The sequence below is a fragment of the Lontra canadensis genome, unplaced genomic scaffold, assembly GCF_010015895.1.
Source record: "Lontra canadensis isolate GAN:19392208 unplaced genomic scaffold, GSC_riverotter_1.0 scaffold59, whole genome shotgun sequence".
Taxonomy (NCBI): domain Eukaryota; kingdom Metazoa; phylum Chordata; class Mammalia; order Carnivora; family Mustelidae; genus Lontra; species Lontra canadensis.
The window spans coordinates 5,219,839-5,291,927 of record NW_022631053.1 but is presented as its reverse complement, the minus strand read 5'-3'; the positions used below and the strand labels follow the sequence as shown (position 1 = coordinate 5,291,927).

Sequence of the window (72,089 nt, the reverse complement as noted above, 5' to 3'; positions counted from 1 at the left end):
ATAGCTTGATATGTGTCTTTGTAACACATTTTCTTTCTTTTTTTTTTTAATTTTTTTTTTTAAATTTATTTGACAGAGATCACAGGTAGGCAGAGAGGCAGGCAGAGAGAGAGGAAGGAAAGCAGGCTCCTTGCTGAGCAGAGAGCCCGATGCGGGGCTCGATCCCAGGACCCTGGGATCATGACCTGAGCCGAAAGCAGAGGCTTTTTAACCCACTGAGCCACCCAGGGGCCCCTGTAACACATTTTCATGTGGCTAACAGGCCTACAACAATTTCCTATTCCCTAGAAATGGCTTATATTATGTTTCCCCTTCTAGTCAAGGCTGATCAACCCACAGAAGAAGCCTTGACCCACACTGGGCCAATGAGATCATTACTCCCAGGAATCTGACATTTGCAGCAATTAAAAACAGGGATAGAATTTTTAGAGCTGAGTAATTATGATACACGACTCTGAAATGGTCCCCATTGTTCCTTCTCCTCATGTTCATGTCCTTATGTAATGCTTTCTCCTTGACTGTAGGCTGGATCTAGTATTTTTCCAATAGACTACAGCAAAAATAAAAAGATGTCACTTCTGAGGTAGGTTACAAAATGACTGTGGCTCCAGTTTTGGGGGCTCTCTTTTGCTTTCTTTCTTACTTGCTCTGAGGGAATCTAGTTGCCATGTTGTATACTACCCTTTGAAGAGGCCCATGTGTTAAGGAACTGCAGAGCTCCAGCCAATAGACAGCAAAGAACCGAGGCCCTCAGTTGAACAGCAAGGAGCTGAGGCTCTCAAAATAGGTAATGAATTCTGCCAACAAGCAGAGGAATGAGGAGGGAAGCGAATCTGACCTCAGTTGGGCCTTCAGATTGACTGCAGCCCTGGCCAACAACTGAAACCTTATGAGAGATCTTAAGCCAGAGGGACTCAGCTTAGGTGCACCCAAATTTCTGACCCTCACTGTTTCTCTTCAAATGCTTGTTGCTCTAATCTCTCCTGTGTAGCATTCCAACTGATCAGCTTTTTTAGTTCTCACCTCATTTTCCTCTTTTTCATCATCAAGGGTTTGTCCATGAGTTCTGGCATTTAACTCATTTGGTCTGCTTTCCTGGAAATTCTCACTGGGCTGGGCCTTTTTATGATATGCTATAGCGAGGATTACTATTAATGCCACCCAGAATCCTTGGTTTTGCCTTCCTCTCCAGGTCAGACCTTTGTATATTTTGACCTTCAATAACATGGACACTTGAAAATCTGCTGCTTTCTATGGGATACCTGGGTAGCTCAGTGGGTTAAGCCTCTGCCTTCAGCTGGGGTCATGATCTCAGGGCCCTGGAATAGAGCCCCGCATCAGGCTCTTTGCTCATCAGGGAGCCTGCTTCCCCCTCTTTCTCTGCCTGCCTCTCTGCCTACTTGTGATCTCTCTCTCTATCTCTCTGTCAAATAAATGAATAAATATCCAAAAAAAAAAAAAAAGAAAGAAAGAAAGAAAAAAACTGCTGCTTCCCAAAATATGGGAACATGCAAGTCAGACATTCTGCCTAGCAAGCCTCTGCCCAGGTACTTGAAACATTCTCTTTGAACTATTTCTGAGTTTCTGGCCTGATCCCTTTAAGCTCTTTTTCCCAGGGTTAGCTTCTCTTTGCTATATTATCTTCTACCCTTCTGATCCATTTCATATCTTACTGGATTAAAACTAATGGCCTACAGTATTGTCATATTCCTTCAAACCCTCTGCCTTACCCCACCCCATTCACCAGATGGAAGCAATGCTCTATGTCTCAGTCATTTTTTATTTAGACTCTGTGGGGATAGGCTCTAACTCAGTTTTATATCACATTGACTTCCCATGATGGCTGTGATAGTTTTAATGGTAGTTGAATACATCCAGCTGGTTCATATATGCAACACTTTTTACCATATTTTATGGTATAGAATTTTGGGTCTGCTTTTGTTCATTTCCCTTTGTATAATTTTTGGTTGTGTATTTTCAGCATGTTCATGCATATATTTTTTGTGAAGCATTTTGGTCTAGCCCTAAAATACTACCTAAACTTACTTCAGAGTGGAGAAGAGATGGTCCAGTATGTTTTCTCATTTTTTACCATAGGTTGTCAGTCTCTTTAGATTGCTAAGCATATGACTTTTCATTTAATGGCCAAATTCAATGCCTTTACTCTACTTACTCAGGTCAAAAGATTATAATCTTGAGCACACTGCTATTAATATCTACCAAAAACACTGAAAAAAAGGATATTTATGAGGTATTTCCCAAATAATCTTCAGTATTTAATTTCTCTGGTGGTTTTAATCATTTTAGAGAATCTGATGAAAACTGTATATATTTTCTCCAGATGTATGTGTAAGCTTTGTTTCAGTTATCTGTTGCTGTTTATCATACCACCCCAAAACTTAGTGACTTAAAACAACTATTTATTATTTCTCATGATTCCATGAGTCATGGACAGCTCCTCTGTTTCCCAGCGTGTCATCTGGCTCATTCCCATAGTTGCATTCAGCTGGGATCTTAGCTGGGGCGAGAATGCCTAGGATAGTGGCATTTGCAGGTCTGGGGTCTATTTGGTGGCTCTTGGGTAGGGTGCCCTGGTTGTTTTTCACCTGACCTCTCTGAATGAAAACAAGCTGCCAGGCTTCTTAAGAGATTGACCTGGATCTGGCACAGCTTCCTTCTGTCATGTTCTATTAATCAAAGCAATCATAAGGCCAATGAAGATTTATAGAGAGAGGAATAGACTTTATTTCTTGATAGGAGAAATACCATGTACCTACAGGAATGAGGGAAATGGTTAGAAATTTGAAAATGCTAATGGTAGATTGTCTTTGGTTTCATACTCAAAAAGCAATGAATCTAATTCACCATATGAGTAGAATTAAAAACCACCCATGTGATCATCTCAGTAGATGCATGCAGAAAAAGAATTTGACAAAATCCAACATCCATTAATTCAAAAAAACTCCAAACTTTCAGCAAACTACAAATAGAAGGAAATGTCCTTGATCCAATAAATAACATCTATGAAAAACTGACAGCCGACTTCATACTCAATAGTGAAATATTCAACACTCCCTAAGATTGGAAACAAGACAAAGATATCTGTTCTCCTCACCTCTAGCCATCAAGAATGAACTCCTGATTTTGATACTCTAAATTCTGTCTCTGAATTGAGCTAGATGATCAAAGGTCTACTTGCCCAGACTGTACTTTTTTTTCTTTCTGATATGTGCTGTGTTGTGATGCCACAGTCTGTATTAAAAAATAACATAAGACTCAGCAGTATGCTAACATACACTGCTGGTGGGAGTGAAAATTCACATTATTAGATAGAATCTGGCAACATATTAGAAGAATAATCACTATAAAATAGTTTTTTGTACTGGAAATGCCATGATGATCTAACATTAGGAAAGATTTTAAAATAATTCATCATAGGAGCCCTTGGGTGACTCAGTTGGTTAAGGATCTGACTCTTGATTTTGGCTCAACTCATGACTTCAGTGTTGTGAGATCGAGTCTGCTGAAGATTCTCTCCCTCTCTCTTTGCACTCCCCCTCCCTCTCTTAAAAAAAATTATAAGTAAAATAAAATAACTCATCATAATATGTTGAAGAAGAAAAATGATGTCAATCTCCAAATATTACTGAAGACATTTAATAAAATTCAACATACTTTCAGGGCACCTGGGTGGCTCATGTTGGTTAAGTGACAAATTCTTGGTTTCCACTCAGGTCATGATCTCAGGGTCCTGGGATCAAGCCCTCTGTCAGGTTCTGCACTCAGTGGAGAGTCTGCTTGTTCTGCTTCCTCCCCCTCTTCTCTGCCCGCTGCTCACATGTGTGCATACATGCATAAGCACTTCTCTCTCAAATAAACAAACAAATAATCTTTAAAAAATTTGACATCCTTTCTGATAAAAATTCTTAACCTATAATAATATAGAAGTTCAATATTTTTAAAGAGATTTTATTTATTTATTTGAGAGAGACAGAGAGAGAGAGCATGCCCGTATCTGAGCGAGAGAGCATAAGAGACAGAGTGTGTACAAGCAGGGGGGAGGGGTAGAACAGGAAGCAACTTCCCTGCTGAGCAGAGAGCGTGAAGCAGGACTTGATCCCGGGACCCTGGGATCATGACCTTAACCAAAGGCAGGCGCTTAACTGACTGAGCCACCCAGGCGCCCCAGAAGTTTCTATATTGATATGTGTTTTTCCATATATTGATAAAAACTTATGCATTTTTATTTATTTATTTATTTATTTATTTATTTATTTATTTATTTAAAAGATTTTATTTATTTGACAGAGACAGAGATCACAAGTAGGCAGAGAGGCAGGCAGAGAGAGAGAGGAAGGGAAGCAGGCTCCCTGCTGAGCAGAGAGCCCAACATGGGGCTCGATCCCAGGACCCTGAGACCATGACCTGAGCCAAAGGCACAGGCTTAACCCACTGAGCCACCCAGGCACCCCAAAACTTATGTATTTTTTTGTTTATAATGTCTTAAGGCCAAAAGCTACATTCTAGTTAAAGATAGAAAAAAGGATGGGATAGGTATCATAGCCACCACTGTTACTTTTTATTTTTTAATATGAAGGAATTAATACATAGGGGAGAACTATAAAGTTTATATAATGGTCTCAAGAAAAATATTTACTTTGTTTTCAATTTTTAATTTTTTACATTTTAATTATCTCAAAATTCTTAGAGCCTCATAGATTAAATAGCAAGATGAAAACATTTTAATTAGGGGTGCCTGGGTGGCTCAGTGGGTTAAGCCTCTGCCTTCGTCTTGGGTCATGATCCCAGGGTCCTGGGATTGAGCCCCACATTGGGCTCTCTGCTCAGTAGGAAGCCTGCTTTCCCTCCTCTCTCTGCCTGCCTCTCTGCCTACTTGTGATCTCTGTCTGTCAAATAAATAAATAAAATCTTTAAAAAAACGTTTTAATATAAACAATCCAATTAAAAGGTGAACAAATCTTAGACATAGCAAACAGATTAGTGGTTGCCAGAGGTGGGGGAGGGGGGTCATAGGTGGTCAAAATGGGTGAAGGTGGTCAAAAGGTATAAATTTTCAGTTGTAAATAACTCATAGGGATGTATAACATGCAGCATAGTAACTATAGTTAATGATACTATATTGAATGTTTAAAAATTGCTGTGAGGGGCACCTGGGTGGCTCAGTGCATTAAGCCTCTGCTTTTGGCTCAGGTCATGATCTCAGGGTCCTGGGATCGAGCCCTGCATCGGGCTCTCTGCTCAGCGGGGAGCCTGCTTCCTCCCACTCCACCCCGCCTGCCTCTCTGCCTACTTGTGATCTCTGTCTCCGTCATTAATAAATAAAATCTTTAAAAAATAAAAAATAAAAAAATAAAAATTGCTAAGAGAGTAGGTCTTAAAAGTTCTCATCACAAAAAAATGTTTAAATATATATAGTGACAGATATTAACTAGACTTACTGTGGTGATCTCTCTGCAATATATATGAATATCAAATCATTATGTTGTACACCTGAAACTAATATAATGATATATTTTAATTATATACCAATTAAAAAATTATTACACTAAAAAAAGTAAACAAAGGACTTCTCCAAAGAAGATATCCAAATGGCCAGTTAGCACATTAGAAGATACTGAACATGAGGCACCTGGGTGGCTCAGTCAGTTGAGCATCTGACTTTTGATTTGGCTTGAGTTGTGATCTTGGGGTCCTGGGATTAAGCCCTGTGTTGGGCTCTGTACTCAGCGCAGAATCTGCTTGTCACTCTCCCTTTTCCCATTTGCACACACACTCTCTCTCTCTTTTTCTCTCAAATAAGTAAAAATAAAAAAATAAAAAATAAAAGATAGTGGGGTGCCTGGGTGGCTCAGTTGGTTAGGTGTCTGGCTTTGGCTCAGGTCATGATCCCAAGGTGCTGGGATTGAGGCCTGCATCAGGCTCCCTGCTCAGCGGGGAGTCTGCTTCTCCCTCTCTCAGCTCATGCTCTCTCTCTCAAATAAATAAATAAAATCTTTAAAAAAATAAACAAAAGATACTGAACATCACCAATCAGGGAAATGCAAATCAAAGCCACAGTGATATACCATCTCATACCCACTTAAATGACTATCATCAAAAGATAAAACAGCAGAAAAGAACGAATGTTGGGAAGGATCTGGAGAAATTGGAACACTTGTACACTGTTGGAATGTAACACATATAGACTCTGGAAAAGAGTATGGCAGTTCCTCAAAAATTTAAATGTAGAATTACCGTATGATCCAGCAATACCACTTCGGCAAATATAAATAAAATAATTAGGAATAGGGTCTGAAAGAGATATTTATATACCCATATTCATAACAGCATTATTCACAATAGCCAGAAGGTAGAAGCAACCCTAATGTCCACAGATAAATGATTGGATAAACAAAATGCGGTATATACAATGTGGAATGTTATTCAGGCTTAAAAAGAAAGGAAATTCTGACACATGCTATAACATGGATCAAACTTGAGGATGTTATGTTAAGTGAAATGAGCTAGTCACAAAAAGACAAATATCTGATTCTATTATTTGAAGTTCCTGGAATAGTCTAATTCATGGAGACAGAGAGTAGGATGGTGATTGCCAGAGGCTGGGGGAGGGAGAAAAGGGAAGTTATTTAACGTATATAGAGTTCTAGTTTTGCAAGATGAATAGAGTTCTAGAGATTGGTTGCACAACTATGTGAATGCACTTAATACTGATTTGTATATTTAAAATATGGTTAAGATGACAAATTTTATGCTATGTGTATTTTACCAAAATTAAAAATAAAATACAATGAATATATATAAAAATAAAACAAAGTTTTAACATTATGTAATTCTAATGTTAAAAAGACCTCTTTAGGGGCTCCTGGGGGGCTCAATAAATTAAAGCCTCGGCCTGCGGCTCAGGTCATGATCCCAGGGTCCTGGGATTGAACCCCACATTGGGCTCTCTGCTCTGTGGGGAGCTTGCTTCCTCCCCTCTCTCTCTCTCTCTCTCTCTGCCTGCCTCTCTGCCTACTTGTGATCTCTGTCTGTCAAATACATAAATAAAACGTTTTAAAATTTTTATTTTAAATTTATCTGTAGCACTGTACTCTATGTTGAAAGCAATTTGGTTTTTGGGTTTTTTTTAAGATTTTATTTGTTCATCTGGGAGAGTGAGAATGAGAGAGAGAGAGAGCGAGCGAACTTGAGCCAGTGGGGAAGGGCAGAAAGAGAGGGAGAAGCAGACTCTTTGCTGAGCAGGGAGCCTCACTTGGGGCTCTATTCCAGGACCCTGGGATCATGACCCGAGGTGAAGGCAGACTGACCACCTAGGTGCCCTGAAAGCAATTTGTAATTGAGAAAATATGATACAAAAAGTTTAAGACCTCATTACTGAACCTTAAAAACTGTTTAAAAATGCTGAGTCATCTTCAATCTGCTTCTGTTTATGTCCTATTTAGTATCCATTTATTCTTTTTTCCCAGTTTATTCTTGTTCTGTATTTAATTTTGGATAAGTTTTATCATTTGTCTTCAATTCATTAATCTTTTCTACTGTGGTGACTAATTTACTGTTAAGCCCATTTGGTATATTTTTAATTTCAGATATATTTTTCATCTCTAGAATTTTTACATCTCTTTTCCCATATCTCTACTTAAAACTCATCCACTTTCTTGAATATGTATAATGTAACTTTTTTTTTTCAAGATTTTATTTATTTATTTGACAGACAGATCACAAGTAGGCAGAGAGAGAGGGGGAAGCAGGCTCCCTGCTGAGCAGAGAGCCCCATGCAGGGCTCGATCCCAGGGCTTTGGGATCATGACCTGAGCGAAGGCAGAGGCTTTAACCCACTGAGCCACCCAGGCACCCCTGTATAATGTAACTTTTGAGGGTTTTGTATACGAATACATTAATGAATCTTTAGTTTATATATTATTTATATATAATTTCAAAACTATAATATTACTAGTTTGTTTACTGAAAACAGCTTATTTTTTTGGATTTCCCTTTTTTAGGATAGATCTCTCTGGCTATACAACCAAATTACTGTGTGTTGGGGTGCCTAGGTGGCTTAGTCATTAGGTGTCTTTAGGTCCAGTCATGATCCTGGGATCCTGGGATCACTCCACATTGGGCTCTCCACTCAGCAGGAAGCCTGCTTCTCCCTCGCCACTCCCCCTCCTTGTGTTTCCTCTCTCTCTGTCTCTCTCTCTGTCAAATAAATAAATAAAATCTTAAAAAAAATTATTGTGTCAAAGTCAGGTGAAATAATTCTGAATTAACTCTGTAGTTAAGCTACAACTTGATACTTGGTTAAATTCATTTGTTTCATTTTGTTTTTAATTTTTAGACATTTTTTTACACCTTGATTTAAATCTTTATTATAGTTATGAAATACAATTACATGTTTCTGTAGTCAATAGACTATATCCATATTTTTTAGTTTTTGGTTTATACTTTGTTTTGTTTTGTTTTTTAAAGATTTTATTTATTTGAGGTGCCTGAGTGGCTCAGTGGGTTAAGGCCTCTGCCTTCAGCTCAGGTCATGATCTCAGGGTCCTGGGATCGAGCCCTGCATCGGGCTCTCTGCTCAGTGGGGAGACTGCTTCCTCCTCTCTCTCTGCCTGCCTCTCTGCCTGCTTGTGATCTCTGTCTGTCAAATAAATAAATAAAATCTTTAAAAAAAAAAGATTTTATTTATTTGACAAAAAGAGACAGCAAGAGAGGGAATGTAAGCAGGGGGAGTGGGAGAGGGAGAAACAGGCTTCTCGCTGAGCAGGGAGCCCGATGTGGAGCTCGATGCGGGGCTCCATGTGGGGCTCCAAGGGGGGCTTGATAGGGGGATCAATGCGGGACTTGATACGGGGCTCGATGTGGGGCTTGATCCCATGATTCTGGGATCATGACCTGAGCAGAAGGCAGACGCTTAACAACTGAGCCAACCAGGCGCCCCTATACTTTGTTTTTTAAACTGTGGTGAAATACATATAACATAAAATTTACCATTTTAACCCTTTCAGTTATTTATTTTCTAGTTTTTAAAAAGACTTTATTTTTTAAAATTTATTTATTTGACAGAGACAGACACAGCAAGAGAGGGAACACACGCAGGGGGAGTGGGGAGAGGGAGAGGCAGGCTTCCCGACGAACAGGGAGCCCAACGTGGGGCTCAATCCCAGGACTCTGGGATGGTGACCTGAGCCAAAGGCAGACGCTTAACAACTGAGCCACCCAGGCACCCCAAAGATTTTTTTTTTAAGATTTTATTTATTTTTATTTGACAGATATCACAAGTAGGCAGAGAGGCAGGCAGAGAGAGGAGGAAGCAGGCTCCCCTCTGAGCAGAGATTCCCAGGGCTCTGGGATCATGACTGGAGCGAAGGCAGAGGCTTTAACCCACTGAGCCACCCAGGCGCCCCAGGTTTTCTTTTTTTTTTTTTAAAGTAATTTCTACACCCAGTGTGGGGCTTGAACTTACAATGCCAAGATCAAGAGTTACATGCTTTACAGGCTGAGTCAGCCAGGCACCCCATTTTAACCCTTTTAGAGTACAATTTAGTGGCATTAAATAGATTCTCATTGTTGTATAAAATCACCACCTTTCATCTCCAGAAAATTTTAAGTGTATCTTTTTTAGTTATCTCTGTACCCAACCTGGGGCTTGAACTCATGACCGGGAGATCATGTGTAGTCACTTGCTCTTCTGACTGAACCAATTAGGCACCCCTCAAGAACTTTTTCATCATTGAAAACTGAAACTCTGTATCTGTTAAACAATAACTTCCTATTACATCCTTCCCCCTAGCCCCTGGTAAGCACTATTATACTTTCTGTCTCTCTGAATTTGACTATTGTAGGTACCTCATGTAAATAAAATCAGATAATATTTGTCCTTTTATGTCTGGCTTATTTTACTTAGCTTACTATTTTCAGAGTTTATCCATGTTTTCATATGTGTCAGAATTTCAGTTCTTCTTAAGGCTAATAATATTATATTGTATGGACATACTACGTGTTGCTTATCCATTCATCTGTCAATGAGTGTTAGGGTTGCTTCTGCCTTTGGGCTATAGTAAATAAAGCTGCGGTGACACAGGTACACAAATACCTGTCTGAGTCACTGCTTTCAGTTCTTGTGGGTATATACCCAGAAGTAGAATTCTGAGATCATAGATCTATGTTCAGTATTTTTGAGGAACTGTATCCTGCTTTCAGTTGTTTTTTAAATCACACCGAAATATATGAGCTCACAGGTTTTAACATATTTTATATGGTTCAGCCCACTGCAGGCACTATTTATTTTCAATGCTCAATTTGTACCATCAATGAGAGCCTCCTCTACTTGACTTCTGTATCCTTTTGATATAACTTTGTCTTTGATTATCTTCCTTGCTTTCTGGAATGAGAAAATATTTGGGGCTGAATTTGCATATTTCCTGCTCCCAGCTTGAACATCTCTAAAACATTGTGATTCCTTTTAGTGGAAAATGGTATTTAAAGACCACCATCTGGGGCACCTGGGTGGCTCAGTGGGTTAAGCCTCTGCCTTTGGCTCAAGTCATGATCCCAGGGTTCTGGGATCAAGCTACACATCAGGTTCTCTGCTCAGCAGGAAGCCTGCTCCTCCCTTTCCCACTTCTCCTACTTGTGTTCCCTCTCCCATTGTCTCTCTCTCTCTCTGTCAAATAAATAAATAAAATCTTAAAAAAAAAAAACAACCCTAAACTTTAAAAAAGTAAAAAATAAAGACCACCGGGGCGCCTGGATGGCTCAGTCGGTTAGGTGTCTGCCTTGGGCTCAGGTCCTGGTGCCAGGGTCCTGGGATTGAGCCTTGCATCAGGCTCCCCACTTACCTGGGAGCTTGTTTTTCCCTCTGCCTGCCGCTCCCCCCCTGCTTGTGCTCTCTCTCTGATAAATAAAATCTTTAAAAAAATAAAAAAAATAAAGACCACCATCTAAGTGGTAGAAGTACTCATTCCTACATTGGTCCTAGGCCTTTTCAGTGGACAAAATTATAGAATTTTTTCATAATAGAAAATGTATAACAAATACATACTGTTATTTACAATTAAAATTAGGATTGTAGGGCTTTTATTTTTTTACTTAATACTTATCTCTTGGGGTCGAATGGCTCAGTCATTGGTCGTCTGCCTTTGGCTCAGGTCATGATCCCAGGGTCCTGGGATCGAGCCCTGCATTGGGCTCCCTGCTCTGCAGGAAGCCTGCTTCTTCCTCTCCCACTCTCCCTGCTTCTGTTCCCTCTCTCGCTGTCTCTCTCTCTCTCTCTGTCAAATAAATAAATAAAATCTTTAAAAAGTGAAAAAAAATGGTACTTAATCTCTTTTATCCTACACTTTACTCATTCAACCAATAATTATTGTACATACATCTACCATATTCCTTATATTTTGCTATGTGCTGAGAGTGCACATTAAAAACTTACATTTGATCTAATTTCCACATTGTTTTTTTATCTGAATAAGTGAAGACTTTTACTCCCCCCCCCCCAAAATCTATTCACATTGGCTTCTAAACTGCTGAGCAGTATTGGATTGGCTTTAAAGCTAGTTGATCTTGGCTTATTTCTTATTTTTCCTTATTTCCATTAACGTAAACTCAGATTCCAGTAACCATAATAGTATTACACCCCTTTGTTGGCAGTGTCAAAGGAAAAACAGATTAAATAGGCTATAAATACGAAAAAAGAACTTCCATCCCAACTGGATATTATCCTAGAACAAGATGGTGTGATAACACAAGACAGTTTGCTGTCCTTGGATCTTCAGCTTTTTGGTCATTTGGGATGGCAGCTGACCTCTATTGCTGAAGAAACCATTGGCCAAGAACTGTTCCTCTCACTATGTTGGTGTTGATGCCTACAACTGCACTATTAGTTTTATTCTTTGAAGTTATTTGCCCGTATCGAAATAATGTATTTGGAGAGTTAAAATTCAGATACACAACACATTAGAGTGAGTAAATATATCAGGCTTTTCTACTATGACATTTAGCTGAAATTAAGTTTATAAAGAAGTAAAGAACTGGGACGCCTGGGTGGCTCAGTGGGTTAAGCTGCTGCCTTCCACTCAGGTCAGGATCCCAGGGCCCTAGGATGGAGTCCCACATTGGGCTCCTTGCTCAGCAGGGAGCCTGCTTCTCTCTCTGCCTCTGCCTACTGCTCTGCCTGCTTGTGTTCTCCCTCTCTCTCTCGCTCTCTGACAAATAAATAAAATCTTAAAAAAAAAAGTAAAGAACTAGGGAGCAATTGCTTGGATAGCAGACTTGTTCAGAGAATCCAGGGCGGAGGAAACATCATGGCACTAGACACATGCCAAGATGAGAATGCATGAAAATAAATTTAAGACATGATAGTGCATTTGGAATATTCACCATTTTATGTTTGTCATATGAGACTTGGCAGGTAACCAGACCTTTGGCTGTGTATTAGTAAATATCAATTCTAAAAGGAGTACTAGCAATTTAAGTAACATAGTGGAGTTACAATTTAAGAGCATGGATGTTATGTAGTGGCAATATTGTTATTTGGTATTTTATGATTAAGTTTTATAATATACTAAAATTTAAAATAAGTCACTTCATAATACAGAACTAAATACATGAATTTCAGACACCCAAATAGAAGACACAAGACTGAATCCATTTAAGACAGGGAATACTTTATTCAAACCCATCAGAGAAATGGGACAGCTTGGGTCTGTAACAAAGCGTTGTGTTTTAAAGCACAGGTCAGTAATTGTATATGAGAGTATACACTGCTACATACAAATTAACTGATCAGAGCACAACTTTTCAATATTCAAAACAGAATAAGCTTCCCTGTAAAAGCAGCACCTTTGTGACATTTTTAACTTTAGTATTCCTCTCCTTCTTCTTCACCCTCACCTTCAACAGAATCTACACCAACCTCCTCATAATCCTTCTCAAGGGCAGCCATGTCCTCACGGGCCTCAGAAAACTCTCCTTCCTCCATGCCCTCCCCCACATACCAGTGAACAAAGGCACGCTTGGCATACATCAGGTCAAACTTGTGGTCCAGGCGAGCCCAGGCCTCAGCGATGGCTGTGGTGTTGCTCAGCATGCACACAGCTCGCTGGACTTTGGCCAGGTCTCCACCGGGCACCACAGTGGGAGGCTGGTAATTAATGCCCACTTTGAAGCCAGTGGGGCACCAGTCCACAAACTGGATGGTACGCTTGGTCTTGATGGTGGCAATGGCGGCATTGACATCTTTGGGAACCACATCGCCACGGTACAACAGGCAGCAAGCCATGTATTTACCATGGCGAGGGTCACATTTCACCATCTGGTTGGCTGGCTCAAAGCACGCATTGGTGATCTCTGCTACAGAAAGCTGTTCATGGTAGGCTTTCTCAGCAGAGATGACAGGGGCATAGGTGGCCAGAGGGAAGTGGATACGGGGATAGGGCACCAGGTTGGTCTGGAATTCTGTCAGATCAACGTTCAGGGCTCCATCAAATCTGAGGGAAGCGGTGATGGAGGACACAATCTGGCCTATCAACCTATTTAGATTAGTGTAGGTTGGGCGTTCGATATCGAGGTTTCTACGACAGATGTCATAGATGGCCTCGTTGTCTACCATGAAGGCACAATCAGAGTGCTCCAGGGTGGTGTGGGTAGTGAGGATGGAGTTGTAGGGCTCAACTACAGCTGTGGAAACCTGAGGGGCTGGGTAGATGGAGAACTCCAGCTTGGACTTTTTGCCATAATCGACAGAGAGACGTTCCATCAGCAGGGAGGTGAACCCGGAACCAGTTCCCCCTCCAAAGCTGTGGAAAACCAAGAAGCCCTGAAGACCTGTGCACTGGTCAGCCTGGTAGAAAAAAGAAATAGAGAAAACGTATGATTACTGCTCTTTGCAATATATCCCAAGTAAATATATTGTCACTCTTCATACAAGTCCAAGAATACAGATCTTATTTTGACAAGAAACGCTTACATGGAGACCTTCCTAGAATTACTAAGCATTTCTTACTTAAATGACACCAAATAGTTCATGCTTTAATTGGATTTTTAAAGAAGAACTGTAAAGGAATAGTTTACCTCACTCCATTACACTTAATTCTGTGTCTGAGATGAAAAGAACCTATTTCAAGTGTCTTCCTTAGGATCATTATTTACTTCTTGAGAATAAACATACCAGCTTCCGAATTCGGTCCAAGACAAGGTCAATGATCTCCTTGCCAATGGTGTAGTGCCCTCGGGCGTAGTTGTTGGCAGCATCTTCCTTGCCTGTGATGAGCTGCTCAGGGTGGAAGAGCTGGCGGTAGGTGCCCGTGCGAACTTCATCTGGAAAAGGCAAACACAGCAGCCCCCCATCACTCACCACCTGCACAAGCCTGCTCAACCTCACCGGGTCCCTGGAGCCTCAAGGCAGACCTCCTGTCCCAGACCCCCGGGGGAGCTCACCGGGTTAAGGAGGCCAACTCACCAATGACTGTGGGTTCCAGGTCTACAAACACGGCCCGGGGCACATGCTTGCCAGCGCCCGTCTCACTGAAGAAGGTGTTGAAGGAGTCGTCTCCTCCCCCGATGGTCTTGTCACTTGGCATCTGGCCATCGGGCTGAATGCCGTGCTCCAGGCAATAGAGCTCCCAGCAGGCATTGCCGATCTGGACACCAGCCTGGCCGACGTGGATGGAGATACACTCACGCTGTGGGAAGGAAAAAAAGAAAATTGTAAAATTAGGTTATGTTAGCATTTTGAATTTTCAGTAAATTTTTGAAAATAATTCTAATTATATACAGGTATTCTTCAAGTGTATTTGAGATTATCCCTAACTCAATAGAAATTATTAAGGAAAAGCACCTGCTACAAATGCTGCAGATGGGTGTGGTCTGAATAATAATGTGGCTCTATTTAACCCATGTCCAAGCCCATTGTTTCCAGTCATGCTTGAATAGAAATTTTTTATATTTAAAATATATTTAAAGCACAGATTTTGTAAAATGAAGTAAGTTAAATTTAATCATTAATTAATTGGAATCAGTATTACTACTGCTTTCCTTTAAATGAGGAATTTCTTCTACATTTGACTTGGAATTTTAACATGGACATCTGCGCTGCAGCTGAGGCTAGATGCCACACCCCTCTGCAGTCTATCTGCAGAATCCATTAGTACTAGGGGATTGGAAGCTAAACAAGGTCTGCCTCCTGCATTGCTGCATTTGCTGTGCCTGGTACTAGCCTGTTCTGTCTGCTACATTATTTAACAGAGTAAGTTCTATTTCCAGAAACTGCCTACATGATCTCATTGTGCTATTCTGCCAGTTTTCCTTCTCTGACCCCGGCTGGGACCATATGCCTACATTAAGATGAATTAATGTAGATGCACTAGAACAAAAGACAGCTGGACAGAGGATAGTTCTTTGTCTGCAGTATTTTCATTACTTAAAAAGAAGTCTTTCCAGAATCTTCTCCACTGCAAAAGACTGAAAAATTATTAGTTATCTTTAAAACAACTGTTCCTAAATCAGAAAAATATCAGAGGATCTACTTAAGAATAAAAGCCCGGGTGAAAGGATAATGAAATATTTATTTGAAACAACAAAATAGTATTTTCATTCTGAGATTATCTACTCACCACAGAATATTCATACTTATCACGTTCAATAAGAGGTTTTCTTCTCTATGGTCTTTATGGCTACAAGTTCCATTGTCTACCCATTGTCTAGTCACTGACATATGGGCGGGGGCGGGGGTGGGGGTGGGGAAGGGCGTTTCCCTGGGTTCTGGGCGTTAGGGTACCCTGGCTCTCCGAAGTGGGCTTTTTCTCTTGCTGAACGTGCGCCTAGCACACTGAGACGGGACAGACGGACAGACAATAAAGACACAACACACTCCAGTCAGTCAGGGCGGGGTGGCCACAGACCAGACTTTAAAGGGCTTGTCAAGAGAACTGTGATTTTGCATCTCAAGAAAAAAATATTTCATCTAAGTTTTAACAGTGAATGAAAAACCTTTTAACGCCTACATTTCCACAATGATGAAAGGCTTTTAGTTAAGTCTTCTGACAGGGGAGGTTTTAGTGAGATCGAACCCCGCCCAGTGGCTCTAAGGCCGGAGAAGCCAGAAACAAACAACTCCGCCCCTGCGCCGCCCTGACGCGGGCTGCCAGGGGCTCCAGCAGAAACTAACCATTTTGTCCCCGCTAATATACGGGTATCCTTCTAAAATGCCAAAGAACCGGGGAGGGATCTTTTTATACTGACCCAAGGTTCCGCTTTCTCCCTGTGCTTTCCCACCCCCCTCCCCGCTTCCCAGCTACACCCACTGAGCTCGGGTCCTTTTGGACGAGTTCTTCTCTCCCTCCCCCTGGGAACAACGCCAGGAAGAAAAGCCTCTCCGAGTCACACGAATACCGTGCGCACAGACGCTGGGGCCGGGCAGACAACGCCACGACCGCCTTTCCCTGCCCCAGACCCTTTCGTCACCGACAGATGGGCTGCTGGCGGCTCGGAAGGTCTCAGATAACAACTACTCGCTCTGTGCCGCCTTTGTTCTTCTCCACGGTCGTGCTGCACCCGGGCGCAGTACTGGCTGGGCTCCTGCACCCCGCACTGCGGCGGCGGCCGGGCTCCAGGATGTGGGGCAGCAGAGCTAAACCTCGCACACAAAGCATAAAGGCTACCCTTAACCAAAGAAATTGTAAAGGAAAAAGGGCTTAAGGTTTTCCAAGTAGATCTTGGGGGACTGACCACACCCAATGGCCACAAAGAGCCAGAGAAAGAAGATTCTTACCATGGTTGCTGCTTTGCGTCTGCCGAGCAGATGGCGGAGAGGAAGAGGAGAGGTTGTTGCTTCTTACAGCGCGACTCTTAGGCGGTCGATGTAAGAGAACCTGCGGCACATGGGCGGATGCGGCTCCCTATATACAACTCGGTCACCATGGGGATGGGCTGGGGCCTTTTCCTGTTGGTCCAGACCCCTCGATCTGCCCGGAGAAGCCACGACAGGAGAGTGGTGATTGGTGCAAGCAACATGGGATGAGGTAATCTCTCCCCCACCCCCTTTTCCCTAGCATCCATAGACTGTTTGCATCCTTCAGACAAAGAGACTGTGCAAAAACAGTCAGCCGAGCATCCATTATGGGGTGGGGTTGGGGGGGGAGGGGGCGGGAGAAGGCAAGAAAAAGAACTTGAATTGGATGATTTTTATATTGCTTAAACCTCATACTACAGTTAAAATCACCAATGTAGGTTTTCTCCAACACTTACATCGCGGATTTGTGTTGAGATGAAATATTTAATGGAAAATTACTCCCAGCCCCTCTCTCAAAGAATATTATATTCTGCCACATTCAAGGAAGTTTCAACATCTCTAATTGCTTTACAGATAAAGTAGGAGAGAAGATGGGAATGATGCTTAAAATGGCTTGGGTAAATGTGATTTTTTTTTAATATAAAAAAGAGGTTTAATAATAGAGCCACCCAAAATGGTTTTTCAAGTTCAAGTAATTTATCATCAGACCTTCTTTTGCACCCCTCCCCCAAATAGCTAAACAAAAAGGGAAGATGGAAGAAAACCATACTAAATATGGAAGTACACAAGTAGTTCTAACATGGTGATAATTAAGATCCAAGAAACATATCATACTTAAATAGACTATTAGAAATATTCCTTTACCAGAAGCCCGTGTAATGTATTTTATGTAGTGTATCGTTCCTTAAAATGAATCGTCTTTCCTGGTATAAAATGGAGAAAATACAAGGAGTTCAGAAGCTAGTGCTGTTACCTGTGCCATGCACTTATATTTTGCATTGTTCTTTTTTTTTTTTTTCTGGAAAGAGAAGAATAACTAAAACATCAAATTAAAAAGGAGAGCTGTATAATGTAAGAAAGAAAACCATTTGTGATTTTGTCTCCATCCACGGACAACTATGTCAGCTTAATAACTGCATTTCTTTTTTGTGTAGTTCTTGTGTGAATTTGGTAAATCTTCTCAGAGATTGGGCTTCTAACTGTGGGAATTGTGGCTAGCCTCACACCGTTGCTATTCAACTAGAGACTCTGGTGGTTGCTCAATTGCCTCTTGGGACAAAAAGGCTTTGCTTTCACCCCTAGGAAATGGATTGCGGTAACATTCTTTTGCTATTTAGAAAGGCTCTATTATCAGCAAGGATGGGCTATGAAAAATAAGACTCTGGACTGATCACCACCTGATGTTGCTAGTGAAATTTCAGAGGTAAAAGAGGTTTGCTATGACCACCAAGGTTGAAAATATATATTCTCACAGATGATTTTTTTATGTTCGGTTTTCAGCAACAGCTTTTCAGGGTCTGCGGCACCATTTACAGTGCTCTGCAGAGCCCATTCATTCCTGCTGGGCTGGCAGACAGGCAGAGCAGGCGTGGGAGGGAGGGACTTGAGACAGCTGCTGCAGGTTGTGGTGTGACAATGGCTGCCATGGATTTTTCTAGCCTGCTCTCCATAGCTCTGCTTTACTTGTTCAAGTTTGCTGCAGTAGTCTCCCTAGAAAAAAATAAAACCCAACACACAACTCATTTTATCTATTTCTCGCTCATTTCATAGGAAAAATAATCTTCAACATCCATCTTATCTCCATCCCTTTAGCAAATAAAATTATATTTCAGTAAAAAGACAGGAGAATTAAGGACAGTTTGAATGTTTCTTTCTGCACCTGAATGTACATTTAATAAAAATAAGAATTAAATGACATTGGGGAGTATAAGGATTTATAAGTCGCTCATTGAAAATACTTCTTGTGAAATATTAATAGTCAAATAAAAGAAACGCTGCTGGACCATGGTAAAGTGTACAAATCTTTCCTTATAGAATGAGAGGCACAGTCTTGAATTTTATTTTCTTTACATTATAAAAGAAATATGTCATTTTTCCAATAGTCTCAGTTCTTTATGCAGTTTACAGAGGATTAAATAAAGGAGAGGCATGTTCATGCAATTGATTCTTTGTAATTCTATCTCAGAACTATTCTGTTCCTTATGCAAATGAGGATTTTTTTTTCTCCCCTTGGGTATAAGTAACAATAAGATCTAGGTCAGAAATAGATTATTTGAGCACTGATAATCTTAAATATATAAATGGGAGAGCAGAGGGAAATAATCTGTTCTTTCTTCCCTCGTTATCTGACTTAATAGCATGCAAACTATTAAAAAGATTTTTTACTAGTTCACCTCTTTTTTTTTTCTGCCAATTTCTTTTACTTACAAAGTGTAAGTATTCTACTAATAAATTTGCTCATATCCACGGTAAGATTAGCATAAAACATCTTTTCTTTTATAATATTTGTAGAATTTAAATTATTTATTTGTGGATCTACAGCTCTTCTGCATTAAAATGTGAATCTCAGTCCCTGGCAAAGTGCCAAGCATCTATTAGACATTATACACACGTTTGTTAAATTAAATGAACAGTTTCTCTCTGTGCATATTTTCATTAACTACTATAATGGCTAACTTAAAGATATTGAATAAGTATTTTGCCTTTTTTATTCAATAAGCATTTACTGGGTTTTTACAGTGAGTCCTTGACCATCCTAGATAGTGTGAGTAATTCAGAGGTAGTAACATGGTCTCTTTTCTCTAGAGTCTTCCAGTTTTTTTTTGTTTTGCTTTGTTTTTTTAGGATTTTGTTTATTTGTTTGAGAGAGAAAACAAGCAGAGGGGAGAGACAGAGAGAGAGAAGCAGGCTTACCTCTGAGCAGGAAGCCCAATGCAGGGCTCCATCCCAGGGCCTGGAGATCAAGACCCACACCAAAGACAGACACCTAACCAACTGAGCCACTCAGGCACCCCTAGAGTCTTCCAATCTAACTGAAGTAATAAAACAAGTACACTTACATAGAAGAACAGCATGTGTTTATAAGTATATGGAGAGGAGCTTTGTAGAATCCATTGCACAATCCCATGTGTTATAATTTATGTAGGAAACAAGAAAGTTGTCTAACACTTTTTTCTTCTTTCTTCTTCACTTCCTATTTATCCCTAAATCCATTCAATCTGGATTCTGCTCTTACCACTCCTTGAAACCAAATGCCCTCCATGGTTGTTGCTAAATCCACTGGACACTTTTTAGTCCTTGTTGACCTGTGATAAGCTTTGTCACAGTTGATATTTTATCTCTTTCTTGGAACACTTTCTTCCCTTTTCCTCAGAAATTCTACATTTTCCGGGTTTCCCTCTTACATTTTTTTGTTTCTTCTCTGTCTCTGCTGGTTCCTCCTCCTTTACCAATCTTTAAATGTTGGAGTTTCTCAAGGTTCAGTCCTAGACTCTTTACTCATTTTATTCTATATGATCTTAGTCACTCCTAAACGATGGTAAGTACATTCATTCCCAAGGTTTCAAATCCTTTTTATATGCCCATCACTTCTTAACAACTCCTCTTAGTTCCAGATTGTGTTGTAAACTTCTAGTCTCTGGCTGGGTTTCCTACAGGTATCCCAAATTGAATTAGGTATCTTCTCATAAATACATACCTCCTCCTTATGAGGTTCTCTTGCTCAGTAAATGCAGAAGCATCCATCTGGATTCTCATACAGAAATGAGAATTACTCTTGATATCTCCCTCTCCTTTTCTAACCACCATAGAATCAGTCACTAAGTCCTGTGAAGTCTACCTCCTAAATCGCTCTCAAATCTTGTGCTTTTCTCTCCATCTCAACCACCTCCATTCTAGTAAGTACATCATCTTTTGCCTGGACAACGTTAGTACCCTCCTAGATTTTCTATATACTTGCTCTATCCCACCCAGTTCAGTCTTCACACTACAGCCGAAGTGATCTTATTATAATACATCTCAGAGATCATGTCACATAATACATATCATGTCACTCCACTGCTTAAAGCAGATCAATGGGTGGCTCTTAGTTTTAAAATGAAGATCCCAAATCCTAAATATGGCTGCTTCAATTCTATAATGGAAGTAAATCTTATACTTAAAAACCTGTGAAAGGACATATTGATTTAAAATTGTGTTAAAATTGAGATAATTTCCTGAAAGTTGATTTTGGTAGGGAGGCAAAGGAGTTGTAAAAGCTAGCTAGTCACTTTATAATTATTATGCTATAAAATTCCATTTTATTCATTTTTGTATTTATGCAATTTTTATAATAAAAAATTTAACAATATAAACCCATGAGATCATAAAGATACCACAAAGGAAAAATAAAAATAGAAAAAAGTAAATTAAATCATCTGATACCATTGCACCACTGGAAGTAACTAGGACACCAACTCCATTACTCTACTCCATAAATGAAGTTCTGAGGGTTGTCTGCGTGGCTCAGTCATTTGAGAGTCTGACTCTTGATTTCTGCTCAGGTCATGATCTCAGCACCATGAGATTGAGCCCTGAGTTGGGCTGCATGCCTGCTTAAGATTCTCTCTTTCCCTCTCCCTCTGTCCCTCTCATCCTGCCCCTCTAAAAAAATTTTTAAAATTAAAGTACTTCAGGAAAGAAAAAGGGAAAAAATGATAGAAATTGTGGCAAAACGCTTGATAATTATTAAATGTTAATGATGTGTATATGGAGTTCATTATACTGTTTTCTCTATTTTTGGGTATGTTTGAAAAAAATTTTTTTAAAGATTTGTTTGTCAGAGAGAGAGAGAGTGCAAAAGGGGGAGTGGGGGAGTGGCAGGCAGAGGGAGAAGGAGGCTCCCTGCTGAGCAGGGAGCTTGATGTGGAACTTGATCCCAGGACCCCAGCTCAGGTGACCTGAGCTGAACGCAGTCGCTTAACTGACTGAGCCACCCAGGCGTCCCTGTTTGAAAATTTCTTAATAAATTAAGAATTTATCAATAAGTACTAAAAAGGGGTGTACCTGTTTGAAAATTTCTTTTTTTAAAGGATTTTTAAAATTTATTTATGTATTTGACAGAGAGAGAGATCACAAGTAGGCAGAGAGGCAGGCAGAGAGAGAGAGGGGAAGCAGGCTCCCAGCTGAGCAGAGAGCCCGATGTGGGACTCGATTCCACCACCCTGAGATCATGAACTGAGTCGAAGGCAGAGGCTTAACCCACTGAGCCACTCAGGTGCTTGTTTGAAAATTTTAGTAAATTAAAACTTTCTTAGTAAAATAAGTACTAAAAAGGGGCACCTGGGTCCTGGGATGAAGCCTCACATCAGGCTCCCTGCTTGGCAGGAAGCCTGCTTCTCCCTCTCCCACTCCCCCTGCTTGTGCTCCCTCTCTCTCTGTCTCTCTCTCTCTGTCAAATAAATAAATAAATCTTTAGAAAATAAGTACTAAAAAGAGGAAATTGTGGATGTTGAAGACAATTTTTATCTGCTTCACAATTTATTCTGCACTACCTTGAAGAGAAAGTTATAGAAATTTGAAGAGAAGGAAAAAGTCCTTGTATTAAGAGCTATGGTTTATCATGGAAGTCTTCACTCAGAATGGTGGCTCATAACCAAATGCTACAGGAGTAGAGTGAGTACTTTTAACAGGGAACATTATGTTAACAAAGATATAGTATGATGTTGATCAGGTGTACCAGGGAGAGCAAAAATGTTGTCTCAATTTGGGCGTGCAAAGGAATGATGGATGAAGTGTTATGTGTGAGAAGTGGAGCTAGTTAATGAAACATTTTGAACTCCAGTCTGAAGAAGGAGTTTGGGCTTGAGTCCATAGGCAGCGTGAAGCTTTTGTATTCTTATAGAAAAGAGTGAACAACATTTTAATAAGATTAATATCAATATATTACATTTATAATTTATAAATATAATTCTATATTTTTAGTATTTATAAATTTTATAATTTATAAAATTAATCTGACAGCTAAGTGGAGTAGGGAAAGAGGCTGGATAATGGCATCAATAAGGAGGTTATTGCAATAATCTAAGAAGAAGGTCTCAGACCTTCATAATTACAGAATTACAGAAGGAATGGTTAGAAAGGGGTAAGAAAAGATACCATCCAAAGGAAGAATCCCAAGTGGTGACTGGCGGAACATGAGACAAAAAGGAAAGAGTAAAAACCCTTAAAGTTTTGAACTTGGTGGATTAGAGCATGAAATGGTTGATAGTGGTGCTCTTTATAAAAATGGGGAAGTTCCTGGGGACACCTGGCTGGCTCAGTCTGTAAAGCATGCAGCTCTTGGTCCAAGGGTTGTGAGTTCAAGCCCCACGTTGGGTATAGAGCTTATTGAAAAAAAAAAAAAAAGAGAGAGAGAGAAAGAGAGGAAGGAAGGAAGGAAATAGGGAAGTTGAAAAGGGATACAAGTCTGAGCAGGAAATGCATTTGTGTGGGGGGGCTGTCAATCAGTTGATGTGGTCTTACAGTTGAATGTTACACGGTTTGCGGTGATAGAGGGATTGAGGGCAGAAGTCTTGGAAGCTGCTGGGAATTTGAGAAAGGTAAGGAGTGGAGGGGTGGAGATGCATATTTAAAACCTAATGAAAACAGCATTGTAGGGGCGCCTGGGTGGCTCAGTGGGTTGAAGCCTCTGCCTTCGGCTCGGGTCATGATTCCAGAGTCCTGGGATCGAGCCCCGCATCGGGCTCTCTGCTCGTCGGAGATCCTGCTTCCTCCTCTCTCTCTGCCTGCCTCTCTGCCTACTTGTGATCTCTGTCTGTCAAATAAATAAATAAAATCTTAAAAAAAAAAAAAAAAGAAAAAACAGCATTGTATGCTGGCAGTATGGTATGAGAATAGAATTCTCCACAAGTATAACCCAGAATTTCAATGGGAAACACAATTCCTGTGTATGCAGTTATGTTCACCATGTGAAAAGCCTTTCTGTCTTTTTTCTTCTTTATTTTGAAAACTTTTCATCAAAGGATATCATACATGCATAAATTTTTACCAATCATAAATTTACACTTCGGTGAATTTTTGCAAACTTAACATTATTAGTAGTGTAACCAGCAAGCAGATCAAGAAACAGAGCATTATCACTATCTGAGAAGCCTCCCCCTTGTACCTCTACCCAGTCATAATCTGCTCTCAAAGCTGTTACCCACTGGGCGCCTGTTTGGCTCATTAGGTAAAGCAGCCAGGTCTTGATTTACGCTCAGGTCATGATCTCAGGGTCCTGGGATAGAGGCCTGCATTGAACTGCAGATTTTCCTGAAGTTGTAATGTACACTCCCACTAGTAGTGTAAGAGAGTTCTGCTTCTCATTCTCCCTCATTGTAACCATTCAGGAGAGTTTATAGTATAGTATCTATCACATTGTGACTAACTAATGAGGTTGACACCTTTTCATGTATTTATTGTCCATTTAATATCCTCTATGGTGAAATGCCTGTTCAAGGCTCTCTCGTATTTTCTTGTGAATTGCCTGTCTTTATCTCAGTGTTTGGTTCATTATATATTATGAAGAAGAGCCCTTTGGTTTTGAAGGGGCGGGGGGTGGGAGGTTGGGGGAACCAGGTGGTGGGTATTAGAGAGGGCACGGATTGCATGGAGCACTGGTTGTGGTGCAAAAACAATGAATACTGTTATGCTGAAATTAAAAAAAAAAAAGTAAAATAAAATGAAAAAAAAAAAAAAAAGAAGAGCCCTTTGTTGGATTTAAAGATTACAAAAAAAAAGTTTTTCCCCTACTCTGCAGCTTGCCTTTTCACTCTCCTAATGGTATCATTCTATGAACAGAAGTTTTTTATTTTAAGTAGTTCAATTTATCATTTTTTCTTTATTGTTAGCATTTTTTTTAAAGATTTTATTTTTCAATAATCTCTACACTCAACACAGGGCTTGAACCTATCACCCTGAGATAAAGAGTTGCAAGCCCTACTGAATAAGCCAGCCAGGTGTTCCTATTGCTAGCATTTTTTGAGTTGCGTTTAAGAAATCTTTGCCTATGCACAGGGTCATGATTGAGATAGAATATATTCTTCTAAAGGATTTATTTATTCTAAAGGACTTGTAAGCTTTTATATTCAGTTCCACAATATATATGGGAACTGATATCTTCGTGTGTATTTGGTATGAAGTAGAGATCAGACCCATTTTTTCCCTCATATGGATATCCAGTTGGTCCAGCACTATTTATTTATAAGACCATCCTTTCCCCACTGACTGCAGTGACACTTTTGTTATGAATTAAGGTACCAGATGTATATATGGGAAGCCTCCTCTCACTAGCTCATACGTATTTCAACTTTATTATTTTCTAAATTATTATAATCGTTTTTAACCCAAGTAATTAACTCATATGGATAATCAGCCCTATATGTTTCAATTAATTCATTAGTTTCTTCTTTTTGCCCTACATTAATTCACTTGTTTCTTCTTTTTGCTAACGCATATTGATTGCCTACTAAGTTGCGTATATTGGGCCAGACATAGTGTAGGGTAAATAGATGTTAATTTGGCTAAGATTTAATTAGATATAATGCATTCTGATAAGTCCCAAGAAAGAGGCATGGCTTGATCCCATGCAAGGAGATATATATTACCTATAACCTCTAGATCTTTGGGGGATGGGGTAGTATAGAGAATGCAGGAAGGCTTCCTGGAAGAGGCAATTCTTGGGATTGTCTTGAAAAACAAATAGGAGTAGCAGGTACAAATGGAGAAGAGAGTGCACATGCAAATACACAGACAACTGGGTTAGTTTCAGAAACTGGAAGTGGTTTGTTAAGGTTTGTTACATAAAATATAAGGAAAGGGAATTGGGGAGCCATGAGACTGGAGGGTTAGACAAAGAATTGATTATGAAAGGACCTTATTTCAAACTCAATGAGAACCATTAAAGGAAAGAGGACTAATGAACTTTGCATTTCAGAAAGCTACTTCTGACTGCTACATGTAGGAAGAATAGATAGAACAGAGTTGGGGATAAGGAAACATAATGTAGGAAGACTGGTTAGAAGATTGGTGATTAGTAGATAGTAAGACTGACTCAAAGAAGTAAAAAGAAGTAGACCTACTTGGGAAATATATGGAAGGGTCTAGAGCTGGTGATGTCTAGGAATGAGGTGCAATGAGCAAGTGAAGGATGGGGCAACTGGCTCTAGAGTCAGGCAGACCTGGGTTCAGTTCTCCTTTCTGTCACAATTTAGCCAAGTTAGAAAGACCATTCTGTCTTCAAAGAATGTATTGGAAGAGTTTGAGACTGAAAGCAAGGAGACTAGTTAGGAGGCTACTACAATCATCTAGGCTTTGTGATGAGAGCCTGACTGAGGTTAAATTTAGCTATAGGGACAGAAGGAAAGAGATGGATTGAAAGGAGAGAAATGGATTGAGGAATATATAGAAGGTTGGCTTATCGATTTGAGAACATACCTAATACATTAAAGACAGCAAAGAGGGGTGCCTGGCAGGCTCAGTGGTTAGAGCATGCGACTCTTTTTTTAAAAACTTTTTATTTATTTGAGAAAGAGAGCACATGCACCTGACACAAAGAATGGGGGAGGAGCAGTGGGGGAAGGAGAAAGAGGGGGTAAGAATCTCCAGCAGACTCCATGCTGAGTGGGGAGCCCCATGCTGGGCTGGATCCCTGGACCCTGCAGTCATGACCTGAGCTGAAACCAAGAGTGAGTTGCTTAACCAAATGAGCCCCCCAGGCACCCTGAGTGTGTGACTCTTCATCTCAGGGTTGTAAGTTTGAGCTCCACCTTGGGTGTAGAGAATAATTAAAAATAAAATCTTAAAAACAAACAAACAAACAAACAAACAAACAGTAGAGGACTGAAGAAGAAGCAGCAGCAGCAGGAGTGGAAGTGTGGGGGGAGGAGGAGAAGTAGTAGTGGTGGTGGTGTAAGGAAATGAATAAAAAAGAACTGGCCAAAAAGGGAGGAAAAGCAGAAAATACTGATGTTACAGAAACAAAGGAAGGGCAGTGTCAAGTAGAGTGCTGAATAATAGTGAATACGGCAGAGGGGGTGTTAATAAGGGCAGGGGAATGTTCATTGGATTTAGCAACAAGGAAATAGTATGTAGTAAGGCTTGACAGGAACACCTAAAACACGTTTCATGGCCCGGAGGAGGTCAAGGTCCTATCATTAAAACTGTTACTACAATACATTGTGTCAAGTGCTGTGAGAAAGAGGACAGTGCAGGAGCTGCCAACGCAAAGAAGTGTGTTAAATTTCCCAACTTCATCCCGGTATAGTGTTCACTGTCTCACACCACCTGTTGCCCCTACCTCCTTCGTGGAATGCACACTGCCCTTCCTCATGCGAGTCAGAGTAAATTCAAGCAAGTAGGTTTCTCTTAAATTCTCTGACAAAAACATATTTCAAACTCTAAATTTAAACAAGGATATGGACATGATTATGCTGACATGATGAATTTGTACTTATCTTTACTTTAGGGTTCTGTACTGATCAATGTATTGAGTGACGTAGTTCTCACTATGTATGGCCTTTAAAAACTATCCTTGGCCAAATTCCACCATTAACAGTTTAGGTAAGATTATGACCCACATCTGAATTCAGAATTTTGTTTAGAGCTTAACATTATCTTTCTCAAACTCTGAGAAAACTCTGTGTTTCTCAACACAACGCAACATTACTAAATAATCGGGTTTTTTCTGGATAACAATGGTAAGAATTATCAGTGATTCTGGTAACTGAGTTTCATCTATTTTGGGAAGGACTTTGGTGTGTATAGCAGAGAGAAATTTTTTTTTTTTCTTAAAGATTTTATTTATTCATTTGACAGAGAGAGAGAGATCACAAGCAGGCAGGGAGGCAGGCAGAGAGAGAGGAGGAAGCAGGCCCTCCGCGGAGCAGAGAGCCCGATGTGGGGCTCGATCCCAGGACCCTGGGATCATGACCCGAGCCGAAGGCAGAGGCTTTAACCCACTGAGCCACCCAGGCGCCCCAGCAGAGAGAAATATTAATGAATTTCCATTCCAGAAGTAAGACTTATGAAATAATACAAACAACTGTACTCTGTTAAAAACAAATCTCTGGCATTGTAATATAAGCTTTGAGGTCACTCATGGATGTTCAGTCACTTACTGAAGCACTCTTTTGAACATCGTATTTATGCCCTGAGATACAAATTTTTTAAAAAAATATTTTACTTATTTATTTGAGAGAGATCACAAGTAGGCAGAGAGGCAGGCAGAGAGAGAGAGAGAGAGGAGGAAGCAGGCTCCCCGCTAAGCAGAGAGCCCAATGCGGGGCTCAATCCCAGGACCCTGGGATCATGACCTGAGCCGAAGGCTGAGGCGTTAACCCACTGAGCCACCCAGGCACCCCTGAGATACACATTTTAATTTTTAATTTTGCTCTGACATATTGGGGAGGTGGTTTACCTAAGCCTATTGACATGTGGGAAAAGGGACAATTTGAAGAGGCTCAAAGGCATCCTGAGAAGAGAAGAAAGAGAAGGAATTAGGGAAGACAGTAGATAATCTCAGTTTTCCATAAAATGCAATTTATAATTTGGTTGCATTTCATTAACCCAAATTACACACACTCACAAGAATGCACACTGACCGGCTTTGCTTCCGTTTCCCTCCCCCCACCTTTCCCCTTAAAGCAGATGGAAATTAGGTGGCAGACTGGGAAGGTTGCCATGGTGCCCTGGCTACAAGGATTTGATAGTAGTCAAGAGAAGCTCCAGAGTCCCCTCCCCCAACCATCCAACGTGGGCTTCTCTTTTTCTTTCAAATTCTTGTTTTAACCTATTCCATAGTACAGATAAATCAGGGTGAGATTGATAGACTAGTAAACAACAGAATAGATGCATTGATGTTGTAAGAAGTAAAATACTGAGGAATGGTAACGTCTATTTTTATGTGGCACTAGCCACACAAAAAGTCAGAATTCACTTTTAAAATGACTTATACAACATGCTTCCATCTTCAGGACTTGTATTTCTTTCTGGCTTTATCCCCTTGGATGACCTGCAGGTATCTCAAGTTCAACATATATGAATGGAATTAGTTATTTTTCTCCATTACCCTCCTTAGTATTCTATATTCTCAATTACTCTGTGTTCTCAAGGTCAGTTCATTGTCATCTTTCTAGTCTACCAAGATAGATTAAAATAATAATAACCTTATATAATAATATAACCTTATATAACTTTTACATAATATTTCCTATATGCCAAATGCTATTCTTAGCATTTTATGTATATCAACTCTTTTAAGTTAATCCCAACTGATCACTAAATTCTATCAATTATATTTCAAATTGTCTTAATAAATATTTCCAGAATGAGCAAATGACTAATAATCTAAAGCTTGACCAACTTTATTAGTGGTAGAGTACATAGGACTTGGTCTTTGAAGCTTCCTCTTTAAGTATTACATATATAAATCTAAGAGCCAAAATAGTAGAGGATAGCCCTTTATAACATATTAGAATCATCCTCTGTTCTGGTGTTTCCTAACTGTGCTGAAATAACGAGGGTACTAGTTAAAAATACTGATTCCCAGTCCCCTCACCAGAAAATCTAATTTAGTAGGTCTAAATCAGTAAATGGTATTCTCTTAGAATTAATATTTACCATTTTGGAACTTACAAGTTTTAATGGTTTTGGGTGGTATGATTCAGTTATTTCTGAATTCTGAAAACCACTGGACAAGTTGACAGAGAATTACTCTCTAGACTATTGTAATCTTAAAAGACACAACTCCCCAAAACAGGTGTTTTGGGAAACATTCTCAGTCTCCATTTAGATTTAAGAATCAATTATGGGGGCGCCTGGGTGACTCAGTTGGTTTAACACCTGACTCTTGCTTTTGGATCAGGTCATGATCTCAGGGTCCTGGGATTGAGCCAGGGGTCAGGCTCCTCACTCAGCAGGGAGTCTGCTTGAGGATTCTCTCTTTCCCTCTCCCTCTGACCACCCCCTACTCTTTCTGTTTCTCAAATAAGTAAATAAATCTTTAAAAAAAATCAATTATGCATGTGCAGAAAAGAAGAAAGGTTGTGTTTTTCATCTGCCCAGCCTATAAGATCGTTTAGGAAACACTTCATTCTGCTTCAACACTGATGATGCATGTATAGAAAAGATTATAGATGTATAGAAAAGGATTAGAAAAGGCTGTGGGGTTTGTTTTTTTTTTTTCTTTACCTGTTTATAAGAAAAGCTACCTGTTATTTTAGTATACAGATTATAAGAGATATAGAGGTTTACTCAAGATAGCATGGCCTGAAATAAGTTCCCTCCGTGGAAGATTGTCTCTGGATTTAGTATATGCAATAAGCCCACTATTTTTTTAAAATGATTTCAGTATTTTTAGATATGTGAGATAGACTTCACTCTCACCCCTCACGTTACTAAGCAACATGTCATACAGTCGCTAGGAAACAGACTAGCAAGCTTGGGGGCACTTCAGTTCCCTTATCACCTTGCATAACACATGACTATACTCTAGAGAGTTTTACAGCCTTGGAGAAAAGAGAGAAAAGTTAATGGCATATAGAAAGGTTAGAAAAAGTGACAGGGGCAGGGAAATAGAATAAGGAAAAGAGCAAGGTATTTGAGAAGAGTGTGTGAGCTTGGCAGAGAAAGGCTATTACGCAATTTCCTTGAATGAGTCATGGAAAAACCTTAAATTGCCAGTGCTCTATTTCATATTCTGTATGCTTCTACCTTTTCTAGAAACAAATTAGAGACTATACTTGGAGAAGAGGATCTTTCAGATAGTATTACTGAATATTATCAGAATGATAAAAATTGATTGTAACTTTGTAGAAGATTTTCTATTACAAACACATTAAATAAGTCACACCTTATTTAAAATGCCATATCAGATCTGCAATACTGTTTCATTCCATTTTCTCCCCCAAAATGGGGAGTAAATGGATAGCATTACTGTAAATGTCCATTACAGTAAATGGACGGGGGAGTAAATGGGGGAGTAAAAATGGACAGCACTAAGAGAGAGGTTAGAATGTAAGTGTTCTTGAACAAATTAATGCTCCTGAGCAGTGTGTTTATCTACAAAAGTTTAAAAATCAAATATAAAAGGGGGAAAGAAGAAGCTGTTGTGCTCTACCTAGAAGACTGTTGGATCTGAAATAAGACACCAGGCTCTAGGTTTCATTGTGTGCATGTGAAAGGTTGAGTCTTTGTGTCTCCGTGGCATTTACTGTTGCTGGCAACCAGGAAGCTCCCTAGCAATTGTTGCTAGGTCCTCAGTGCCTCTGTTTGCCTGAAACCTTAATCAGTGCCAGAAACACCAGAGATAAAAATCATTGCACAAAACCCAGCACCTATTATCCCCAATGGTCCTGCCGCAAACAGTCTGTCTTGTGTTCAGTGAAAATCAGTGTCAAATGGAGACTTCACACCAATAGTTCATCCTCAATATTCTCTCCATGAATGCCTGTTCTTTCAGCACAGGGCACTGAGAAAACACTGAAGAATGGTTTAATTAAAGTAAAAGTTATATTCTGGTGTCACCAGCTTTAACTAAATGCCTAACAGTCTGAAAGAGGGACACAGACAAGCAAGATTTCATCAGATTTAGATGACTTCCAGTTCTGAGGTCCCATCATGTTTATTTGACAGCTTGAGATCACCTTAGTGACCACAGAAGTCATGGTGCAAATGATGTTACCATTTCCAATAGGACTCCAGAGACTCTGATAAAGATCTGTGTCAGGACCACCCCCAGAAATAACCTACATCATCTCTTGACATTAAACACTGGCTTTTAGATGAGCTTCACCGACCTGTACAACCCACTACTCACACCATCTTGTACAAACACACACCTTAAAATTTTGTTTCCTGTGTATTTCCTACCCAGGTGTAGAGAGTTAGAACTTTGAACTTACCTGGAAACAGTTGCAAATCTAGGCTGAGATTTAGAAAAGATTGATACAGAGATGACATAAATTATCTCCTTCCATCAGGCATCTAGCTGCCAAAAGCAAGTTTGAAGAGATAATTATTGTGATTATTACTAATTTTTGAGCACCTGTTCAAGGCTAACTGCTATATTATCTAATCTAATCCTCAAAATAATTCTTGGGGGTAGGTACAATTATATTTGCTTTATTCCTCCATTGAGGAAACTGAGGTCCAGAGAAGTTACATAATATGCCCAAGGTCTCTCACAGTTAATGAGTTACAAAACAAAAATTCAAACCTAGACCAATCTGTCTCTGGCGTTTGACTTTGAATCACTGCTCTATGCATACAGTTTAATAGAGAATTTTTTTTATAGGAATAAATTGTGTAGGACATCACCTATGTGTCAAGGTGAAGAATATTGGTCCCGGGGTCTCTCTGTCCCCTTATGGGGTAGTTGAGACTCAGAATGTCTGCTTCTTCTGGGGTTGACTTTTCCACAAAGGCCTCAACCCATATGCCAGAACCCTTCATTGCCCCTTCCTTGCATTTCCCCAAATCTAGGTTACCCAGTGTATAATAACATTCCATGGGGTCTTTAGATGAATGTTTCAGATTGGGTTCTGCAATATCAGCCCAGTCTGAGGCAAAGACTTGTCCCTACAGCCTTTCTGCATTTATCTGATCTCCTCTTCTCATTTCCTTATCCAATAAGAACAAGAGATCATTTTTAGGGACTGTGTGATCTGAATTCTAATTTGGAAAAGAATGCTTTTTCAAAAGAACCGGGTTGGAAAACTGTCACAGTTTACATTATTCAGAGCTTTGATCAGTGCCTTGGAGTCACATTGTCTCAAAATCTTCATTTTAAAGTAAAATATTTTCTTTTCCTTTGCATCACCAAAAAGCCCACTGAATTAGTTAAAAAACACTTTCATTCTTACATACACACTGGACAGAAAACCTGAAATAGTCCCATGTGGGTGGTGTGCTGGGGCCTGCTCTAACACACAGACTGTAGGCCCCTCTTTCCAACTCTGTATTCAGTGACATCACATTGGTGGCTTGAAACTGGTCATGGTAGGAGCGTTTACACCATGGAAATTGGCCAATGCTACAAATCAGGGCTTTTTTCTTTCTTTTTTTTAACCTCTCTCTCTCAGAGCCAGTTAAACCACTAGGAGAGGAGTTCTCAAGGACCAATGTACCAGCAGTATAACTTCAGGGAAACATAGTCCATCCTTGTGGCAGTGGGCATCATGTTGCTGGATTCTCATGTTGTATAAATGAAGGAAGTCATCCGCTCAGTGATGTAGACTAGTACAAGTTTTATTAAATGAGTGTCCTCAAACACAAGACTTGGTAGAAATTATGTTTACCATTTGACACAGGACATCCTCTTGTATGACCCACAACTTTTCAGCACATGGGGTACATCTGGCAGCGTCATAGATAGAAGTATAAAACAGGTTGCAAGGACAGCATAGTTTTCTCATCATAGCACCTATTGGGGGCTTTTGGATTCTAAGGTGGTTACCCAAAGAGTCTTTAATGAAATCTATAGATGATAGACCTTGTCTGTACGTGTGAGAAGGCTTATGACCTAACCTGGAATGATAATTTTTGAAAAATGGGATTTAAAAATATAATTTCTATTGTCAAGAGATTTGAGAATATTTATAATTATAGCTAACATTTCTTAATTTACTACTGTGATCTGTTCTAGGTGTTGTACTTGGGTTTACTTGTGTTAACTCATTTATTCCTCATTATAACTCTCAGAGATAGGTACTATAATTATCCCCATTTTATAGATGATAAAATCAAGGCACAAAATGTTTAAGTAAGTTGCTGAAGGTCACCAAGTAAGTAACAGAGCCAGAGTTCAAACCCAAAAGTCTGAGTTCTAATCCTTTGTAGCCTCCTCCAGTATACTTAAAAAAAAAAAAAAAAAAGATTTTAGGGGTGCCTGGGTGGCTCAGTGGATTAAAGCCTCTGCCTTTGGCTCAGGTCATGTTCTCGAGGTCCTGGGATCGAACCCCGCATCGAGCCCCGCATCGGGTTCTCTGCTCAGCGGGGAGTCTGCTTTTCCCCTTCTCTCTTCCTGCCTCTCTGCCTACTTGTGATCTCTCTCTGTCAAATAAATAAAATCTTAAAAAAAAAAAAAGATTTTATTTATTTGAGAGAGAGAGAGAGAGTGCACATAAGTGGAGAGAGGGGCAAAGGGAGAGGAAGAAACAGGCTTCCCACTGAGCAGGGAGCCTAATGAGAGGCTAGATCCCAGAACCCAGAGATCAGGACCTGAGTCAAAGGCAGATGCTTAACTGTCTGAGCCACCCGGGTGCCCCTCCAGTATATTTTTCATACTAACCATAGATCAAGCTTAACGCTTAGGTACTTTCTTTCTTCCTTCTTTTTATTTTTTTTTTTAAAGATTTTATTTATTTATTTATTTAAGATTTTATTTATTTATTTGAAAGAGAGAGAGACAGTGAGAGAGAGAACACAAGCAGGGGGAATGGGAGAGGGAGAAGCAGGCTTCCCACAGAGCAGGGACCCTGATGCAGGGCTCCATCCCAGGACCCTGGGATCATGACCTGAGCCAAAGGCAGATGCTTAATGACTGAGCCACCCAGGTGGCCCTTAAGATTTTATTTATTTCAGAGAAAGAGAGAGGGAGTGGCAGAGAGAGGGAGAAGCAGACTCCATGCTGAGCAGGGAGCCTGATGTGGGACTCAATCCCAGGAGCCTAGGATCATGATCTGAGCCGAAGGCAGATCCTTAACTGACCGAGCCATCCAGGCACCCCAACACTTAGGTTATTTCTAATAATCTTTTAACAGAACATATACAATACTAATCAGTATTTTTCCAACCTTTGACCATTGACCCATTGTAAAAAATACATTTGTGTTCATATTATATGCCTCAAACAAAATAATATTCTTACTATTCATAATATTCTCTGATATTTTCTATCTTATTCTATTCCATTTTTAAAATACTGGTCGCAATTCACTAAATTGATTTCTTGACATACTAATGAATGGTAAACCTACTGTTTGAAATTCACAGTAGTAAATTTTTATAAATGTGGCCCATTCCATGGTTTGGTTTACTACTGGTGTCCTAGTTTATTTTATTTTTTTTAAGATTTATTAATTAACTTGAAAGAGAGAGAGAGAGAAAGCAGAGGGGAAGGGCAGAGGGAGAGAGAATCCCAAGTGGACTCCGTGCTGAGTGGGGAGCCCACGGGGCTTGATCTCATGACTCTGAGATTGTGACTTGAGCCGAAACCAAGAGTCAGACTCTTAACCAACTGTACCACCCAGGTGCCCCCTGGTATTCTACTTTAGAAGTCACAGTATTCTATTTCCTTTCCAATTACCCTATGGTCTAGTGGCAAAGTCACTTTCGAGGGACATATGATTTAAAAAGATGGAAGAAGCCATGGAAGTCTGGGCTGGGCTGATGGCAGTGAAAATGGAAAGGAAGAATATAATGGGAGAGTTTTTGAGGAAGACTTTCAGGATTTGACAGGACATGAGTGACTAGTGTCCCTCCTCAGATGATACAATTAGAACGTCCTACGTGTCCAGGCTGGGCAGAGGTGAGATGAAGAGTATGGGGAGTCATGGGTCAATAGCCAGATGTAATGGTGTATCAAGTTTCCAGGCTAGTGGTGCTCAGGTTACCGCATTCTAAAGCTGAATTGCTAAATCCAAATGGTTGAAACAAGAAGAGAAGACATGAAGCAAGCAAGTTAGAGACCATTAGTGCCATTTAACAGTCCCATGAGCAGTGTACAAGGATTCCAACTTCTTTCATTTATGTTTTATAGTTTTCAGAGTATAGGTCTTTCACCTCTTTGGTTAAGTTTTTTCCTAGGTACTTTACTACTTTTGGTATAATTGTAAGTGGGATTGTTTTCTTAATTTCTCTTTCTGTTGCTTAATGTTACTGTATAAAAATCCATCAGATTTCTGTACATTGATTTTATATCTTTTGACTTTACTGAACTCATTTATCAGTTCTAGTAGTTTTTTGGTGGAGTCTTTAGGGTTTTCTATATATAGTATCATGTCATCTGCAAATAGTGGAAGTATTACTTCTTCCTAACCAATTTGGAATGTCTTTTTATTACTTTTTTTTTTTTGAAGATTTTATTTATTTATTTGACAGAGGGAGATCACAAGAGGCAGAGAGGCAGGCAGAGAGAGGGGGGAAGCAGGCTCCCCACTAAGCAGAGAGCCCGATGCGGGGCTTGATCCAAGGACAGAGGCTTAACCCACTGAGCCACCCAGGCGCCCTGTCTTTTTATTTCTTTTTGTTCTTGGATATCCATGGCTAGGACTTCTAGTACTATGTTGAATAAAAGTGATGAGAGTGGACATCCTTGTCTTGTTCCTGACCTTAAGGGGAAAGCTCTCGGTTTTTCCCAATTGAGTATGATGTTCGCTGTGGGTCTTTCATATATGGCCTTTATTATGTTGAGATACATTCCCTCTAGACCTGCTTCATTGAGGATTTTTATCACGAATGGATATTGTGCTTTGTCTAATTTTTTTCACATATATTGAAATGATCATATGATTTTTGTCCTTTCTCATAGTGATGTGATATACCACATTGATTGATTTATGAAAATAGAACCACCTTGCATCCTAGGAATAAATCCCATTTGATCATGATGTTTTTGTTTTTTTTTTTTTAGAGAGGGCGAGAGGGAGAAGGGGAGTAAGGGGCAGAGGGGGAGGAGAAAGAGAATCGTAAGCAGGCTCCACACCCAGTGCAGGGCCCAGCATGGGACTGAATCTCACAACCCATGAGATCCTGATCTGAGCCAAAATGAAGAGTCAGATGCTTAACTGACTAAGCCACCCAGGTGGCTCAGGTTTTTTTTTTTTTTTTTTAATTAATGATTTTTTAAAAAAATATATTACTGGATTTAGATTGCTAGTATTTTGTTGAGGATTTTTGCATCTATATTCATTAGAGATATTGGCCTGTAGTTCTCTCTTTGTGGTGTTTTTATCTGGCTTTAGTATCAAGGTGATAGTGGGCTCATAGTATGAATTTCAAAGTTTTCCTTCCTCTTGTATTATTTAGAATATTTAGAGAAGAATAGATATTAACTCTTCTTTAAACATTTGGTAGAATTCACCTGTGAAAACATTTGATCGTGGACTTTTGTGACAAAAAAATAAAGTTAAGTTGTCACAACCCGAACCTACCCATGAGTTTTAGCATCACTAAGATAACCTTGGATAACCAGCAGTTGTACCCTCTAATGTGATGCAGTGTGAAGCATACAGTGCTACCTATGACAGATCCTTGAACCTGAATCTAATCAAGCATTAGAGCTAACTTCTAATTTACAGGAAATGTGGGGAATAGAGAAGTAAGTTAAATAAACCACTAAGAAGCAAATAAAGAATGGTTAAGGGGTGCCTGGGTGGCTCAGTTGGTTAAACATCTGACTCTTGATTTTGGCTCAGGTCATGACCTCAGGGTTGTGACATCTAGCCCCACATGGGGCTAAGTGCTGAGTTTGGAGGCTGCTTAAGATTTTCTTTCTCTTGGGGCACCTGGGTGGCTCAGTGGGTTAAAGCCTCTGCCTTCAGCTCAGGTCATGATCCCAGGGTCCTGGGATCGGGATCGAGCCCCGCATCAGGCTCTCTGCTTAGCAGGGAACCTGCTTCTTCCTCTCTCTTTCTGCCTGCCTCTCTGCCTACTTGTGATCTTTGTCTGTCAAATAAATAAACAAAATTAAAAAAAAATTTTTTTTTCTTTCTCTCTGGTCCTCCCTGCCCACTTGTGAGGGCTCACTCTCTAGCTTAAAAAAAAAAAAAAAAAAAGAATGGCTCATTATCTTAATTTATTTTTCTTTTAATTATTCAGCAAGACAATGGTCTGGGGATAAAAGAGAAAGGGAACGGTTTTGGATTAAAAGAGATAAGAGACATAACCAAAATAATGTGCTCCCTTTGTCTGGATCCTAATTAAAACAAACCAATTATAAAAATAAAATTTTTGAAAAAATAAAAATTTTTGAGATAATCAGGGAAATCTGAATATGGACCAAGGAATTGTTGTTAATTTATTAGATATGGTCAGTGAAATGTGACAGAAGGGAAAAAAAATCCATAGTTCCATTTTTCATGCCCAGGAAACATGTTGTTCATTTGAACTCAACGATGGATCAGCTGAAGTGACTAATTTCTGTAGTTTTGAGAATGGAGTCAGCATATTTCTTTAATTCCAACATTGACTGCGGTAGGAAATAATGTACTTGACCTCATTCTACATCTTGCCGGAAAATAGGATTAATGTTTACCTCAGAACAGCAGTATGAGGCTTAATGTTTCGGAGGAGGTTTTTGGACGAGAGGTGTTCAAGGAATCCAACCTGTTTGGGCTGTAAGTGAGATTGGCTGTTTTCTTGTTTCACTAAACAGAAATTCTATTTTCTTCTTCCTTTAGCATCGGCCTGGTGCCTGGTACTCCCTCAGAAGCTGACAGACCTAGCCTCTCAACTTTCGGGGAAAGTTATTAGGATGTCTGAAGCCACAGCTAGGTAAACCATTGCCCTGCTGCTTGTTGGGTGCTGTTGCTATCTCGGAGGACATGCCTTCCCTGCTGCTCAGGTAGCCAGCCCTCCGCAACTCACACGTGCCATCCTCAGGAGGGTAGCAGGAGGATGGCTTAGGGCTGAGCTGCTTCAGAAAAGGCAGTTAGCCTAAGTTGGGAGAGCAGCCCAGTCTCAGAACCTGGCAGCTAAAGGGACTGGAACCCAAATGACACATCTAAATGTTTGGGAGTAAGGTACTATGAAAATGGGCAATGGCTTCAGTGGACGTGTAAAAACTATTTGCCCAAAGCAGCAATCGTGCCTCTCTTTCTCTCTCTCTCTCTTTTTTAACCTCAGATAAAGGATGCATTTGAAGCTCTTCTCAGAAAACAGGTGGGATTGAGGAGATTTATTTATGACTTACTGGAAGCACAAAGAGAAGCTTTTATTGTTGATAGCTAGGCTGGGTGGATGCCAGGAGACACATCCCAGAGGAGCTGTGCTGCCAAGGACTGACACAAAGAGAGCTGACCTAGTCCTTTTTTATGCTGACTGCTTGCTCAGAAATTATATCAGAGGACCGTAGTGAAAGACCCAGTGTGATCTGGAACAATCTTGGAGACTTTAGAGCCATCCTAATTCTAAGAACCATTTGAAGGGACATGGAGAAGCCATATATTCATTAGCTTTACATGGAACTAGTGTTCAGCTCGTATAGGAAAACTGCCTTGAGATGGCTCTGCATGGCCAGGAGTTCAGTATCAGCCTCCTTCCTCTTCCTTTGCAACTACATATTCAAATTCAAGTTTTCGCAAATGCCTCCTAAACACCTCCGGCGGGGGTGGGGGATGGGAAATCTAAGGAACACATCATTGTAACCAATAGTTTTAAGTTTGGGAGTGTTTTTCAGATTCCAAAATGAAGGTCCGAAGGAGAAAGGGACAGGGTGTGCATGCTGGGATGACTGGGGTGGAAGGAAGAGGGAAAGATCAGGGGAGAGGAAAAGATGGATCTTGTAGGGAAATAGTAATCCAAAATGGAGAATAATTCATAGATTTTCTTAGATTCAGCCAAACCATAGACTGTCAGGGCTGGAAGGAGCTTTAGAGATGATCTTCCTATCTCTCACTGGTCATCCTACTGATGAGAAATCTTGGACCGGAAAAGTGACTTGTCCAAAGAGGCAGAGCCAGGTGATGCCAGAAACAGGCTGGAAACTAGGTGTACTCACTGTTCTCACGACACCCTTGGCTTCCCACCATGTCTGCATCTGATTCCCACCGGATAGCTTTGACCTCTCATTCATCACTTTAAGAGCTTTGGACAAAGGGAATAGTCAGCTGTTGGGATTGTGATTCAGTGCAACTTCCTTCTAGCCTCTGTGTCTTGTATCTTTACAATGTAAAGCAAATCAACTATGTTTTTCAACCAATTCATTTTTCATTTGAAAGATCTTCCATTCGAAAGATCTCAGATCTTTCATTTGGAAAATATGAAACTTACATGTAAAAGAGGCAGAAAACCTCAAAGAATTGCTTTATAATGCAATTCACGTTCTATGATCTTTTATGGTATGGATCCTACACGTGGCCCACAACCATCCCGTAGTATCAGCTGCTGTATTTTCCCCTTCCTCCCCTCCAGCAGTGCTTTTTTCTCCCCAGTACCATGAGACCCAAGGATTTCACCAGGGTGCAGCCCATGGGACTTTGGGTCTTCCAAATAAGCTGGTTGAAGCTGTTTAGTTTGTGGAATATTTGGGGGGAGGGCCATGCCTCGTAATTGGTATAATATAAAATATAATAACAGTGTGTGTCTAGAGCTCAGCCTCAGGTCTTTAATTACCTTCTTCTCACCTTTATCATTGTCTTGCCCTCCACTAGACATGCTGTCGCCTCAACTACCAACAGGCCAATACAGACATTTATATGCTTGTTTCCTTGAGGTGATGGGTATTTGGTCCCCAGAATACTCCAGTTATCTGAGGTCAATCTTGACATCGAATGTTCATTCCCTGTTTCCTTGGGAGATGAGGGAGATTAGCCTCTTGATTTCTTCATCTGGACACCAGGACCCAGGCAAGGGAATACACTCAGGACAATGATAAGATGCTTTCCCAAATTTGAGAGGTAACATTATGTTGATAAATGTTTAAAAATAATTATTGTCTGTACAAATACACACGTTCTAGTCTCAAGAGATTCTGAATCTCCTAGACATAATAAAGAGATTTGTGTCTAACCCACTAAATCAGCAAAACTTAATTTGGGGGCATGTATTCAATGTTCAATGATATGCTAAGCAATGTGGAGGTAACAGTATTAGATAATGTTTACTGAGTTCTTATAACGTGCCAGGTATCTGCTGAGCCCTGTGTATGAGTTGTTGCATCTAGCTGTATAGCCACTCCTATGAGATAGGTATTTTTATTAGCTCCATTTTAAATTTCAGTAACTAAGGTATAGCGAAGGTAAGCCATCTGCCCGGTGTCCCATAGCTGGCAAGCAGGAGAGCCAGGATTTGAGCACAATCTGCTTCCAGAACTTATAAAGAAGGATAAATGATGGTTCCTACCCCCCAATAAATTTATAATCTAGTTGGGGGAAACATGACTAACACACATTAAAACAATAGTAAATTATGTTAGATGCGCACATATAATTAAATGCTAAATTGGATGCTGTTAACTATGAATGCTTCAGGAGATCAGAGGGCACAGGGAGGCATGGACCAGGGAGGCAGGATTTCATGAAGCTGAGCATTGAATGGTCCCTGAGATGTGCATGGGGATAGGACTGCCTGGGACAAGAAGGTGGCCAGAGTGCTAGAAGGGGGAGTGAGCAAGATCTGTGTGGGGAGGATGAGGCAGCCGGCTGGACCACAGCCAGGTGGAGCTGATGGGAAGGGCTGATCCAGCTGTAAGAGCCTTTAAAGCAAGCAGAGTTTAGGCTTGGTGCATTAGTGAGGAGAGAGTCATGAAAGACTCTGGATCAATAAAGCAATATTAGAAAAGAGATATTTAAAAGGAAGACGTGCTCGGCAGGACAGAGAGAATCATCTTATTAAAACTGCAGATGATATAAAGCTTGGAAAAACATATGAAATTGCTCTAAATTATTACCAGTTCTTATTCTCCCATTCAGTGTTAATTCTATTTGATCCTTAAGATTTATGTTTGCATTTATTTCACATTGGCAAGTTCTACCAATTCTGCCTCCTTAAGACTTTTCAAATTTGTCTGTTTTTCTACACTTCCTTGCCATTACTTTAGTTTGGCCATCATCCTAATGATGAGGGGAGGTGTCAGAGGCCTTTCTGGAAGAGATGGTATGTTTCCAGAGTCCTGAATATTTAACAAGAGTTAGGCAGGAATGAAGGGCAGAGGTAGAAAGGAGTGTGGGAGGGGCACCTGGGTGGCTCAGCCTGTTGAGCCTCTGCCTTTGGCTCAGGTCATGATCCCAGCGTCCTGGGACCGAGGCCCTTTATAAAAAGGTGGGGGGGAGGTAGGAGTGAGGAGGTGGGAAAAAGAGCAGGGGAAGGATAGCATAATGGGCAGAAGAAAGCAACAAACAAAACAAATGACACGGAATTTGCTGCTAGACAAGGGTGCTACAGGAAGGAAAATGAAATTAGTGAAGGACCACTCATGGGTGGTAATGGCCCAGAGCCCAGGCTAGAAGGCTGTTGAGTTTTGTTACATGTTATCAAAACATTGGGTCAGAATTTTATATCCTGGAAGGCAGAACACCCCCAGTGTGGTAGAAGGAAGACCCTTGAGGAGGGGGCATCTGACCTAGGTAGGCCTTGAACACACACAGATTAGCCTTCTCAGTGGAGGGAATGATCTTGGCAAAGGCACAGAGTCTGACACTTTGAAGGACAAGGATCCCGAATACCATACAAGCTCTAGGAAGATTAATCTGCTGTTGGGGGTACAGCACACTGGGAAATGGACCTAAATAGGGATAACCTAAATTTAAGGAAAAAACCCATCTGGAGACTGCTTATAATTTTAGAGAAATGTTGGTGAATGAAATAAGTAAAAAAAAAAAGTAATTATCTTTCAGAATCCAGTGAGAAGTTAGTGCTAGGTTTTTAACAGTTTTATTGAGTATAATTCACATACCATACAACTCCCCTTTTGAAAGTAGTATGATTCAGTAGCTTTTAGTATATTCACAGAGTTGGGCAACCATCACCACAATTAAGTGTAGAACATTTTCATCACCGCAGAAAGAAATCCTGCCCCTATTTGCACCCTATCCCCACAGTTCCTGGTGATCTATTAACCTACTGCCATCTCTGTGGGGTTGCCTGTTCTGGACATTTCATGTAAGTGAAATCATATCATATATAGTCTTTTGTGACTGGCTTCTTTCCTAAATGCTAGATTTTGCAACTGCATGATTTTGTTATTAAAATGGCCAGTAGTTGGATTATACATTTTCAAATGTATTAGGAAGGAATAATAGGAAAAATTTAGAAATGATCAATGGGGCAGGATGCTGGTGTAAGAAGAAAGACCCTAGGCCAGAAATCAGGAAGTTTGAGTTCTAGTCTGGATTCTGTTTTTAACCAGGTGTGTGATATGGGGCAAGCCAGCAACCTCTCTGGGCCCCAGGCCTGTAAAATGAAAGGAATGGGATTTGAGCAGTGATTCTCAGCTTTGAATGCCCCACAATTGCCTTTGAAGCTTTTTTGAAAAATATACAGCCCTGGGACCTTACCCTGCGATATTTCAAAACTCCTAAGGTAAGTGTATTGTTTCTCAAAGGTTAGGAACTACAGGGCTGACGTGTATTTTAATTTTCCTAGTAAATCTGACATTCTATGAGGTAAATTGTTTACCAAGGCATTTTTGCCTAGAGCCATACCTGTGGCTCTTGGTCAAGGTCTTTTGTCTGTGATCAGTCATTACTTCAAATGGGGCAACTCCGAAGAGGCTATGGATGCAGCAGCTGCTGATGGCTGTGATCCTGGGTGCCTGACTTGAACTCCCTGTGAGTCACAGCAATAACTAAGAGTAATTGGCCTTCCCCACTTTACGGAGGACAGAAATAACCGAAAATAAGGAACAAGCCATGTGAATAAATAGCATATATGTGGTGTATTGCTAAGCACTGAAATCTGTGAATGTGTAGGGTGTGTATGTGAGAAAGAGAGATAGAGAAGATGCTTGACATTTTTTTAGCCCACTTCCCCATGGACAGCTGGTCAAATTCCTAACTTGCGAGACTGCTTGGATAGAAGTAGTTGAGTTTAACAACAGAGTAATGCTTAGTGAAAGTTTTTAACAACATGGGAGGAGATACAGAACACTCTAGGGGAAGTCTTGGTTTCCCTGTATTCTGTTAATGAAAAATGTAGACTTTTGAGCCTTCTTCTCAAGTACTAGCAATTTGTTACTTCCGTGCCTTTTTATCTCTCTTCAGCTGCCAAACCCCTTCTTAAAACAGGGGAAGGGGAAGCTAAAATTACAAGCTTGGCAGGGGTGCATGGCTGGCTCTAGGTGGAACATGTGACTTGATCTTGGGGTTGTAAGTTCAAGCCCCATGTTGGGTGTAGAGACTACTTAAAAATAAAATCTATATTTTTTAAGATTGATTCATTTATTTTGGACGGAGAGAGACAGAGAGAGAGTGCGAGATCACACAGGCACCCCAGTGAGCTGGGGGAGGGGAAGAGGGAGAGAAAGTGCCGGCAGACTCCCCACTGAGCATGGAGCCTGTCTCAGGGCTCAATCCCAGGAGATCATGACCTGAGGCAAAACCAAGGGTAGGAACTTTAACAGACTGAACCACCTCAACTAGGCACCTCAAAAATAAAATCTAGAAAAAAGAAAATCAAAGCCTGGCCTCTACCTGAGACAAAGTAGAGAAAGAAACCTCACAAATGTAAATGAGCTAACACTTATTATAACCTATTGTACAGCGTCCAAATTAGCAGGGATAGTTGCTTGTTTCCTTTAGTTTAGTTACAAAATTAACCTTCAGTGCATGCTTTTGTGGCCATCTTATACCTCTCCTCAAAGCCTTTCAATTCACTTCTTTTTAACTTAGTATAAAATAATTTTATTCTATTGACCTGAAAACAGTTCCCCTCTCTCTTTTTTTTTTAAGATTTTATTTATTTTTTTGACAGAGAGAGTGAGAGAGCACAAGCAAGGGGAACAGTAGAGTGAGAGGGAGACGATGCAGGGCTCGATCCCAGGACCCCAGGATCACGATCTGTGCCTGAGGCAGATGCTTAACCAACTGAGCCACCCAGGTGCCCCAACACTTCCCTTCTTAGGTTCACTTTATCTAATGATTTTCATGTCCCCTTTCCTTCATTCCAGTCACCAACATGTATAAATTTCTGCCCCTAAACATACTATATTTGGTCAGTTCTAGATATATACTTTTTCACATTTTGACATCTCTGAACTCAGCAAGTGTCTTACAACCAGTGGTATCTGATATTCAATTATGTACAGTGACTTCTTTCTGAGTGAGCAGTTTACTTCCCACCACTTACTGAATAATGTTCTTCCATCCAATCATTTGGCTCCAATTCATAAATCTTATAAGAAGTCTTGCCTTATTTTTGTGAAACTATTTGACATTAATATAATTCTAATATTTCTAGCATTCTGATATGTATGTTCCAAAGTAATATGTGAATCTAACTTTATCAATTTAATGACTGTATAATATCCCATTCTTTGAATATATCATGATTTTAGCACCCAGTTTCTACTGAGGTTACCAATAATGCTCAGATAAACCAACTTTATATATTTCTCTATCTCCCTATGATGCATTTTCCAGAAGTAGAGAATGATTACTCATTTTACTGGTACAGTACAACAAGCCTTCCTGTCCCTATTTTTTCATTTGTTAACTGGTCTGTTAGGCTTTATTTCTAGTCTAATGGTTTTTTTTTTTTTTGTCTTTTATTCTTTTTTATTGTGGTAAAATATGTAACATAAAGTTTACCATCTTTCAGTGCCATTAAGTATATTCACGTGGTGTGTCACTGCCACCGCCATCCATCTCCAGAAGAATGATCTTTTTTTTTCCAAGATTTTATTTATTTATTTGACAGAGATCACAAGTAGGCAGAGAGAAAGAGGAGGAAGCAGGCTCCCCACCAACCAGAGAGCCTGATGTGGGGCTCAATCCCAGGACCCCGGGATCATGATCTGAGCCTAAGGCAGAGGCTTTAACCCACTAAGCCACCCAGGCACACCCAGAAGAATGATCTTTTTTAAGGTTGTAAATACATATTGCCAAGTTGCCCTATAGAAATCAGTAACTGCTGTACCTCACAATGACTTACTTATCAACTAAACACACATTTGTTAAAAAGAGTCTCATGTGTCAAACAATGTACTAGATTCAGAATATAAATAATTATTATATCAGTTACATAAATCAGTTATACGTAAATATTGTATCAGTTAAGATGGTTTTATTGATGGGGCATCTGGGTGGCTCAGTAAGTTAAGTGTCTGCCTTGGGCCCGAGTCATGATCCCAGGGTCCTGGGATGGAGACCAGTGTTGGGCTCCCTGCTCAGCAGGGGCCTGCTTCACCCTCTGCCCCTCCCCCTGTTTGTGCTCGTTTTCTCACAAGTAAATAAATAAAATCTTAAAAAAAATAGATGGTTTTGTTGCAAATAACAGAAAACCCAACACAAATGGACAAGCAATAGTGTCCTTTCAAAGCATAGCTGAATTCAGTTCTGCTTCCTTCACCAGGATTGTTTCTCTCTTTCTCTTGGTTGTCTTCTCTCCAAATATTATGTTCATTCTCAAACAGCAGTCTTGCACCCTATTGACTCCATGTCCAGCAGAGAGAGGGAGAGAAAGAGAGAGAGCGCACCCTTCTTCCACTAACTCTGAAGATTCAAGTCCTGAGATCTACTTTAATTGGAAGGCTTAGAGCATATGCTCACTCAAACCAGTCAGGAAGGCCATAGGAACGGGATAATAACTGGCTAATTTAGACAACTGTGACTTGTCCTTCACCCTGATCCCAGGGTTGGGGGGTGGGCATCTGAGTCACAAAGACTAAGAGCAGAGAATTCCCATGCTGTTGCTAGAAGAACAGGAAGGGACCCTGGAGTGACAAAAACAATGTCCACTGCCATGCAAAAACAGAGTGAGGCTATCATATAAGAAACCATACCATACGGCATGTAAAAAGGCGGTTTTAAAAAAGAGAAAAAGAAAAAAAGGAAAAGAAAAACAGAGGAAACAGAGGAAAGGGAGCAAAGTTCTTTCAACACTTTTTTTTTGTATGTAGAATGCCATGCACTGTGCGATGTATTGATGCTCTAAATATGTAAAATATACATATATGGCTTTGGTCTTCTGGAAACTTATATTCTAATGAGAGAAACACATTTAAGCAGATCCAAATAGGCTGAGTGTCAAGAGAGGTGGAGAGGTGGTGTGCTGCAGACCCAGGAAAGGCTTCCCAGAAGAGATGACAGCTGATCTGAATCTTGCCGTGTAACATAAAGGAAGGTGGAAAGACACTTTGGGGAAAAGAGAACTGGGGAATGATAAATCGGTTAGTATCCAAAAATGAACATCTGTTGAATGCTGTCACATGTTAGACCCTTCTCAGCCCTTTTTCTATAATATTTTAAGTAATTAATATATTCAGAGAATAGTGAGTAGCCTGGCATTTTGGAAGGAAGGTTCATGAAAAAGAAGACAAAACAAAAACAAACAAACCCAAAAAGATCAGGCTGAAGAAAGCAGGTTGGGGTCAGATTATGTAAGGGCTATATTATACCTAATACCTAATGCAGTAGGTATTGGGGCTAATAAAAGTTCTGTGGCAAGGGTTTGACATGATCAATGTCATGCTCTATAAGCATTTTCCCGATTTGCTACCAGCAAGATGGTGTGGAGTGGAGAGCACTGAATTTGGGGAATCACTGAAGAGGTTGCTAAGACACGCCAGCCAGAGGTCAAAAGAATCCCCTTCTGCCCTCGTGACTCTCAGACACTGCTGACCTCATAAACTCTCTCCACAGTGCCCTCCAGGATCTTTGTTTCATTGAACTGTCCCCTATATTCTTTTTTCTTTTTTTAATGCTTAATCTTTTTATAGAATGTACCCTCCTCCTCCTCGCTTTAACTAAGACTTGTTCTTTTTCTCCTCTCAGGAATCCACTTCTACTGAACCCCATTGAGCAAAGGTTTGATTGGGCCTAGAGCTTGCCTATTTGCAAACCATTTCTAGGCAACCCTCTCCTCCTGTGAGGACCATGCAATCCAGCCCTCCCCCATCCTTCAGACTTCATTTACTCTCCCGATTCACTTTTCAACACGTTACTTTCTCTTGAAAGTTCTTTGGCCGTTGTCACTTTGATGCTAAATCCAATGGGTTTCACATTTTAACTTGGGGTATTTGATTCTGTTGACCCCTTATTTCTTGACAGATTCTCCAGAAATTATGTTTTTCCTGTTTCTTCTCATACTTACCCTCTGGCCATTTTACTTTTCTCAAAGTTCTTCCTCTCCCCACTTCTTAAATGTAAGTGTGCCTTGGGCTTTTTCCTCAGCCATCTTACCTTCTCGTCCACCATGCTCTCCCAGTTGTTTGAATCACTACCCAAGTGTTGGTGAAGTGACAGCTCACAAATTCACACCCGCAGCCGTAGCTTCTTTCCTGATCTTTAGATCTATGTGTCCAACTGCCTATTGGACAGCACTAACTCAGTGTTTCTCTGAAAATCTAATTCGTTATGCCTGAAAGAGTAGGTTCTTTACTGTCTCCCCCAGGCTCCCAAGCAAAAGCCTGGAAGTCATGCCAACCCTTCAGTTTCAATAACCACTTTTGGGGGTGCCTGGGTGGCTCAGTGAGTTGACTCTCTGCCTTCGGCTCAGGTCATGTTCCCAGGATCACGGGATTGAGCCCATCATCGGGCTTCTTGCTCGTGGGGAGCCTGCTTCTCTCTCTCCTCCCAGCTCAGTGCTCGCTCTCTCTCTCTCAAAACAACAACAACAAAAACCCTCAGTAACCACTTTTAACCAGTCACTGAGCATTGTTAATTCTATCTTTAAGCTATCTCCTCTCCATTTTTACTCTAATTTCTTTAATTTGGGATCTCATTTTCCTTTGCCTAATATATTAGGTTTTCATTTTGATAATTTTTTAAAAAGATTTTATTTATTTATTTGGCAGAAAGAGTGACAGTGAGAAAAGGAACACAAGCAGGGAGAGTAGGAGAGGGAGAAGCTGGCCTCTCTCACCGAAAAGGGAGCCCAATGCAGGACTCTATCCCAGGACTCTGGGATCATGACCTGAGCCAAAGGCAGATGCCTCATGACTGAGCCACGCAGGCGCCCCTCATTTTGACGATTTTCAAATATACATAGAGCATAACGGACCCCAACATATCCATCGTGTGGATTTAATAATTATTAACTTTTCTTCATAGTTACTTCATCTATTATTTCTACAGTGTTTTAGTGCAAATCCAGACATCGTGCTATCTCACCCATTAAACCCTTCAGTATGCTGCTTTGTTCGAGGTAACATTATCACACCTAATAAAATGCACAAGAATACCTTAATATTATTTAATACTCTATTTGTCTTCCACATTTTCTCTTTACAGTTGATCTAGTCGAGTCAGGATCCAAAGTGATTGAAGTCTCTTGGAAACAAAAACTAGAACATTGCCCTCCCTTGATTCTTCCCACTGACTGAGTCAACTGTCTCATGTCACCTAAATTGTTGCAGTTGTGTTAAGTCTCTTTGCCTTGGGTCTTGCTCCTTCCCAGTCCTCCCCCAATCTGTCTTCCCCACTGCCATCAACACCATCTTTCTAAAATGCAATCAGAATGGTGTTATTTCTCTGCTTGGAACTTTTCAGTGGTTCTCCTGAACTGCTACAATAAAATCCAAACTTCTTCCTCTGTGATATAGTGTTTTCACTGATCTCTACCTAAGTGCCCAGTCTCATCTTTGGTTGATGCTTTCTCATACTATGCAGGCCAATAACATCCCCCCGCCCTCCAAACAACGGGCTCACTCTGTCTGAATGCCATGTACTTTCCTTGCTTCCACCTGGAAAATAGCCTTCATTTCCTAAAGTTTTAGCTCTAGTTATCATCTCCTTTATGACTTTTTAAAAATTTTATTTATTTTTCTCTATTAAGTGTTTAAATTCCTTAAACCCCAGTCAAGGAGAATTGACTGTCTCCTTCTTCCACCCTCGTCCCTCGGGCTCCCACACACATCAGCGTTTACACTGCTGGCTCCTTCTGAGACTCCTAGAGGCTGGATCCTAGTCATTGTACCAGTCTTGCTGGCTTTCAGGGGCTTAACACAAAAATGGGTTTTAATAAATACTTGGGGATAGGTGAGTGAACCATAAAGAGTGGGTTTACATTGCCAACTAGGAAACACTAGATTTGTTCCAAGGAGAAGTTTTGTTGTTGTTTTTTTTTTTTTAAGATTTTATTTATTTATTTGACAGACAGAGACCACAAGTAGGCGGAGAAGCAGGCAGAGAGAGAGTAGGAAGCAGGCTTCCGGCCGAGCAGAGAGCCCGACGTGGGGCTCGATTTCGGGACCCCCGGACCACGACCAAAGGCAGAGGCCCCAACCCACTGAGCCACCCAGGTGCCCCCAAGGAGGAATTTCTAACAGTCTCTCCTGCTCACAGCCCTTGAGGCAACAGGCACAGCCAGACTTAGGTCAAGGAGGGGGTCACTCCTATTTGAGAGTAGAACCCCGACCTCAAGTCTGTGGAGTTCCATCCTGCACCCCAGTAAGAGCCATGTGGTGAGTCAAGATCTATTTATTACAGGACCATGGGATTCTCAGTAAAGGAAGGCTTTCTGAAAACATAGTCCTTGGGTGAGGAGAATTCCTTCCTCAGAGAAAGCAAGTTGCCTTCCTGGCCAATATGATTTGTTATCAAGCATAGGATAAACCGGGAAATGGCAGGTTAGAGACAAAGCTAATTAGCAAGCTGTTGTTCAGCGCCAGGTGTTTAAAATTTAAGAACTAATTTCATGACCCTGTGCATAGGGGTCCTCTTTGTCCTCTGTTTTTTATAATAATCTTCCAGATGAAGATACTGGACTAGATGATGTCTAAGATCATTTCCAGCTCTACCATTTCATGGTCTAATTTTTATTTAACACCAGCCTAACCTGTTTTTGATACAACAGAGGTTCAAGAAGTATTGATGGCATTTTACAGATATGGACACTGAGGGCCGCCAGGCCAGGGATTTGCTTCAGACCCATGCAGGTCGTGTCAGGGCCTGAATCCTTCCAGAGCTCTGTTTCATTAAGCAACCAGTATTTCTGGGCTCCAGGGCAGAATTGCAGTATCTTTCCCTTCAGAAAAGTTGGTCTGGTTTTTCCCCACCAGATCTGAAGAAAAAAAAGAAAACAACAACTAAGGGTCAGGGTATTAATATGAAAAATATTAGAGCACACGTATTCCCCTTCTGCAGACAATGAGGGTTTTAATCTCACAAGTCCATGGCGACGGGACTGCCAGGCGGTTGGAGGAGAAGGGGACCAGATCCGAGCTTGGCGGTGGGGGGAGTTGAGGTGGGGGGGTGTACATTTCATACATTTCAGTGTTGGTAGAGTAGAGTGGGGGGTGGGGCCCTGATCCCAAGGGCACAGTGACAAGGTCAGCCTCACCTCTCCTCTCCGATCTTGGCAATAGCCAGTCTAGCCAGAAAGAGCAATCTGTCAAGTCTAATTAGAGTAGAACAGAGTGAACAATGGGCGCCCAGCTCGAAACTGACAGCCCGGTTGAATGGGGTGGAGGAGCCTGGGAGGGATGTGTGCTTTGTGTGGAATTGGTTCCTTCAAATGGATCCTTTCCGAACTCAAGCTGCGAAACAACTTAAACTGGATTCTTCTTTGCTTCACCAGAAATCTGCAGGTCCCTGCACTGTTTAACACAGGCACATCCGGCAAAAGTCGAGAACCTGGCTCTGTTTCCAAGGTGAGGCTGTGATTAAACCTAGTTCCATCCTGCGTGGTCGGCATGGTGCTGTGTGTGTGCGACTGATATTTACTCATCTGCTCATGTTTCTCTTTTGTGTCTGATTATATTGGTGGTGCCAGTGTTTCTTTGATTGTTTTTGAAACCCCTTTTCTTATAAGGCTTGTAGTTGGATTCTGGAAATTTCGGAACAGCTTGGAATTTTAGTAGGACCACAGATAAGGACATTTAAGGTGCAAAAAAAATTTTTTTATGATTTTTTGGCTTGTACTTTAAATGGTCTCTCTGATTTGGGTATTTTAGTTCTTGCATCAAAAGTAGGTTTCACAGGAAAAGGGTATGTTGTATACACGAATCAAATGAATATATTCCTTCAAATAAGTACATGAATGCAGGCTATTGAAGCTTAAAAGCTAGGCATATTCATAATCTAAAGCCTCAAATAATGGAAGCCTGTGATCAGCAAATATTATATTGAAGACTGATGGCTTGTTCATTTAATTCTGTCTCAGTGTGGGGCATACTTAAAGGTGTGAGAAAACAGTTCTCTGAAGTGGGAGGGAAAGGATGGGAAGACAGTCCACACAAACATAATTTATAAGTTCTAAGTCTCAGTCTGCATGATTTTACTATTCTTTCCTGGGTATTATCTCAATCCTCGAAGCATCCTGTGAAGTATATTACTGTTGTCTTCACTCTGCAGATAAGGACACTAAGGCCTTGAGAAATTAGCCCAAGTTTACAGAGAAACGCAGAGTTAGGCCTTGACCTTCGGCTGTCTGGCTCCAGGTCTAATGTACAGATTCTCAGCACTGTGTTTCTGGTAGAGTTAGGAGATATTGCATCTTAAAACTCACCGAATTCATAATAATAATGCCAACATGAGAAATCTCTGCTCGTCCTCTGGTTTCTTATGCACATGAGCAAGGCAGTGGATTGTTGTCTGGAAGGTTTCCTACCGCTTACAGTACTTTACTGTGTGTTGCTATCCTTTCTTTTCCAGCAGCGACACTTGTTTCTTTTCTGCTTTCCTTTTTTTTTTTTTTCCTCTTTCACCTTTATATACACATTATTTGAATAAATAATCTGGTAAAAAGATAAAGTCAGCCGGGGCTACCCACCTCACCCCAGGCCTTGTCCTTTCCCCAGGGAAATCAGCTATTGGTTTGAGGTATAACCAACTGTTTGCGGTGTGTGTTTGCGTAGATGTGTGTGTGTGTGAGTGTGTGTAACATATTGTTTTGTGTCTTTTAAAAAATATACACAGTACCATGCTGTATTTTTTTATTCTGCAGTTTGCTCTTATTTTTTTAAAGCAGGCTTTTTTTTTTTTTTTTTAAGATTTTGTTTATTTATTTGACAGACAGAGACATTGAGAGAGAGGGAACATGAACAGGGGGAGTGGGAGAGGGAGAAGCAGGCTTCCCACCCAGCAGTAATCCCCACGCGGGACTCAATCCCAGTACCCCGGGATCATGACCTGAGCCGAAGGCAGACTCTTAACGACTGAGCCACCCAGACGCCCCTGCTCTTATTATTTTTGTCAACTTACTATGCCTATGGAGATCACTTCATGGCGGTATGTTTCAATGTAATTCATTCTTTTTAATTGTTATGTAGCATTCCATGCATTGTCACTCTGTTTCCTCTCTACCTTGCTTCTGCTTTTGAAATGACTTAGTGGCACATTATGTCAACCATATTTGGATTTATGGCGCAGGTAGAGACAGACATAAGCTTTACGGCTCACGGAGCATTAATAAGGAAGAAAGGAAGGGAGCACAGGAAGCACCTACACTCTCACTCTGGGCTGAGGTGAGAGGCGAAGGCAGGCCTGGTATTACCTATCAGTACATTTGCTACCTCTCAGCCTCGGAATTTAAGCATGTTGTTGTTGTTGTTTAAAGATTTTATTTATTTGACAGAGTCACAGCGAGAGAGGGAACACAAGCAAGGGGAATGCGAGAGGGAGAAGCAGACTCCCCAATAAGCAGGAAGCCTGCGATGCTGAGCTGGATCCGAAGGCAGACGCTTAATTACTGAGCCACCCAGGTGCCCCTGTTGTTGTTGTTTTAAACCCAGCTGTTCTCTAGAGATACATTCCTTATCTAGAAGAGCGAATAGTAACATACTTGACAGCTGTGAGGATTAAATGAGTTAACACACAGAAAAGAACATTAAAACCATGAAGATGGAGACATGTCAGTTATGAATTGTGTTTATTACCCTCTTCCTCTTTCCCTCCCACCTCAGATATTATGTCACGAGGCAATTCTCCCAAGAAGGGTAGTTAGTTAGAGAATGGAGCTATAAAAGGTGTGATTAGATATTCTGAAGCATGACTGCGCCTAAAGGTGTGGCTTCTGAACGCTGACTTCTCTCTGGGCTCAAGTCCCCGGGAGGCTGTTTGCTAGTTGTGTGTCTCAGGTAATGTTTTGTGATATGTAAAATAAGGGCAGTAGTAATAGTAAACTTAGCCTGTGGTGAAGTGTAAATTAGATAATGTATGTAAAGTACATCTACGGCATATCAGCCAGAGAAGCTGCGATATCTGTCTCCACTTCTGTTTTCTTTGGATGCAGTAGCACTCTCCAGTCTGCACTCTCCAGTCTCTCCAGTCCTGACAACAAAGGCAGGACTAATCTCAGGATTAAAGCATAACCATTCATCGTTCCTTTAGTCCATAGTCTGTTTTTTTCTTTTCTTTTTTTTTTTTTAAAGACTTTATTTATTTGACAGAGAGAGACACAGAGAGAGAGGTAACACAAGAAAGGGGGAGTGGGAGAGGGAGAAGCAGGCTTCCTGATGAGCAGGGACCCCAATGCGGAGCTCGATACTAGACCCTGGGATCATGACCTGAGTGGAAGGCAGACGTTTAACGACTGAGCCACCCAGGCCACCCTGTTGTTTTTTCCTTAAAGCAGCTCTTTCCTGAGCACCTAGTGTGTGTCAAATACTCTGCTGGGTACTGTGTGAAACGTAAAGAAGGGGCGCGGGCATGACAGGGCTCTTGCCCTCCAGATGCTTCTGGCTATGAAGTTGGAGTGCCTTAATATGCCAGCTTAACACAGGAAGGGACCTGTCAGATGAAAGGCATTCTGTAATATGCTGTCTCGGTAACAGATAATAATATAAATACAGGATAGTAGTATGAATATACATGCCCAGTGACTATCAAAATTTTCTGTAATTACAAAGGTATATATACTCCATAACACCTGCTTATTTGTCCTTATCTAGCTTCAGAATTATTTTAGAAGCTCATCTGGACCTCACCTGTAGAACCCGAACCCCTTAAATTGGCAGCTAATGCAGGGCGGTTTCCTGCCTGGGGGTTGCTCTCACTTCCTCTTGAGAGTGCTAGAAAGAAAGAAGTCACCAGGAACTGGCAGAGAGGAGCTGCTCTCTCCTCAGCTGGTCTTGACTGAGTAAAAACATGCAGATTTTCTGTTAGTCTGGACCAAATAGCCAATATTTAGTCCCCCCAAAAGCAGGAACTGAGGTAAAGAGCCTGAGGATGCCACATAAAGGGGCTGAAAGGACTTACTTTGGGGTGGGGGGATTAAGTAAACTGACAGTATTTCCAAACATCACCCTAGCCCTTCTCAGCCCAGTAAGCTTTCTTTCGACACACAGAGCCCATTTTCTGTTGTGCATGTGAACCCATTCCAGCCAGCCCACACTGGACATCGAAGGCCGCCTCAGCTGTCAAGCACAGAAGCCATGTGTGGCTTTTGATTTAAGAATCAGTCCAGGCAGCAGATGCTCTGAGGGCTCTGAGGGCGTGGGGAGTGGCCTGCCTGTTTCTAAGACAAGCACTCTTTGTCTTAATTCCACGCTTATATCTGGGATAGAAAATTCTGAATGTTTTTACTTTGAAAAGAGCTATGTTAAATCATTCTTACTAGAAAGAAGTCATTTATGATATAAAAAGGTGTGGTTTGTCAGAGAGCCCTTTTCCTGCTGAAGCGATTTCTTAGCAGACAAAGAATTTGCTCGTTAAATCATAAGCCCTGTGAGAAAGAGATTCTGAAGCATAAGGTGCAGGACATGTAGTTATTAGGTTAAGTGGGATTCAAAGCACTCTGCCTCCATTACCCCTTTTGAAGGCGGTATTTTTATTTTTATTTGATGAAGAGGGGCCCCTCTCTGAAATTTTTGCCTAGAAATGCGGAAAAAAAATTTACAGCAATTTATAGCACATTAGAATTCTAAAAATAATTTGGTCCTGCATTTCCACAGAGTTCAGGGCTCCAGAAATATGCTGTCCAAATAATTAGTAGCAATTACTTTATTTTGCCCTTGTACCAGAGGCGAAAGCAGCTGGTGTATGAGACTTGAGAGAGAGCCCATTTTCCAAGGAAGAACAAAGAGAACCAAGGGAGAAGCTGCTTTGCTTTGTCTGAGCCAACTCCCTCTGACTGCAGCCGGAAAGGCTCAGAGCTATATCCCTCCCCATTACCCTTGGTTCAGCAGTCCTGGAGATGTGGGGAGACCTACCTGCACAGTATTAGTGTTATCAGCTGCCCTGTTCATGGATCCTCTCCCCGGAGGACACTTTCATAACACAGTAACATTTAAGGAGACATTCCCTCCTTTACTTCCCTTTCTCTGCTGATAAACAAATGCCGGGCTTCCTCTTGGATTTTGTCCCTGATTCACGAAGTTACTATATATTCATTGCTCTCTTTTGTGTTCCAAACACTGAGCTCTCAGTGCTCACCTGGTTGGATCCAGGCTGTGAACCTAGCCGGTTGTGACTGCAGCCCGTCATCAGTACAGGACTTGGGGGCCCAACCTTCCTTCTCCAGGACCCTCAAGAAGCCTTGTGTTCTAATTAGGTCCCTAGTTAGTGTGTTTCTGATGCCACTGGGAGAAGGAGAGGGTCCTGTTTTGAACCGGAGCCTGTAATTTATGCCTACAGCTATACCCGGATGAGAGGTGTGAATTTTCATGTCAGAGAACAGGGACCCGATAAACAGCACAGCTAATCCAAAGGACACCGTCCACCTATGGGTCTTTACTTCCTTACTGGAAGAAAAACAGAAATGGGTGATTTTTACACTTAATGCATGGAATCTTTGCGAGTGGAAGGGACTTAGTGCATCATTTGGGCAACTGAAGGACAGGGCTCTAGGGGAGAAAGCATCAGCTAATGAAGGGCAACATAAAAGTTCCTTGCAGCATAAAAAAAGGGGAAGCTGCCCTTTGGCATCATCTTGCAGGTTACAGTTCCCAGCAATCGCGCTGGCTTGAGAGCAGAAGCGCAGCCTGTCCATCTTTCACTGGGCTTCAGCCATAGGGGGAGAAAGGTGGTGCCACGACTCTCTCCCAGTGGATGATGCTGACGTGTTCTAAGCAGATGATTGCGGAGGCTCCTGTCAAATGAGTGAAGAGAAAAAGGAAGTGGGGAGAGGAGGAGGGACTCAAGAAACACCACTGCAACAATCCTGGAATAAAAATGAGGGGCCGTTATGGGAAATGAGAAGTGCATTCACCTTGAAACCCAGGGTCTTGCCTGTTTTTTCCAATTTGATTCTGATAACCACTTATAATATTTTGTAAATAACTGAAAGCAGGATGGGATAAATCAAAGTGAGCTCCGATAGGGTTTCTATTTTCCCTCTTCTTTGGGATTATCTTTAAATAACAATTATGCTTTCTGGCTTTAGGAAGCGTTAAAAACAGCCAAGCCCTTCGAAACATTGTTTCCCCAAACCATAACAGGCCTGCACGTTTCTCTTCTCGACAGAAAGGCTGCTCGGGCTTTGCCCATCACTTTCGGTCTCGCTGGGTAGGGGGTATATCGCGTGGCATCCTGAGTGCGACGGACTTCGGAATGTGGGCTCGGTCTAAGCCGACTGGGTAGCGACGCCACAGCCTCTGGCGAGATCCGCGCTCTCCCCCTTTTCACCGGCAGGCGGCGCTGTGTTTCGCGGCGCCCGCGGCCACCGCCCCGCCCCGCCCCTCGCGGAGCTCACTTCCGCCGCGGCCTGCGAAGGCCGCCCGGGTCCTCTCATTTGTCGTGTCTTCTTGCGGTAGCGTTTCTCTACCCACCGCTGCCTGCTGACGTTTATGAACCATCATGCCCTTGTGATAGTTGATACTACTAAAAATGTGCTTTTTGGGTCCCTCGAAAGAATGGAAATCCTAAAAAAAAAACAAACAACAACAAAAAAACCCCTGTATTAAAAAATCACTGATTTTTTTAAATTTCAAATGCATGTCACCTTAGTCAAATAAAAAGAGCCTCTGACCTGACGAAGAAGGCAATATATGTTAAAAATTAGAATGCTTAAAAAAAAAAATACCCTTCCTGTTTATTCCAGACTCTTCTTCCGTGTAGAGAGAGGCTCACGAAAATTCAGCTGCGGCTCCATCTGCTGGACGCGCCGCGCCACTGCAAGGCCCTGCCCGGGGAGGAGAGGCGTCGCCGGCGAAGAAGGCCAGGACAGGCTCCCGCACCAAGGTAGCGTTCACATGCAGACCTGCTTATCTAAAAAGAGACTAAACTGGCCCTCTGCAAGAAGCCAGACAACTACATCCGTTTTGAGGAGCCCTCGGGCCTCAATGTATTGGCGTGCGGTATCTGGGTGTTCTCTTAGGAAAACCTGGGGCTTCAGGGAAAAGAGAAGGCATAATTCATTTCATTACACCCCCATCTCTTTCAGGAGCAGGGCTGAAAACTAAAACTATTTTTCATCAAGGCACACAGGGAAGTATCAGGAACAGAAGTCAAAATGTATTTGTTCTCCTGAATTTTGCTGAATGGAAAGAATTTCAAAGGTGAAGAGGGTGACAGACATAAAATTAATCTGGGAGTGGGGACGTGTTAAAATGTGGCCTGGCTGTGGTTTCATAATAGGTCACTGAGCCCCATACCATTTTCCAAACTCTTGAGTCAGTTCTGATTTACTTGAAGATTTTCCTATTTAGGAGACTTCAGGCCCCTTTCACCCGAAAGTCTAAACCCATTTGCAAATGCATTTGTATACACGCTTCTGCACAAACCTGCATTCACCATTTTGTGAACTTTGTTAAAGGCCATAATCAGAAACTGCTTGGAAGTCTGATAGAAAGCAGTTTTAGAGCAGAATTACTGTTGACCCACCCATCTGGAAAAATATGGTATCACTGATAGGAAACATTTCTAATGGAAAAATGTTAGCACATATACTTGTGACCCTCCTGAGATGGATAATAACTTTGTAGCAAAAATGGAATTTTTGGTTCTGGGATAAGTTCATAATGGTTTTCCTGAAAGATGAAATATCTTTACCAACAATATCATCTATAGGAACGTCACTGGTCATGTAGTCCTTGGGGTGAATGTCATGTGACTTCCACAGTCTGTTTTTTAATGATATCCTTTGGTGCTTCTATAACTAAGCCCTCGTGGCTGAAACTTACCTGATTCTACTGCCACAGTGAATAGTTTCATGGAGAAAATGTTTACCCTTCACCTGGGTACTTGAAGAAGATACACAATTAAGAAAACAGATGAGAAATAAAATAAAAATCCATTGCAACAATGTGTGGGTGGACTGTATCAGAGAACTAGCAAACTGAGTATATTTTCTGTTTTGAATGAACGAATAGTTACTGGGTACAAGACTGTGACCAGTATGGAAAGGATCTGATGGCTGATGGCTACATCCATCATACCTTTCCTCTACTAATGTATTTGTAGAGGAGAGTCTTTCATAGACTTAAATTGCTTGCTGACACATCAGCACTGTGAGTGCAGGTATGAAGCAGAGAGTTGAATGTCCCTTAGTGAAGCTGCTGTCATGGCCTCTGGCTCAGGACAGTGAGTGAGAGGATCAGAGGTGGAGCAGTGAGGAACCAGATACCTTAAGCCCTCACAGTCTCTCCTCTGTTGTGGCACAAGGCAGTCCCTGAAAACTGAATGTTTTCTCTTCTGTATTTCTCCTTATTTCCATATTTGTTTGGAGGGTGCCCCACACTTAGAGTCACATATATAAACCACCTGTCACTTTCTTACCAGACCTCCCAAGAGTATTCATTTAGCACTATTTCTGGTGAACCTAATATAAAAAGCCTGCCCATTTCCTGAGCAATTGGGCCCGGGGTTCAAATATTTTGTTTTTGGAAAAAAAGCAAGGGAAAATTTTTACAGAGATGACCTCTCCCTTGACTTTCAGTCTATTCTAAATTGGGCTCTTAAGAGAATGTGACCAATCTCTCAAGAATATGAAACAGATTGAACTTGGTAGAAATTTCTGTCTGGACCCTACAGTTAGGTAAGTGTGTCTCTCCTGTTCAGAATCCTAACTTCACAGAGGAACTGCCTTGACACTGTCAATTAAGCTCATTTTTTGTTCTCTCAGAATAGATCAGTCCTCTTCTTTGCCCATCCTGCAAAATGTCAGGCTAACACCTCATAAGTGGCTCTTGGCTTTCTGGTCACTTCCTCTGAGACTTCCTTGACCCCCAGGGAAAGAGAGGGTGGCCCTGATGAGTTCCCAGAACCTCACGGTTCCCCCATCATAGCTCTGTAATATTATATTGTCACTGCTTATCTGTCTGTCTCCCATACTAGACTCTGACATCCTATAAAAACAGGGCCACGGTTATCATTCTGTTCATTTTCCATCCTCAGTACCTAATTAGTGCTCAGATCAAGCAGCTGTTAGGTAGGAACTCAACACACGGAGGATGGAGGGAAGGGTATTTCTGAGGGAAGAACTGACATGAACACTTACGTAGATATAGACCTGGAAGAGTGCCTAGGAGCATAACTGTGGTTTGGCTGAAGCTTGAGAGGGACTGACAGGAGAGACAGAAAGCATGGTTGTGAATATTGTGAATTTTAATTTAAGGCAGTGGTCATGGGAAGATGAAATAGCTGCAGATGTTGAAATTTCTGGTGTATTGTGTATCGGGTAAGTGCTTTGCATGTTTTCATCAAAAACATGGAGCCTTGGATCTAGCCCAGTCCACTTGTGGAATATCACTTAATTGGCAAAACCAACCTCCGTGGCTAAACCACTCATTTTCTGTCAGAAAAAGTTTAGCTTCATTTTCTAATTTAAAACACTATATTCCAGAGTGCCTGGGTGGTATAGTTAGTTGAGCAGCCAACTATTGGTTTTGGCTCAGGTTATGATCTCAGGGTTGTGGGATCGAGCCCTGCATCAAGCTCTACACTCAACACGGAGTCTGCTTGAGATTTCTCTCCCTCTATTCCTCCCCCTGCGTAACTCTAAAATACACAAATAAATTGTACAAAAAATTTTTAAATGCTATATTCCTACAAGATCTTCCACCACCTCATTTGTGACTTCTAATTCAAAAGTAGCCATTGTTCGCAGCCCAGAGGTTTGCCAGTATTTGTCCAGGGTGTGCTACCCTATCAGTGTTTCTTATGTGGCTCTCAAGAAATTCTCCCTCAAGTATAGTGCATTCTTAGATGGTGCCTTCTTTGGGGGACAAAGCACAATTCAGATGGCTCAGGGGTGGCTTTCTGTTGAGAAGGGCCCGAGCAATTGGGAAAGGGGAGGTAGAAAAAAGAAATCAGCTCAATGCCAGCCATTCCCAGGCAGATCACTCTCAGGAGAGGGTACATTTTGTAGTTCAGAATCTGGAAATTGACCTTAATACTACACTATCTACAGTATATACAGTTGGCTCTTGAACAAGGCAGGGTTAGGAGCACCAACTCCCCCATGCTATTGAAAATCCCTTTATAATTTTTAAACTCCCCCAAAACTGAACTAACAGCCTACTGTTGACCAGAAGCCTCACTGATAACATAGAGCATTGACTATATTTGATATATGATAACATACATATTTTGTGTGCTATATGTATTAGGTATTGTATTCTTATGGTATAGGTAGCTAGAGAAAAAAAGTATTACTAAGAAAACATAAGAAAGGGCAAATACATTTACAGTACTGTACTGAGACAAAATTCACAAGTCAGTGGACCTGTGCAGTTCAAACCCATGTTATTCAAGGATCAACAAACCCCAGGTTGAAAGCTGTGGTTTTAAAGAACCTGGATTTTATCCTACAGACCTGTGGTCTCAAGAGTGGAGTATGCAAGGTACAGAGAGAAAATATTACAGATTCTATGTATACTTTTTTAATGCCTTCCTCTTAAACTTTCTATATTGGTAGATGCTTATGCTCTAAGGTAGAAATATAGTTTTAAAATAAATTACATGTGTGTCTATAAGAGGATATGTAAGCATTAGTTTACTGATAAGTGCATTCAATCAAAAAAAATCTGAGGACCACTTTTAAGTTCTGTGGAGAAGCACTGAAGGTTTTTGAGTAAGGGGGTGAAAGTGAGCGTAGTCATTGACTGTAGGTCATAGGAAGGGACCATACCAAGCATAGAGTACACAAAACCCCTGCTGTTGGAGAGCTGGCAGACAGGAAATCAAATCTCAGTAGTAAATAATAGCAGTGAATAGCTGTTTTAATTTAATAGATTAAATACCTTTAATCACTAATTAAAGGAAGGCAAACAAGGAAGAAATTTTAAAGACTATGGAGAGCAATTTTTTTTTAAGATTTTATTTATTTGACAGACAGAGATCACAAGTAGGCAGAGAGGCAGGCAGAGAGAGAGGGGGGAAGCAGGCTCCCTGCTGAGCAGAGAGCCTGATGCGGGGCTTGATCCCAGGACCCTGGGACCATGACCCCAGCCAAAGGCAGAAGCTTTAACCCACTGAGCCACCCAGGCGCCCCCGAACAATTGTTTTTTATTCTGTTTTTAAACATGCATTTCCTGCAGAAAGAACTGAACTTTCAGCAAGGCCCTAAATGGTGATGGCCTCCCCACACTATTTTTATTTCAAATTCCAAGCATTCTGTTTGGTCATGTTCCCTCTTCTCCATCCTTAACCACGAAGTTTATGTTTTTTTTCTGATTTGGGGGGCCACATCCTTCATTTCTTAGAAGAATAAATACCTAAAACTGTAAGAGTTTCTTATTAAGAATGATTTACATCTATAGTCCTGATCTTTCAGAAACTATCAACAGTATCATGGTTAAAATTTCCAGGATAAAAGAAGTCAGAGAAGTAATTTCCGTAGCTTCCCTATTTCTACTATACTCCAAAATTCCCAGAGGGAGGGATTTTAAAAAGTTCCCAAAGAACAGCATAATAAGGCATAATAATACCTTTCAGTTGTGTACAACAGATTCAATCTCAAAGGATTTTCGTGATCTTATCCTTGCATTCCCACCAGCTATGTGTCCATTGAGTGTAAGGGCTATAATAAAGTTCAAGAGGCATTCCCAGACTCAGGCTGCACAGGACCTCAGGCCTCCTGACAAACACTGTTGGAAAGAACCCTGCCTGGAGTGTCCACCTCAATGCTTACTCAGATCCCACTGTCCTCACAATAACACCTTAGGCATGATTTTAGCCACTGAGCAAAAGAAAAAACAAAACTTGGAGAATATAAGTACACTTGCCAAGTGCACAATTACTAAGTGGCATAACTGGAATTCAACCCAGGTTTGCCTTACTCAGAACCTGTTTCAGTGCCTGGGAGGCAACTGATGGTTTTTGCTGGGACAGTTGCAGTAGGGTGGTAGAGGTAGCAGACAGATTACACAGTGTTTAGTCACTCATTACTCATCAAATATTTGTTGAGGAAGGTGGGACTTCTGGCTCTGGGAATTCCTCTCCCTTAAAAAGCCATTACAAAGCTGGAAAAAATGGATGAAAACAACCATTTTTAGCACTGTAGAGGTAGATCAAAGGTATGTAACAATATGAGGAGTGTTTTTGCTTGAATAACTGCTAAAACTCAGTACTAACAGTGGGAATCTGTGGCACCCTTGCCTGGGGATGCTCCCATTTTCCAGCCCTGCACTCAGCCCAGTCACCTGGAGATTTTCCCGAGGTGGGGAGATGCCATAGGACTGGCAGCTTTGCTGCCACAGCCAAAGAGGACTCGCTTGACTCGGAGCAGGAGCAGGAGCAGGCCAATGGTTCTACAACCCTGAGGTTATAGTTGTGGTGGAGCGAGCGTGTTCTTGGATGATATTGTACACATTTACAGCTGAGAACAGAGGGACCAAGATCACCACATACTCCTAGCTGACCTTGAAGATTAATGCATTGAGGAACTGTGAAAGGACCCAATGGAAAGTAAAAAGAAAAACCTGAACTTTGAATGTGCTCCCCTACCCCCACACAAATTCATTATCAGAGGACGGAAGCCTTTTGGTTTGAGGTGTTTGAGCATAATTTCCATCCCATGATTGGCTGACCATGGGGTTAATTAGACACAGAGGTGACCCCTATGAAGCCAGACAAAAACAAGAAAAAAGCAGAGATAGGAGCAGCTACACATTTCCAAGAGACATATTTTATAGGTTTAACTAGGCAAATTACTAAATGCATGACACAAAAGACAGCCTTAAGAGAGAAAATCAGGATCGAGTTGCTACAATATATTATTTTAAAAATCCAGTTTTAAGTAAAATATGCAAAGAGATAGGAAAGTATGACTCATTCTCAGGAAAGGCAGAAGTTAATAGAATCTCTTTCTAAGTGTCCCCAGAAGTTGGATTTAACAGGCAAAGACGTCACAGCAGTTATTATAAGTATGTTCAAAGAACTAAAAGAAATCATGTTTAAAGAATCAAAAGAAGTAGAACAATAGGAGCGCCTGGGTGGCTCAGTCAGTAAGCACCTGCCTTTGGCTCAGGTCATGATCCTGCGTCCTGGGATTGAGGCCCACATCAGGCTCTCTGCTCAGTGGGAAGCCTGCTTCTCCCTCTCCTACTCCACTCCCCCTGTTTGTGTTCCCTCTCTCACTGTCAAATAAATAAATAAAATCTTAAAAAAAGAAGTAGGACAATAATGAATCAATAAAGATGCATAATAAGGACACTATTAAGAATTTTTTAATGTAATTTCTAGAAGAGAAAATAAGCAATAGCTGAAATTAAAAATTTACTAGAAGGGCTCAGAAGCAGATTCAAGATGGCAGAAGAAAAGAATCAGTGAGCTAGAAGAGAGGTTAACAGAAATTATCCACTGAAGAAGAGAAAGAATAAAAACTGAAGAAAAATGAATAGAGCCTCAGAGACTTGTGAGAAAACATCTGACATACCAACATATGTGTAACGGGGGGCAACTGGGTGGCGCAGTCAGTTAACATTCAATTCTTGGTTTTGGCTCAGGTCATGATCTCAGGGTCATGAGACTGAGCCCCACCTTGGGCTCTGTCCTCAGCAGGGAGACTGTTTATGACTTTCCCCCTTCCTCTACCCTCCCCCTCACATGTGCATGCTGTCTCTCTCCCAAATAAATAAATCTTTAAAATAATAACAACAACATATGTGTAAAGGGAGAAGAAAGAAAGAGTTGGGAAAATTTTGAAGAAATAATGCCCTCAAATTTGGCAAGTTTGATGAAAAACATCAACTTATATATCCAAGTAGCTCAAGAAATCCAATTAGGGGAACTATAAAGAGATCCACACCTAAATACAAGATACAAACTATTTAAAGCCAACAACAAAAAGAAAATCTTAGAAAGCATCAAGAGAAAAACCACCATCATGTACAATGGAGCATCTATCTATAGATATGTCTATATGCCATATATATATGTCTATATGCCATATATATATATATATATGTCTATATGCCATATATAATTTGAAACGACAGAGGCTGGAAGGCAGTGGAATCGCATATTCAAAGTGTGAAGAAGAGGACTATCACCCAAGAATTTTATCCAACAAAAATTCCCAGATAAAAAAATCTGAGCAATTTGTCTGCCTCTAGTAGAGCTACCCTACAAGATATGCTAAAGGGGGTCCTTCAAGCTAATAGGAAAGGACACCAGATGATAACTCAAATCCACAGGAGGAAATGAAAAGCACTGGAGCTAGTAAATTTGTGGGTTAGTATAGAGACTCTATAAATATATATTTTCTTATTTCTTTCCAAAACTTCTTTAAAAGATACGAAATTATATAAGGCAATAATTATAACACTATGTTGATGGGTTATAACATATGCATGTAATATATCTGATAATAATGAACATATAATATAAATATAACTAATATTAACTATTATAAAGATAATGTGAGATATATAATAATAGCACAAAGGAGGGCAAGAGAGAGTTATATTGGGACAGTTTCTATATTTTACTGAAATTAAGTTAGCATGAGTCTGAAACAAAGATGTGTATCATAATCCGTATAGTAACCATTAAGAAAATAACTAAAAATATATGTTTAAAAAAATCTACACAAGAACTAAGTGGCACACTAAAAATATTCAACACAAAAAGTGGCAGTCAAGGAGGAAGAGATGTGGGGCACCTGGGTGGCTCAGTGGTTAAGCCTCTGCCTTTGGCTCAGGTCATGATCTCAGGGTCCTGGGATTGAACCCCACATCGGGCTTTCTGATCACCAGGGAGCCTGTCTCCCCCTGCCCCCTGCCTGCCTGTCTGTCTACTTGTGATCTCTCTCTCCTTGTCAAATAAATAAATAAAATCTTAAAAAAAAAAAAAGTAGGAAGAGAAGAACAAAAAAAAGAAACATATAGAAAACAAATACCAGGGCGCCTTGGTGGCTCAGTGGGTTAAGCCTCTGCCTTCAGCTCAGGTCATGATCCCAGGGTTCTGAGATCGAGCCCCACATCAGGCTTTCTGCTCACCAGGGAGCCTGCTTCCCCCGTCTCTCTCTGCCTGCTGCTCTGCCTACTTGTGATCTCTGTCAAATAAATAAATCTTTAAAAAAAAAAAAAAGAAAAAAGAAAACAAATACCAAAATAGTAAATGTAAGCAAGTCACATCAATAATTACATTAATTGTGAAAGGTCTAAACATCTCAATCAAAAGCAGAAATTGGCAGACTGGATAAAAAAGTAAGATCCAACTATAAGATGTCTACAAGAGACACCTTAGATTCTATGACATCAATAAATTAAAAGGATGAAAAAAGATTTTACTATGGATATAGTAACTAAAGGAGAGCCGGGGTAACTATATTAAAATCAGACAAAACAGACTTAAGACCAAAAAAAAAAAAAAAAAGTTACTGGAGACAAAGAGGGATGTTTAATAATGATTAAGAGATCAGTGCATCAGGAAGATACAATAATTATACATATGTACATAACAGATCTGCAAAATACATGAAAGAAAAACAGGAGATGGGAGACTTCAATGCTTTACTCTCAATTATGGATGGAACAACTACATAGAAAATCAATGAGGATGTTGAGACTTGAGCAGCACTATCAATGAACTTGGCCTAACTCATCTATAGAGCTCTGATTGACAACTGCAGAATAGACAGCCTATAAAGCACACATGGAACATTCTCCAGAATAGATCATATGTTAGGACACAAAATAATTGTTCAATAAATTTAAAGTAATTCAAATTAAAAAAATTCAAATCACACAAACTATATTCTCTGACTACAGTAGAATTAAATTAGAAATCAATAACAGAGAGAAATATGGGAAATCCCAAAATATTTGGAAATTAAGCAGATTTCTAAATAGTCTGTGGGTTGAAGATACCACCAGGGAAACTTAAAAATATTTTGAACTGAGTAAAAGTGAAAATGCAACATACCAAAATTTATGGAATTCAGCTAAGAAATGCTTTGAGGGAGACCTATGTCAGAAAAGTTTTCAAATCAATAGCCTAAATTCCTACCTCAAGAAAGTAAAAAATTAAAAAAAAAAAAGAAAGTAATAAATAAGAAAAGCAACTAAACCCAAGGCAAGCCGAAAAGGGGAAATAAAGGTTAGAGTAGAAATCAATAAAATAAAAAACAGGAAAACATGGGGTGTCTGGGTGGCTTAGTGGGTTAAAGCCTCTGCCTTCAGCTCAGGTCATGATCCCAGGGTCCTGGGATCGAACCCCGCATTGGGCACTCTGCTCAGCAGGGAGCCTGCTTCCTCCTCTCTCTGCCTGCTTCTCTGCCTACTTGTGATCTGTCTGTCAAATAAATAAATAAAATCTTAAAAAAAACAGGAAAACAATATAAAAAATAAATGAGCCAAAAGTTGGTTCTTTGAAAAGAGCAACAAGGTATGTTGCTTTTTGTAAACTTCTAGGTAGATTTACCAAGGAAAAAGGGAGAGAGGAGACACAAACTACCAATATCTGGAGTGAAAAACATCAGTGTCTACCCTTTAAGAATTAAAATTTTGTAAGGGTATATTATGAACAATTTTATACCAAAAAGACAATTTAAATGAAATGGAAAAATTCCTAGGAAGACAAAAATTACCAATACCAATTCAAAACAAAGAGAAAATCTGAATAATACTTATATCAAGTAAAAAAAAAAAAAAAGAATTAATATTCTAAAATCTTTCCACAGGAAGAGCCCAATCCCAGATGGTTTCACTTGTGAATCCTATTAAAGGTTTAAAAAAGAAATAATACCAATACTTTACAATTTCAGAAAATAGAGTAAGGAATACTTCCCAGTTCATTTTATAAAGCTGGTATTATCCTGATACCAAAGCCAAAGACTAGAAGAAAACTGCACTTCAGTATACTTTATGAATATTGATGTAAAAATCCTCAACAAAATACTAGCAAACTGAATCCAACAACATATGAAAAGGATTATGTACTATTGCCAAATAGGACTTACCCCAGGAATCCACTGTTGGTGGAAAATCCTAAGATCAATTAACATAATACATCATAGTAATAGGATAAAGGACAAAACCCACATGATCATCTTAATACACGAAGAAAAAATATTTGACAAAATCCAACCCATTCATGATAAAAACTCTCACAAACTAGGAATAGTAGAAGGGAACTTCCTCAATCTGATAAAGGACATCTACCAAAAACCCACAGTTAGCATCCTGTGTCCATCAGCCGATGCATCACTAAACAAAATATGCTATATTCAGGGTGTCTGGGTGGCTCACAGGGTTGAGCCTCTGCCTCCGGCTCAGGTCATGATCTCAGGGTCCTGGGATCGAGTCCCGCATGGGGCTCTCCATTCAGCAGGGAGCCTGCTTCCCCCTCTCTTTCTGCCTGCCTCTCTGCCTACTTGTGATCTCTCTCTTCTCTGTCAAATAAATACATAAATAATCTTTAAAAAATATGCTATATTCATATAGTGGAATATTGTTCAGCAATAAGAATGAATGTAATACTGATACATCTGCAACTTGAATTAACATCAGATACGTGCTAAGGGAAAGAAGACAGATGCAAAAGTATACACACACACACACACACACACACACATATATATATGATTCTACTGATATGAAATGTCCAGAAAAGGAAAATTTATAGAGTTGGAAATTTATGCAGATGGAAAACAGATCTGTGGTTACATTGGGTAGAGAGCAAACCTGACTGGGCTATATGTCTGTGATGGGCTGGCAGCTGATGAAGGAAATGATGGCAGCCATCACAAAGATAGCTACCATAGATGGGAAGCCATGAAAAGACTTTAAGTAGAGAAGTGTTATGATCTGATTTTTTAACAGGATCATTCTGGCTGCTGTGCCAGGAGAAGATAGCAGATAAGTCAGAAGGAGCAGAAGAGGCAGGGACATTGGCACTGGTCCAAAGTGGCTATAATGGAGAGAGTGGGAAGTGGCCATTCCATAGATGTATTTTAAAGGTAGAGCAGTTAGGATTTGCTGATAGATTGATGGGACTGATAGAAAAACAAGAGCAATGCCAACTCCCAGTTTGGGGCCCAGGTGGCTGGAAGAATGGAGTTGCCATTGTCTGAGATGTTGGGGAAGAGCATGTTTAGGCAGAAAGATAAGGAGGTTAGGTTTAGGAATCTACCAGATATCCAAGCAGAAAAGTCCCACAGGCGGTTGGATATACAGGTCTGGAATTCTAGAAAGCATTTCAAGTTGGAGACATATGTGAGTGTATGGAGAGTATATAAACCAAGAGACTGGATGAGATCAACAAAGATGCTGGTGGACAGGAATGAGACCTTGAGCCCCTGACATTAAGAGTTTAGGAGAACCAGCGGGAAATAACAGCGGAGACTGAGAAAGGGCAACAAGGAAGAAAACCAAAGAGTCCTGGAAACCTAATGAAGAAAGTGAAGTGCTGGGGCACCCGGGTGGCTCAGTGGGTTAAAGCCTCTGCCTTCGGCTCAGTTCATGATCTCAGGGTCCTGGCATCGAGCCCCGCGTCAGGCTCTCTGCTCAGCGAGGAGCCTGCTTCCCCCTCTCTCTCTGCCTGCCTCTCTGCCTACTTGATCTCTTTCTCTCTCTCTGTCAAATAAAGAAATAAAATCTTTAAAAAAAAAGAAAGTGAAGTGCTTCCCAGTGATCAGCAGTGTCAAATGATGCTGATAGGTTCAATAAAATGAGAACCTGAGAACTGACTGTTGGATTTGGGGATGTGGAGGTCATGGACAACCTTGACAAGAGCAGTGTTGGAGAAGGGGTGAGGATTAAAGGCTGATTCCGGTGGGTTCAAGGAATGGGGGGAGAGAAACTAGAGGCAGTGATTGTAGATATTTCTTTGCTTTCGAGATGAGGAGAAAAATGGGATAGTAGCCACGGGCAGAAGTGAAATCAAGGGAGGCTGTTTTGGAGATGGAAGAATATGTCTTTATACTAAAAGAAAGCAATGAATAGAGGGGAAATTGATGCAGGAGACAGAAAAGAGAATCAGTAGACTACTACTCTTGGCAAAGATGGGACATAATATCCAAGTGGAAAGACTGGCCTTGTAGAAGAGCATGGACAGGTTGGTAGCTAGAAGGCAGGTTAGAAAAAGTGGGTTAAATCACAAACAGGTGTATTGATAAGAAAAGTCATCCCAAATAGGCAAACAGGATTATTGGGTATCTTTTTAGTGAAGAGCTGTGCTCAGGGAGAAGGCCCCCTGGGGATTACCTGATTTTAGTGGGGCACATACCTTTGCTTCACTTTCTATTTACTTTTTTTTTTTTTAAGATTTTATTTATTTATTTGACGAAGAGAGGGAACACAAGCAGAGAGGGAGAAGCAGGCTTCCGGCTGAACAGAGAGCCTGTTTCGGGCCTTGATTCTAAGACCCTGAGATTAGGCCTGAGTTGAAGGCAGAGGCTTAACCCACTGAGCCACCCGGGCGCCCTTCTATTTACTATTGATGAGGATATTTTGCAATTCTGTTTCTACAGAAAACTTATAACAATGCAGACAATTCTTGTGTGACAGAAATGCAAATTACGTCTGTCCTGTGGAAAAGAGAACCTCATAGGTTCTGCGGTTTGGTTTGGTTTGGTTTTGTGTTTTGCCTGGTCAGGCATTAACCACTTTTGCATCTAACCTAGCAGTCTTATTCTAGTATTTATCAACATGTTTCCTGTTAAATATATCAACTCCTGTTCCTCAAATGTTCTTTGTATCAGCTTTATCTTTTTTTGTTTGTTTGTTTCTTAGTTAATAAATCATAGCCATATGTTTATTCTATATTTATATGAGTCATAGTCTTAAATTTTTATTTTAACAGTTGATGGGGGCTTGTGGACAATCTCTTCTGATTGCATCTATTTTCTCAGGATGCAAAGTTGTGAATTGAGAGTGGGAATGGGGAGGAAATTTGGGGGGTTTGAGGATTGTGAAGAAAATAGCAAAAGACTTTTTGGAGAGTGGGAAGGTGAAGAGACTAAGGGAAACACGCTATGACTGCTGTAAGGCCCACTGGAAGTTCGTAGCCATGAATTTTAAAGGGCTCTGTCAGCATTCCACAGCCATGCCCACAGGCATGGGGTAGGCTGGGTTAGATTTAATCAGGTTTGAGGTTTTGCTAAGTGAACACAACAAAGAAAATGGAGCAAAGGAGTTGCAGGTGTAAGCAAGAGTATAATTATAGTGATGGACCATAAAAAGAGAGATGGGAGGACACAAGGGGATAAAGGTCAGTAAAAAGGCGGAAGGGTCGATGGCTTGTCAGTCCCACTAAAGAAGCATTGTTGGAATTGGCGTTCTCTTGCTGGAAAAGTGGAGGTAGTAGTTGGATACTTGAATGTTTAAATTGAATTCGTGATGGGGGGCGGTATGTGGGGTGGGGATGCTTATTAGAGATAAGAAGTAGTTGGGAGGATGGAAAGTAAAGCACAAGTGTGAATAAAAGGGAGGAGATACAGGGTAGTAACTCAAGCGGGAAATGACACTATGGTTGTTTAGTCCTAATCTGTGTAGACAGAGTGAAGGGTCAAGAAAAGGGGTTAATTTATAAAGCAAGATCCTAGGGGCTGTGAGCAGGAATAAAAACTAGGGCACAATTGCATGGGATTAGAATTAATAAAATTGGAGGGGACCCTAATGAGATAAGAGGGCAGGTAATATCAGGAACAGGAAAGAAATAGGCATTTTGTTGAGAATAGGATCAAAGCTGTTGGAGCTTGGGTTAGATTTCTTAATCCTCTCACTAAGTTAGGAATCTAGGTTATTTGCTAGGAGTGGACAGGTGAGAGTAGATTAGGAGTTTAAAGATATAGAAGAGAATGGGAGCAGCTGATATGCCTTGGGAAATGAGTAAAAGAGATGGGTGAAATAAATCATACAGTAGTGTGGGGGCAGAGAAGGATATGAGAAGTTGAAGTCTTTGAGGAAGCTGAGAGATTATCTGAATTTCCTGTGTCTCTGTAAATGTGGAAAACACAATAACCTACTTGTATGGGTTAATGTATATAATTTACATGGGTTACAAGGTCGATCACATAGAAATTTTACTAGTGTTTGTCATGACAAGCCCGAACAATGGTGCCTTTAAGTTCCTCTTGAGCTCCAGATCCCCATACTCACTACTTATTTAACTATTCCTCGCAA

General features: G+C 40.7%; 1 protein-coding gene and 1 long non-coding RNA gene across 4 annotated transcripts; one reads left to right on the top strand and one right to left on the bottom strand.

Annotated features, from left to right (window-relative positions):
* Window positions 1–12,666: 12,666 nt before the first annotated feature.
* Window positions 12,667–16,895, bottom strand: LOC116878985 (tubulin alpha-1A chain). Its single transcript, XM_032876873.1, has 4 exons — window positions 16,787–16,895; window positions 14,477–14,699; window positions 14,186–14,334; window positions 12,667–13,858 (listed from the first exon to the last, which is right to left on the bottom strand). Exons 1-4 carry the CDS (start codon window positions 16,787–16,789, stop codon window positions 12,878–12,880), a joined length of 1,356 nt encoding a protein of 451 aa, XP_032732764.1. The 5' UTR covers window positions 16,790–16,895; the 3' UTR covers window positions 12,667–12,877.
* A 70-nt stretch (window positions 16,896–16,965) lies between these two features.
* LOC116878988 lies at window positions 16,966–54,050 on the top strand. Of its 3 annotated transcripts, none has more exons than XR_004384937.1 (5): window positions 16,966–17,036; window positions 38,224–38,317; window positions 42,891–43,063; window positions 51,218–51,290; window positions 54,030–54,050. It is a non-coding gene; the product is annotated as an uncharacterized LOC116878988 (long non-coding RNA). The 3 variants fall into 3 exon arrangements; XR_004384935.1 differs by lacking the exon at window positions 54,030–54,050 and adding an exon at window positions 52,654–52,686; XR_004384936.1 differs by lacking the exon at window positions 54,030–54,050 and adding an exon at window positions 52,632–52,669.
* The last annotated feature ends 18,039 nt before the right edge of the window (window positions 54,051–72,089 follow it).

Excerpts from the sequence above, each read along its gene's own strand:
- LOC116878985 (XM_032876873.1), bottom strand. Across the intron at positions 14,335-14,476 it reads CCTGGAACCCACAGTCATTG|ATGAAGTTCGCACGGGCACC; the intron begins GTGAGTTGGCCT and ends TGCCTTTTCCAG. Across the intron at positions 13,859-14,185 it reads TGGACCGAATTCGGAAGCTG|GCTGACCAGTGCACAGGTCT; the intron begins GTATGTTTATTC and ends TTTTTCTACCAG.